We start from the raw sequence: 69641 nt of genomic DNA on the forward strand, positions 1-69641 counted from the left end.
TCCCAGTGGGAAGGGATTGATGTCCTCTCCCCCACGCTGAGGAGAGGAGAGGAGGAGGGAAACACCAACTTCATGGAAAGAAGAATCAGCCCCACAGGCAGAAGCAGGCAAATGAAAAACTATGAAAGGAGAAGCAGGAGGTTCTCTCTCTCTCTCTCTCTCTCTCTCTCTCTCTCTCTCTCTCTCTCTCTCTCTCTCTCTCTCTCTCTCTCTCTCTCTCTCTCTCTCTCTCTCTCTCTCTCTCTCTCTCTCTCTCTCTCTCTCTCTCTCTCTCTCTCTCTCTCTCTCTCTCTCACATCACACAACCTGAGGCTGCAGAGCATTCATTCAACACGCTGTTAATAATTGATGTGCATCGAAAACACTGAAGACAAATGCAAACATGATCAGAATGCAGAAACTCAACTTGTGGTCAACCCGCCGTGTCCTGAGGGCAGATTTTTATCAGAATAAACTCACGGCTGCAACTTTGATCCAGCAGAAACAATATTTACATTCAGGTCAAAACCAGCCGTCGAGCTCATTCGGGCTCAGGTCTGCTCGTAGCGTTTGAAACTACAGAACTAATCTACTGACTCTTGGTGCTGATGCCTTTTTTTAAATTAAAACTGCAACAGGATGTCCCTGCAGCTTGTGCATTATTCAACACCTGATCTTAGACGATAGGTCTATGTAAAAGCACAAAATGCAACCATGAAAGGTTTGTTTCAAACTCATGAATTTTTTATATTTCTCTGAGTGCATTAATGCCATCTGAAAGCAAGACTAGTAGCAGCTGAAGAAAAAAATAATTTAGAAAAAAATTTTAAGGAGTCTTTTGGAATTTTAGAAAACGCTAATATGAAGAAACTTGCTCTGATAAATAAACAGCATGTTTGGTAGATTTCTTAGTAATAAAAATGCTTGATTACACACACACACACACACACACACATATATATATATATATATATATATATATATATATATATATAGAGTGTATATGTATATATATATATATGTGAGTGTATATATATATATATATATATATATATATAAGTATATATATATATATATATATATGTGAGTGTATATATATATATATATATATATATGTGAGTGTATATATATATATATATGTATATATATATGTATATATATATATATGTGAGTGTATATATATATATATATATATATATATATATATATATATATATATATATATATATATATATATGTGTGTGTGTGTGTGTGTGTATGTATATGTTTATTCATTTAGCAGACGCTTTTATCCAAAGCGACTTACAGTTTATACCCTGTAGGGCATGTTGTGATCTGTGGGGGAAACCGGAGTTCCCGGAGGAAACCCACGCATGCACGGGGAGAACACGCAACTCAAATCCTAAAGTTTTACCATCTATTTTCTATCAGAAGCTGATGCAGGAGATAGATGTCGGAGACTATTTTCATGATCAGCCAGCAAAAAAAAAAAAAAAAAACCACTCACAGTAACCGGTCATAATCAGAAAAAATCATTAAAATTTTCTTTCAGTGTTCCACACATTTAAAGTGTTAAAAAGGGGGTTTGATCCAGAGGCTGCACAGTGGTGCAGTGGTTAGAGCTGCTGCCTTGCAGCAAGAAGGTCCTGGGTTCGCTTCCCGGCCTGGGATGTTTCTGCATGGAGTTTGCATGTTCTCCCCGTGCATGCGTGGGTTCTCTCCGGGTTCTCCGGCTTCCTCCCACAGTCCAGAAACATGACTGTTAGGTCTGTCCAAATTGTCCTTAGGTGTGTGTGTGTGTGAGAGATTTTTTGTCCTGTGTGTCTCTGTGTTGCCCTGCGATGGACTGGCTCTCTGTCCAGGGTGTACCCCGCCTGATTGCCTGTTGACTGCTGGAGATAGGCACCAGCCGTCAGAAGATGGATGGATGGGTTTTGATCCAGTGGATGCAAAACAAAACAGAAATGAGGTTCCTGGTACAAAGTAGTGGATGCTACAAAAATATATAATAACCATCTTTAAACTGAACATACAAGCAATCAATCCAGTCTGACTTTGCATTTAAAAAAAGAAAACCTGTAGGTGGCTGACGAGGTTACTCACCGATGTTTTTCTCTAGGTGATGCTTCTGAAAAAGACTTTTGCATCAGAATTCTCATCTAGAAAGGCTGGATGAGAAAAAATATATAAGAAACAAAAAACACGTAAACAGGTTAGACCAAAGAGTGACTGTAGTACATCTGTTAAATATCAGCAAGGAGACAAGAAGGTCATCCGGCACTGCAGATAAAGGTGGGTGATGCGTCTCTGTGTGTGTGTGTGTGTGTGTGTGTGTGTGTGTGTGTGTGTGTGTGTGCGCGCGCGCGCCCTACACAACACTGTCCATCTTCCTCACCCAGCCACATTCCTCAGATTAGAGAGGACCATCTCAGACGAGCAGAGGCAAGCCCGGGCCCACCTGGGTAGACCCTGGTAAATTCCATTCCTGCTCACAGACCCGCCAGCTTTACGGAGCTGGGAAGAAGTTGGGAATTTTTCAGGACTCATCTGATTCTCTTCTCACCAAATCCACTCCCGCTGATTGAATCAGTCTCACAAAGAGTGAGGTAGGTGTTGAGACAAAGCTCAATCTGAATGACCCCTGCTGCCACACAGTCACTTCAGATCACGGTGGTGGGTGATGTCCAGCCTGTAACCCCCCCCCCCCCCCCCCCATCAGCTCACACCATTGTGTTAGCTTGGCGCTGATATTAGAGAAGAGAGGGCCCCGGGCACGGGGGTGTGGGGTGTGTGTCTATCGACACCAAGGCCATTGTTCCTCAGCAACCCCGTTCAGGGTCGTTTAGCATCCGACACCTCTGGGGCACAGCTAGTCACAAATGGCACAGAGGATAAATAAATATGCCAGCTCAGTCCACTCTGACCCGAACTAAAACAAAGCAGAAAGCTCTGTGTGTGTGTGTGTGTGTGTGTGTGTGTGTGTGTGTGTGTGTGTGTGTGTGTGTGTGTGTGTGTGTGTGTGTGTGTGTGTGTGTGTGTGTGTAGGGGAAAAAAACAAGAAAGTCAACAGCACAGTTGGATGAGCTCATCTACATAGCTGAAGAGCGTCAGGAGATGAGTGGGTGTTATCTATAGGAGTGTGTGTGTGTGTGTTTCATGTAAAGTGATTGGCAGGCAAAAAAGGCCGACAGCTATGGGCATTCCTGCCAGAGCATCAAAGGAAATGAGACACTGGGGGAAGGGAGCTGTAAACCGGGTGAAAAGGACCAGTATTTACTACCGCTCCGTCTGTCCTCAGTAGGAATACAAACTGGTGGAGCACCATAAGGAAAAAGGAGCCGCTTCAAGCAACACGCCCGCCCAACAAGGCCAGGGAAAGGCAGAGACTCTTCCACTTCCCTGGATTGTTCATGTTCCCGTCATGCTCCAGCGCTCTTCTGTGCATGCCACCCTTATTGGCATTTTCTAGGAGAAAGGCTGCCAACAGGTTTTCATTTCAAAGGAATGACTTACACAACCGTCGCTAGAGCTGTCAAAGTGTGTGTGTGTGTGTTAATTAACCCATAGGTTATAAAGGTTCCTGAATGGAGACAATCAGCAGTGGCGTGTCCAGATCTTTTATAACGGGGTGGCCCAGGTGAGGCACAACTTTGTGCATGGGTGGCACCAATGGTTATGCTTTTTTGTTTTACCCCCAAGCCTTTTATGGACAATGAAAAGCCTGTTTAAAAGTAAATTAGTGTGGTGGCACCTGGGGTGGCCAATCAGATTCCAAGGGTGGCATGTGCTACCCCAGGCCACTCCCTGAACACGCCCCTGACAATCAGGTGCTACAAGTTTGCAAACGTGATCCCTCAGAGCCCCGTCAAACCCACACAGCCGCAGAAATAAGGACCAAAAACACAACTTGAGTTTTCAATCAAGCTTTTAATGAAAAGATCATAAAATAACAGTTTCTTTTTCCTCACCGCTGTACATTAAGACTGTAAGGTTGTGAGTGCCGAGGTCAGCCGTATTACACTTTTTATGACACTTTTTGAGTTTGCGAGCCCCGTCGCTCTGCACGGCGGTAGCTCTGACCTGAATACGAGCTCTTTGAGGAGTGGAGATGAAGAGAGCCCAGCCTGGGTGCTGCCAAAAGCCACAAGGGTCAGAGAAACTCACCTTAAACACTGGGGTGTGTGTGTGTGTGTGTGTGCAGTCTAGACGGTGGCATCTGTGTTTGCACTAGTGGAGGTTTAAGGGCATGCATGCCAACAAAAGTGCACCTGGGTGTGTACACCTTTGCATGCAATGTGTTGTTTGCCAAAAGGGGAGGGGCTTGTTGCCCTTTAATTATTCACCAGCAAAGACCCTACATGTCCATTTCAGAGCCTCTCAGCCTCCATAGATCCTGATACATTATTGAGAGGCTGTTCCTGAAGAAAACCAGAGAGGAAGCCGTGTATACAAACATCACAAGCAGCTCCACTGAAAAACACTTCAAGTATCATCTTTTATTAGCAGCGAATTACATCTGTCCATTAACGAAGTGCACCAAGGTGACACCGTGCGTTTAAGAATCCATAAAAAAATATGTAACTTAAAAGGTATGTATGAAAATATGCTGCCATAAACTCTTTTAAACGAGAACATTTTGGTTACAGATGGACGGCAAAAATAGACCAATGGCAAGACAGCATGTTTCTGTAAACACTGATAGTTTTGAGGTAATTTAGTGTTTTCTACGTTTAGTCACTGCTGTACGTCACTGGAGGTGCAGAAAATAGTGAAACACAGCAGCGCAGACGAGCCCCAGAGCTCCAACACAGAGATCACACAAGACCAAAGAGCTAACGCGGGGCTCGGGCGTAGTCGAGATAACGCAACGGACAATAAAGCTTAAACTGGGCTGCGTGGGACTGGAGGCCATTTTTAAAAGAAGGCTTTGGTTTAGTTCTGACAAGAAGCAACTCTTTAATATTAGACAGAACAGCCTCTCTTAAAAAAATATGGAAGAAAAAACAAAACAGTGAAATAAGAATGCAGAGAGCTGAGAACAGTCTCTCAGAAGAGTTTCCTGCTTCATCTTAAAGCTTTCCTAACGCAGCACAAACTATATCGCTTTTGTTTTCAGCAAACAACAAACACGAGGTAAAACAGAAAGAGGGTGAACCGTAGGTTAGATCAGAGCCGACACGAGAGCACCCGGGTCCTCCCAGAGGCTTTAAAAACATACAAAGTGCACTTAGTAAAGCTATAATCATCCAACGTGTCTAAAATCCGCCTGTGTGAAACTAACAGACACTAAAAAGGTGGTTTGAGCCTAAACAGAACATTAATGCTCGGAGGTGTGAGCTACGTGCGAGCTCCTGCAGCGGAAAATCTAGTTTGTTGTTTTTCTTTAATGTCAGCGGCAGCGTGGCAACACCCAGGGAGAGCGAGCATGACACAAAATACAGTAGCCTCCACTCTGCACAGGTAGTGACAATGTCCAGCCTGTGTCCACAGACACACACACACACACACACACACACACGCACACACACACCAAGGGTTAAAGGTCAACTCCCCTCTGTGTGCAGTCAGTGAGAGCTCAAGCCTGCATGGGCCAAAAGGACCCATTTCATAGTAGAACACATGAAATAAAAGGTAGAACTGAGCAGATAGTAAATGCCATAGACCATTCTCTTCAAGTTGAAAAACAAAAAAACATCAGTTCTCCCACAAAAACGGTCATTTTCACAGACTGTGGTTAATGGCTATGTTTTGTGTCTCGATTTAGATTCAGCTTGAAATCGTCAAAACAACAACAAAAAAGAGGGTCCTGCCGCCACCTCGGTCTCACGCGCTGAGTAAATTCTTTGAAGAGGTGACGGCAGGCCCAGAAATAAATACATTCATCAGCGACAATAGACATTTGATAATAAAAAAAAAAGAACACTGTCAATAAGTGTTTGCGCCAACGTTGTTTGAGGCTCAGCCAGTCGGGAGGTTTGTGCTGCTTTTAACCCACAGGCAAAAAAAAAAAGGTTCAAAACATCACAAAGAGCAGGAAAAAGGACAACATTCACAGTTAAGACGAGCAGATAAGCCTGTTTACATGTTCAGAACTGATCAATGCTACATTCTCCAGATAGGTTTAAACAACCACCAGCATGAGAGGTGTCAGAGGGCTAAAAGCGTCACACAGTCGAGGTACTTTCTCAAGCGTGTTTGGGTAAACAGACACAGCACGGAGCTAAAGACCCCATCGAACAATGCCTTTTGATTAATACATCAAGGATGCACCCCCCCCTCCTCGTTCTGTCACCCACTGAAGACAGGCCAGAGGGCAGGAGGGCTGGGGTGCAGGGTCACCCCAAAGCCAGCTGGCAGGGAGGGGAGGAGGGGGGAGTGCCCCTAAACAACATATCCTCCCCCTCATTGAATATGTAGTAGTTTACACCAAGTTTAACGCTATACTTTTATTTTGGCAGCAACATCTGTGGAAAAGCATCTTGAGGAAAAAATTGATTAAAAAAAAAAAAAATAAAATAAAAATGCCGAGACTACCTCGCGACTGGCCGAGTCTCGACTGAGGTCTGTAAAACTGTAAAAGTTCATGTAAACAATGAGATAAATACATATGTTTTCTTTTAGAGCCACACACTGTTTTATAATCATTCAAATGTGCTTTGGTTTAAAAAATAGTTTGTGGATTTGGGTATGAGCTTTTCTCTCTTCTAGGTTCTTTGTACAAGTTCGCAACTATTTCCGAACAAACGATGAAACCGACTAAAACGTAGAGATGTTTCGAGCTGCCTCGCCTTTGTCAAGGCTCTGTGTGTTAGCTGAAAAAGAACGCCCCTCCCCCACACCTCCCCTGTTTATCTTAAATATGAAACTAGTGCCCCTCCCCCCCCCAGGTTAAAATACAGAGAAACTGATACGATGCTTTATCTTACAAATGTAGCTGAGAGTCTGCATTCACAGACACAGAACAATCCCTGAAGTACTTGAATAGTAGTAGTAATAGTAGTAGTAGTACGGTCACAGTTTGGAGTTATTTTTTCTTCGTTTCGTCAAACAAGCAAGCATTCAAATGCAGCTGCAAAAGTCTTTTGCAGAGATGGCTAAAGACGATGTGGTACGAACACCTTTTGCGTTACAGACGTTCGGCCGTAGTGCACCAGGTGCTGACAAGTACACCAACGTTTGAAGGCAATGCATTGTGGACTCCCTCTGAAGCTCGAAGAGGTCACAAGTAACAGAAGTATCAGGCGATAAATAACAAGGGTGGAGGGGTCGGGGAGTGTGTACCATGCAATATTTAAAACGGGAACGGCTGAACAGGAAAACTCCGGGAGTCCAGGATGCAGGTACCTCGAAACGACTTGTGAAGCTTTAGCGGCATCCCTAAGAGATCGACATTTCACAGGCCTAAACAAGAAGACGAAGGAGGTATGAAACAAAAAATTCAATCAAGAGGGACAGTTGAGACATAACAGAGGAATGCCTACACCAAAAACTTGTAGCGAAGGTTTAGGATCCACAGTGACTTTTTAAGAGTAGATACACTGGACAGGTGTCGGCGGGTTAGGGTTGCCTATGATGAGGTACGTTTTAATAAGGTTTAAAATAGTTTTAAATAATGGAACAGAATCAGACAATAAGGAGAGCTGTCCAGTGCATCTCTGCTTCTCCCTTCTTATTACGAGTTTTCACAAGCCTGGCTCAAAGAAACCAAAAAAAAAAAAAAAAGTTACTTAAACTTCACATTAAATTCTCATAATCATTCCTATCTTTTGTTGTTTTTTGTATTATTTTTTTGGTCTGAACAGAACGCGTAAAGCGTCATCCATCGAGTTCTGTTCCTCTTTTGTTTTTTTTTTTTAAAATAAAATCAGGGAGTATAAAGTGATAAGGGCTCTGGACACAAACATGAAGAATTAAACTTCGCCGCTTTCGTCCGGCGCTAGAGTTTAAGTCACACCGGCCCACCAATCAGCACAAGCTTTCCTTGCAAAACCACAAGAACCATCGCAAGTCTCAAGAGTCATCGGCCAAAACTCCTCAAAACAAGAATGGATTTCTTTGTCTGGACTTTAGAATATAATTCGTAATCTGTTTTATACAGCAAAAAAGAAATAAAAAGGAAATAATTTAGTATGCTATATATCATAGGTACATCTTCTTTAAACTTTGGTTATGAACTTGTCTAGCAATGTTTTGTTAGTTAGCTCCGTTCTCCTCGACATTCATTAAGATCTTTGGAACACTATACATCTAGACTAACCAACTAACCGCTATTTGCTCCGGGCAGGACGCTACAGTACACTTTGTATCGGGGTCGCAATGACCAGGACCCCAGAAAAAGCTATATCTGACAAGTACAAACAACTAAAAACAATAATTATTATATAATAATGTGTAAAATCTATGGGCATTAAAAACCTGTGTTGAGAGATGGGCAGGTTAAAGCATTAGGTGAAAAGTTAATGTCATCTACACACTTTTTACAATTAATTACATAGGAACTTTCAACCAATCAACAGAGTTCAGAGTAATCAGAGGTAGCGAGGTCACAAGCCTACAGAAATAGACTTTTCTTTTTTTGTGAGGGGAGGAAAGCTATACAGGCAGAAAAATAAACGTACCCACTTAACGTAATCATTTGAAAACGCCCTCTTCCTTAGCCCCATTAGACCCCCACCCCACCCCGGATCCCTCCCCCAAAACGAGAAAAAATCCCAAGACCTTCCAGTTTAGACATTCACTGAAACATGACAAGCTCTTTAAGTTAAAGAAGTACCTCAAGGGTTCATCTTCCCAGCAAGGATTGGCTCCCTGGAGCTCTAGCAGGCAAGTCTAGAAAGCAATGCAACTCTTCTGTACACCAATGCAAACAGCCGCAGAGAGGACGCTGGATTTTTGTCTGTTCAAACAAACATGTCCTCCCCGACATAAACCTATCTTCCTGGACTTTCAGGTAAAGCATGGAGATGGTCCCAAACCCAGTTACCCCTCCTCTTTCATACATATAGCATCATCATAGGATATAAAGCTGTCAGGGTTAAAAATACTCTTTGCAGAATTATTGCCAGTATTGTTTGCGCTGATTTTTGGTCAAAGTAGCTCTGGAGTCCAGCCGGGACTGTTGGATTAACCAGTTTCAGGTACAATCTGAATGCTTCAGAGTGAAGAGGAAGGCGGCTGAGGGGTACGAGGTGAGCGGATTTGACATTACATCCGTACCCACATTCACATTTAACAAACTAGATGTCGCGCCACTCCACCATGGCTTCGTGACTTTGGAGAGAGACGAGATGTCCCTCGAAAACTCCTGAGAGGTGAGCACATGTCACTCGATATAAACGATGACCCGATCCTCGCATCAACAAGATCCCACCATCAACAAGAGACCACTGTGGAAAGCGGTTACATCATTCACTCATCCAGGGCGTCGTAAACTGGAATCGATAAGAACTATGCGTGCTTTCGCGTGAATGTGTGTGTGTGTGCATTTCTTTGCTTCTGAGAAGGAAAAAAGGTTGTGAGATGTTCCTTTGTTTTCGTTTTCCCATAGTTCTTTGGCTTGATGCATCTCTAAGTGGGCGAGGTGTGCATTCTCAGGTGACTGATGAGATTGCGCTGCTGGGTAAACTTCCCTCCGCATAGCTGGCATTCGTACGGCTTCTCTCCAGAGTGGACTCGCATGTGCTCCGTCAGGCGGTACTGGCGTGTGAAGCGCATGCCGCACTCTTCACACGCGAAAGGCTTCAGACCTAGGTGGCTACGCATGTGGCGTGTCATGGTTCCTCTCTGGGTGAACATTTTGCCGCAGATGTTGCAGGGGAAGGGTCTGGTCAGCCAGTGGCTCTTTTCATGCTGTCGTAGCGTTGCGGGGTCTTTGTAGCTCTTACTGCAGACAGTACACTTGAACGGACGTGTTTCTGAGCCAAAACTGGAGGGCCCTACGGTGGCAGAAAGGTCTTCTGCCTCCTCCTCATCCTCCTCTTTTATAAAGGCCCCACCTTCCTCTTTGATGTAAAGCTCATCCTCAGTGTGCGTCTCCACATGAGCGTTGAGCTGCTCAGAACTTGGGAAGCCCTTACCACAGGGAATGCACACATAGAGGTTGTCCCCGAACGCTGGCTCGAAACCTTCCTGTCGGTACACATAGTTGGCGCTGTGGTGCCCTCCTCCTGATCCTCCCCCACCTCCGGCACTTTCTCCATCACTTTGACCACTCTCTTCACTGTGGTCATGGCCATTCTCTCCTCCATCTTCCTCATCTTTGCACTGGTCAGAGGCAAAGCCACTGCTACCTCCTCCACCAGTCCCAGAGGAGCGGCCATCTTTAGGGCCCACAATCACACCGTTAACCAGGGGCCTGTCGTGATCCTCTGACTTCAACCCTGATGCTTCTCTCTTTGGCCACTCGTTCTTGCGAGCGGCTTGTCTGGTTTTTTTCTGCGGTGGAGGACCATCAGATTGGTTTTGGGCTTCCTCTGAGGTTTTGGAGGTGTTGATCTCCATGGTCTCTGAGATGCAAGTGTCTACACCTGGGAGAGTGGTTGAGGAGTCATCCAGTGAGGCACTGTTGGTTGTGGATACTGAGGCAGATTGCGGGGACTCTTGGGAGTTGCTGTGCGGGCTAAGGGCATCGGTGCCCATGCCCGCAGAGTGAGGACTCTTTTTGGACAAATCTAGCCCAAGATCTGGTTCTCCAGCACTTCCTCCACTGCTGAGGTTACCATTACTGCTTCCATTTCCTCCATTCCCCGTCTTTCCGGAGCTGCCGACAAACATCTCGTCATCCGAGAGCTTGTCCCGAAGGCCTTCGTCTGGCTGTGGTTGATCAGCATCAGAAGGGGTTGGAGGATAGTGGTTGTTGGGACCAGCAGGAGTAGAAGAGGAAAGGCGCTGGTTGTTGAGGCGTAAGCGGCTAAGAGGACCTGGAGTGGAGGGTTTTCCTGGCAAGGGCTTCCCGCCACTGCGCTTGAGCTTCTTTCTGCAAAGAGCGGCAAGGTCGTGGAGCTGGAGGTAGCTGGCGGCGGTCAACAGGGCACTGAAGTTCTGCTCGTTGCTCTGGTCCGACGAGGACAGGAGCTTCCCGGTATAGATAAAGTCCAGAACTTGTCTAAACACAGAGGGGTTGACCATCTCTGTGTCAAGGTTAATGAGATTATCGTGGAGGACCAGAGACTTGAAATAAATGCTGCTTGCAGCCAGGATGTTCTTGTGAGCCCGGAACAGGGCATTCTCCACCACGATGATAACATCACACAGGAAGCCCTTGGCTCTCTGCTGGTTGAGTTGCAGCAGCAGTTGTTTGGCATGATTTGGCAGTTCCATTTCCTCCTTCCTTCTCTCTCTCTCTTCCTACACGAGCACCACCTAAAGCTAAAACAGAGAAGAAGAAGATATTTAGTATTAAACGATCCAACGTCGACTCATTTGAAGGCAAATATCAAACTAATAACGTTTAGTAATCAAGCCTGAAGACATAAAAACGTTTTTGACTAGGAAATGTTTTCTGGCAGCTTGATCGGTTCATTTAATGTCGCAACTTTATTAAGACTGATCCATTTTATAGTTTCCAGTCACTGTCGTTGCACGACTCAGACCGTAATCAAGCTGAATGTCTTATGACCCCCGTTGTGAAATCATCACTCCCACCAAACCGCACAGCATGTCGCTCATAACAACATGGCAGAACTGAAACTGGGACCTGTGTCCTCCCTTCCATTTTTCACACATTGCAACCCTACATAGATCAAGTTCTGATTGTGTGTGTCGCTGCTGTTCTGGTACAAAAGCCGCAAGGGCGGGGGAGGAAGAATAGGTAAAGTAGCCATTTTCCTGAGGTGCCTCTTGCCTTCCAGTTTCGGTGGGGTGCCCTCTTTGGAAATGTGGCTCGCTCTCGCCTCCATTAGGTCACGGTAATGTCAGCCCTGCCCCATTGTCTGAGGGTGGGGGTCAGTGGCACAGCAGGGCTGGGGGGGGGGGGGGAGGATTAGGTGACACCTGAGCAGGTAAAACTACACAAGAGCGTGGGCAGAAGAGGAGGGGGAGGGTGTGGCACACAGACGAGGACAGCACCACTTGATCCTCCAGAGAGGCCCTCATTTATGGAATTAGGACAGGTGAATCTCATCCACTAATGACCCACCACACACCACAGTGCTCTTTTCTCAGCCACACACAAAACCCTTTTGTTTTTTAATGCAATAGATACAAAAGGCTTGCATTGCAACAGCGGTAGCGTGAACGTGGTCTTTAGCACGTGTTTAACAGGGTTTTAGGGCTTTGGGCTGCTGAGAAAATGAATCCATATCCACAGCGGGCTACAGCGTATCACAGGAGATTACGCAGCAATGCTCGAGCCATAAATGTGTGTGAAAACGCACCATTTTGACCCTGTGCCAACCTGGACATTAATAAGGAAAACACCAGTGAGAAAAGAAGCGTTTGTTGTATTCAGTACGGCGACAGTCAGAAAGACCGGCAACGTGATCTTTAAATATTCCCTTTGTTAACAGGACACACACAAAAGCTACGATACAACACAAAGAAATTTATAACAAAAGCTCGCAGGCAGCGGGCCCATCTCCGATGATTTGTCTCAGTAGGAATAAATATCAGTTTCAAAGAGGATTCGTGGTTTTTCTCTCCAGGAAATGAGATAGGACGCCACCACCGACATTTCTCAAGGTGCGTTTCTTTTTTTAGAAACGCTCCGGTTTCAGAAGGTTGTTTGTAAACAAGTTACTTGAAATTTCCTTTTTGAGAACGGTTTAAATCGTCATGGGTTAACTGGAGTTTATGAGGCATAAAAAACAGTTTTGACCTTTTCTGTCAGCCACAACCCAATGAGCCAAACGATGGGTGGACTATTTTTATCAAGTAGACGAGCACCTAAAGCCCTCTCTTGTACATTGACTGATCTTAATCCACAAATAAAAGATGTCCTCGTTAAAGTCACGCTCCATGTTTGATAATTGACACGGATCGGATCAGAGGTGGCTCCGTTTTCTGTCAATGTTTGCTTGAGCATCAGCAGAAATCCTCTTAAGTCAAAGTTGGAGCAAGGATCCTGCTGTGGGTCATGAAACACAGAACTGGAGTCTTTGGGATGAGCTCCAGAAATAAAAAAATAAATAATTCCTAAATGACATATTTCTACTATGATTGTTAGAAACACAAAAATACAGCCATAAATAGATAAAGTGGAAGGTTTTAGACAATTTGTGTTCTTATTAGGGTTGCCACGGTGTGAAAATGTAACCTCACGGTTATTGTGACCAAAATTATCACAGTTTTCGGTATTATCGCGGTATTTTTTTTAAACGTGTTACATTTTCAGACAACTACATAAACCCTGTATGTCAGGAAAATATTGTCCTCAGTTTTTGTCTAAATTTAGCCTAAAATGTGTTATTTTGTAATTATGTTGTTTATTTGTTTACATATTTCCCCTTTAGTCTTTAAAATACCAATATTTGCCCATAACTTCTTAATTTGTCTGTTTGATGTCATCATTTTAAAAATATTAGATCAGATGATACTCAGTACTCAAGTAGCCTTCTAATCAGATACTTTTTTACCCTTACTTGAGTAATAACCCCTATATCAGGAAAATATCGTCCTCGGTTTGTGTCCTTCCAGTGAGCTTTGCAGATGTGGGAAAATGTCATCAGGCAGTAATCATTGTTAAATTCATAATTATTCTCGGAGAGAGACCAACTCTTATCTGCCCCTGGGAGCCCCGTAATGCATAGCGTCATTTCAACATGGCGGTGTCCGCGACACGGTTTATATGCAGGTAGCGGCGCTGCGGCTGCTTTATATAGCGACTCGTTGCATTCTCCCTCAACCCAAATCCTCGGATCACGCATTTTAGCTAAAACGCTAACGTTAGCTTGCCTTGCATTGACTGTAGAGTTGTGGGTGATGGTCACGCAGATGTGTCATGAGATTTGAAGCGTTGCTGCCTTTCACACACACTTTTTCTGCACGTGCTGCAAACAGGATAGCCGTCTTCTATCAGCTGTCCCTCGTCATTCTTCAAATATCCAAAAAATGCCGTACTTCCCACTTTGTCTTCTTTGAGGGATAATAAATGTCCTGAGCGCTGCCGTCTCCTCCTTTGGCCATTATTTCAGCTTTAGCTTCAAGAAAATTTTGGTTGTAAACAACAAAGTGCGCATGTGCCGCCGGCAACTTCAGCAGATGATACGGTGGCTGGTAAGGGTCACCGCGCCTACACCGCAGCCACGGTAACCCACCGAGAAAATATAGTTTTTTTAAAAACAAGACGGTTATTGTTATTGCCCACTTTTTTTTACCGGGGTTTACCGCTACACCGGTTACCGTGACAACACTAGTTCTTATTATCAGTTTATTTGCAATGTTTGTATAATTCACCCATTCATTAGGGGGTCACATGTCATCATTGTTGACCCACTGACAACTTTGCACGGGTTATCTTCCACAAACGTTTTATCCAGTTTGGCGCTTCATCTGGTCAATGAGCGTCATATTTTTCATCGCTCCCCCCGTCCCTTTAATACATTAAATTACTTCAAACTGACAGAATTACATTTTTGACCGTTAATAATATCCGTGGATGCCTTTCGGCGCTGATCTGTGGTGTCCCTCACTCCAAGAGAAGTCGTGCTCTGCTGATGTTTTAGTAAAGTCCTTCATGGACCGATTTTATAAGAAGACAACAGCTGAGAGGACCAAGCCAGTGTATCCCTGTCACTTTTCTCCTTCCCAGAAATTTCCCGGAACGCCGATAGTGGAAAAATGGCTTAATCTCCACCCTGCATCAACGGCCTTTGTGAAATTACAGAGGTGGGATGAGGCGCTAAAGTCGATCCGCTTCTGAAGTTCCTCCAAGCTGGAAACGGAGGTAGTCACACAGCCCAACTGGCGACTAGGTGTGACTGGGTGTTGACACATAAACCTACACTCTAACCAAGGAACTGGTTCTGTGATGGCTCAGTTTCACGTGCAAAAGCCCACACAGACGCAGAGCTTGGTCAACTTGATTGGTTGTCGTGAAAAGCCAAAAGCACTCACATAAAGGGGGCTTCGTCTTTGCAGGCGTGTTGCGAAACCATAAGGCTAATGACTAAGGCCTTTGCAGGCTCAGAGGCAGATTACACCCCGTAGATGAGTGTGTGTGCTATCACCGTGTCCCTATTAGCACTTAAAATGCAAAGAGAAAACAAAAAACGAAGCAAAGCGAATCTCAGAGGGGGCTCCTTGTTCCCGGATGCCCTCGGGGAGTCTTTTTGTGTTTTGGCCTATTTGGAAACGATGAATATCGTTCTCCAAGGAACCTGAAATACCAGGCGTGGTTGGAAACATTACAAACAAGACCCTGCAGTTGAAGCCCGCCAGCGCAACACTAAACAAAACAAAAAAAAAAACTAAATTAAGGAAAGTGACGGCGTATGAGGAGAGTTTACCGAGCACGAGGCTCGATCAGGCGAAACTGGGCGTTGTTTAGGAGTAAACCAGAGAAGGCTGGGGTCTGTCACAGTCTGACTAGCTGATACAATCAGCTGAAGTAATCATTACTCTCAGGTCCACGCCTGGGCTTGCCTCATCGGCTTTGACACTTCTCATCACGGTCTTCCTCCCTCCCCCGTCGTTGCGCTGCACATCCTTCCCTCACTCTCATCTTCCCACACTCACCACAGTCTCGCCGAGCCCACGACCACATCTCAGGAACTGTCCCCAATGTTGATCATAATGAGCCATTCTGGAATACAGAACCCATATCCTGATCACAGAACCTGCTGCTGGGGCTGCGGCTCTCAGCCCTGGAGGCAGTAATGAAGAAGAGAAAGGAGAGCCTCCGCTGCGATGCCAGCCAGGAAGCCATATATCATTCGGGTCTCTTTTAAAATACACACCTCTGCATGCTTTATGGGGGATCCAGGAGACTTTTCTCCTGCAGGCCAACATAAAAGGGGGCTGGGCTCAGGGTGGAGAAACAGCACAGAAGCATAAAAAAAAACCTTCCCCCACCTCCTCCCATCCCAACTCTCGTTCTCCCTCTCCTTCCCCCATCACCCACACAGCTACACACTCCCCCCTGGCCCCTTCGGTGCTGCGCTGTGCCGGCTAGATTCCAGGGGGCTGCTAATGGATTACTGCTGATCTATATGCAGCAAGGGTGGGACACACGTAGTCCCAGCTCCCCTTCTAATGATGCTACCCAGGAAAAGAGATGTATTACAGCAGGGAGACGACAGGTACCTCTGCCTGGCTTTTTATGCACGTTTTAAATAAAACATCCGAGCAGTTTCCAGTCCGCTGGCATTGTCGCCTGAAGATCTAAAGTTTAGGACGGATGAATCATTAGAAAGGTGATATGCATGACGAGCGAGGAGGTTGCCAGGATGGAGGGTGACCAGTTCAAGCAGGCAAGAAGCCTCACCTGCAGAATTGTAACCTGTAACTTCATCTTTTTGCAGCGGCTGACATGACAGCTGAGAGTTGGGGTGATCTCTGCTCAGGAGAATGAAGACTTGCTCCGACTAACTCTGGCACCACCGAGACCCAAAGTCTTGCCGTTTGGACGTTTAAACGACTAGAGGGAATGCTGGTCTTCTAGATACACGATCAACTCAGCTTCAGTGTTTAAAAACTAGAAGGTTCAATCTCGACCTCTTGAGATTACAATGCGAGCCGACATGGATGTTTACCACAAAATAGACGAGACATGATCTGGATAATACACCCATGTGCTGATTTATGACTAAACTAGAGGGTGTTGCTGTGAATGAATGTCAGTCAAATTAAACGGGTGACATCAGAGAGCTGGACGATCAGGTTCAACCTCATTTACTGACGTCCTTGGTTGCATCATGCCTGCAAGAGTTTGTGGAGAAGTAAAACTTAGAAAGCCGGCATTCCTGCAGCAAAGGGGACTGAGGGAGAGGTGGGCTGTGGCACTAATCTCCCTAACAGAGGGTTGAGAGCCGAGAGAGAGGGCAGAGGTGAGGCAAAGTCCTGTGGCGCAACAGCAAAACACACCCAACGATTGTGAAAGGTCAAAAACAAGCCTGGGTAGAACAAGAAAAAAACAAACGCGTTTGATATTTTTCCACTTTTGAAATTATTTTAATCAGATGTCTTTAAAAACAACTGATTACCAACGTCTGTGGAAACGTCACTCACAATCAGCACTAACAGGATTAGTGGTGGAGACACATAGACTGGCTGAGAGGCAATCATGTACAGGAGCAAAAGGCCTTGGTCGGTGTGTGCACTTAAAACACACACACACACACACACACACACACACACACACACACACACACACACACACACACACACACACACACACACACACACACACACACACACACACACACACACACACACACACACACACAAGTATGCTGGTGGGCAGAGGCAGTGGGGGAGGGGTCAGGGGGATGGTGCAAAGCCAGTTTGAAATACAAACACCAACCAGCCCTCAACATGGCTGACCTTGCTGCATGGGTATGGCTGATCCATGCAGGACTCATGGGTGCAGCAATTATCTGACTGCCGCTTCTCTCATAAGTGAAAGGACGGCACAATGAGGAGATTAAAGCGAACGGGCTTTCCAGCGAACCGCTCTTTATGATGGTTTGCATCTGTAGAGTAGGGGCTGCATCAAAGGAAATGAGAAATCTGTCTCTGTTTCATGACGTATACATTTCCGTCTGCATTAACTACGCAAAGGACAAAAAAAAGAAACGGTTGTAAACAATGTGGACAGCAACTATAGAGTATGTATGTGGTAACCCGGTAAAAGCATTTTCTTACATCAGGGTGAATTTCCTTTCCAGGATGTTTTAAAACCCGGGTACGACTGAAAAGCAGCAGATGTGAAGAAATATCCTTTTCCTTGTGTTTGAGTTGGGTAAGCCGAGCACCGAAGGAGCCGGCAGGTTCTTACTGGCTGCATAGTTTACAAATCATCTAACGTCGCTAAATCGGCACACCGTCCTGACTTTGGTGTCAGGAGTGAATTTTTTTAGAGGCACTTATTTGGAACGTTTTCACTTGGAGGACAAGGGGAGTGCAGAATCCAAAATTTAACAGCTGACTCGTTTCTTTATAACTGAAAAGAGGAGATATGAATTAAAGGAAAAGCTTCCATCCCAGCTTAGACTCGATCAGGCAGTTCAGCCAAAACAGACCAACCGCTCAGGGTGCCGTGCAAAGAAAGGGAGGAGCTAAGTGGTTGCGGCGCCCCCCCGAAACGAGCCAGAGCTGTAAGGACGATTAAAGTCAGCATTCAACACGTAGTAGAACTTTAGCCTGAAAAGCCTCCTGTGTGTGGTCCATCACGAGCCACGGAAACAAACCACCCAGTCGTGGGGCGGAATTTCATGTTTTGTTCAAACTGCCCTCATTCGCACGCAACCGGACAGCGCCAGGACCAATGAACAACAAGACGGCTTCATCGCCACAGCAACCAGTCAATGGGGTAATCCGCCATACGCTGTTGACGCAAATACATTCTTTTTCTAAATGAAACGAGTTTGTTTGCGCTGTATAACATACGGAAGATCAGACCATACCTGACACAACATGCCACCCAGCTCCTGGTGCAATCTACTGTCATCTCCCGCCTCGATTACTGCAACGCCCTTCTAACTGGTCTTCCAGCCTGTACTGGGAGACCTCTTCAAATGGTCCAGAACGCAGCGGCGCGTCTGGTCTTCAATCAGCCAAAAAGAGCACACGTCACCCCTCTGTTCATTGAGCTCCACTGGCTACCGCTAGCAGCACGCATCAAATTCAAATTGCTAACACTAGCATACCTCTCTACCTCCTTGTTCCCTCCTCTCCATGATTGATGTCAAGTTGTTGTTGTTGTTGTTGTTAGCCTCAAGGACAACATGCTGGTTATCACTTGTAAGTCGCTTTGGACAAAAGCGTCTGCTAAATACATAAACATAAGCTGCTGTCTCAAATCTAAAGAATAAGCTAGGTTTTGAACTCAAACACGGTCACAAAACACACACCCTTCCTCTCAGGTGTCTTCCCTGGATCCACGTCCACCAGAACCTGTGTCGCCAGAGGAGATAAGAAGCGCTAAACACCAGTCGCCGTTTTCTAGGTCCAAATGTCTTGCTGTCCGTGGCTTTAAATGGCGTTTTGCTTTTTGGGACTCTGGTAGTTTGTCCTGAAGTTGAAGAGGCAGCAGCCGGCCGTTTCTCCTTCTGATGTTATTGAGTGGAGAACTTCTCACACCAGTGCTGTTCTGTTGCCAAATACGTGAGGTCGTAATGAATGGAGGACCCAAGGATGTGCTGCGATTCAGCCAGACCGACACCCGGATGGACCAATGGTTGCTTTTGTTCCAAAACTTGTAATTGGCTGAGGCTTTTAGACGACTGCAAGAACCACTTTATTCATTTGATCATTTTTTTAACTCCACAATATATTCATAGTTAAAAGAGTAAACTCATTTGTTTTCCTAATTTGCTGTTGATGCTTTAAGTACCTCCGTCTGCTCATGTCTCAAAGACCAAGTGTAAATCACCCAAAAGTTGATCCCGACGTCGTTCCAGAGCCAACGCCATATTTGTAGTTTTTCCTCAGTCACAGCTCTAGTGTTAAGCCCGCCTAATAAACAGAGCGCTCTGATTGGCCAGATACAAAACTATTTGGTCGATGGTAGACCTGCTGAGGCTACAATAAAGCGTAGCTAGACCAACCTGCGGAGCAAAATATTTAGCCATTGCTATGGTTGGTCTAGATTTCGGGGCTAGCAGAACTTCACATTTTTAGGATTTTTGATTAAACGACCAGAACCAAATCTAAAAAGACCCGAATCAAGATTTCATTAATTTAATTTAAGTCATTCACTGCCGGCCGTTTCCTGATCGGTAAAAACCTTCGCTGCCAGCGTTTCTCACCGTTTAAACTGTTTTTTTTTAAGAGTGACAGAACGTTGCGCGCTAGGTTGATGTCGACGCCAAAACAACCAAAACAAAGCAGAGACTCACCTCTTACATCAGGAAGAAGCCGCGTGTTTCGAGCGTTATCCGTTCTTTCATAATCCGTTGTCGAACTGTGATCGGCAGACGCTTTTCCGGTTCGCTCCTCACTTTTTTTTACAAGAACGGTCCAAAACAATCTCCTAACACATGGATGGTCTGCTTCCTGATCATGTGACATGTGACGTATGCGGATGAAGATCAGCTCCAGAGCGCAGGGGCTCGTTCCGATGCCCAAACAGTAAAAAAAAATGCAAATGACGACTTCAGATGTCCTTGGCAGTGAATGAGTTACATTTTTCATAGTTTTAGGCAACAATGCCTAAACTGAATCAAAAGCCTTGGTGTGTAGACCTGTTTCTACCTGTTCAAAGACCAGGAAAGACCTGCTTTTAAAAAATAGAGTGGGAACAATTCGGTAACCGGATCGAATACCGGGTGTGCAACAATACATCAACTAAATGGTCATCAATCCAAATTACCAAAATAGAACAACTATAAAATGCCCTTTTATATAGAAAATTGCTTTATTTTGAAATTCTGCTGACATGCCGTTTCTGCCCGTTCCTGATGTAACCAAACATTAAGTGACAAGTGGATCTTAAACTCAGTTTATCTGAAATGGTATCATGACTGAATCTGAGATGTTGGAAAACACCAGCTTGCAATCTCGATTTAATCTCGTGTTGTTAAACTTTTGGTTTATACTTTTCATTTAAGGTATGCTTTATTAAAGGGTTAACCCACATCTTTTTTATCTGTGAATTCAATGCCGTTCGGCGAGTCTCAAATACAAATTTGGGCGTCTTACTGTAAAAAAAATACCATTAATGTAAAAAAGAAACTAAATGAACTATGTTCACATCCAGAATCAAACCCAGGTCTTCTGCATGAGAGTCCGACGTCTTACTAGGTGAGCTAAAGCACCAGTGATGTCTGTTGTATCTGTAACATTTATATCCTTGATGACAGCTGAAACAACGTCAAACCAAAGAACGGTTCGGAGTGAAAATGGCTATTTTGTTGCTAATTAGCAGGAAATATCTAGAAGAAAGTTCTACAGAAAGTAGCTAAGGGTCCTCAGAAATGTAGCTAGCTTTGTCACTAGGCGTTAGGAACAGCGACAAAGTGGCACTGCCTCTCTCTCTGCTGCTAAAGCTACGGATAGCAAATGCTACGGGCGATGCCTGACCCCGGGTTTCCACGGGAGCCGTCAGCAGCACGTTACTGCAGCAGCACGTCTAGCTGCTGCTTGGCCCTTCCCACGAGACGCGACGCAGCAGAGGAGCAGCTGTCACCGACAGAGCACGAAGTCACACGAGTGACTTCGTCAGTAAACACAACAACAAGCAGGAGAAAACTACAACATGGCTCCAAAATGTTTGTGTTTTTATATTCTGTCCGTTTTATAATCGCCAATACGGACCTGAAAAACAAAGGAGACCGCTAGCTAGGTGATAACTTCTCACGGGGACGCACAGTTAGTAACCTTTTTTAAAAGTAAAGCGACCGGAAGGCAGTACGTTCTTTATTCTGAAAATCTCGGGAGCTTCTCTCCATTTCCGCGTCCGATTTCCTGTCTTTCCTTCCCCAAAAATGTCGAACTTGACCCGTTTCAGAGGCGTCGCGCGTAGGAAATAGAACCGGCGCGTAAAGGCCGCGACATGCTGCTCCTGAGACGCGGCCGACTCGCGCTGCTGACGGCTCCTGTGGAAAAGGTTCTGTTGACCACAGCCGTTCCTATCAGCAGCTATGACGTGCTGCTGCAGTAACGTGCTGCTGACGGCTGCTGTGGAAAGCCGGGGTGAGCGTGAACGCGCATGAAGCAGCCTGCTCGACCCGAGCATCTCTCTTTTTCTGTGATTTTACAGAAAAACAGGCAATCACAGTAAAAATGCCAGGGCTCATTCTACAGGACCAGGGCATTGCAGGAGAACGTATGAAGAAGACATTTATTATTTCTATACATGTTTTGGCTGTCACACTTCCATAATGCCCCTTTAAGCATTTCACTGCCTGATGAGAAGTTTTTTGTTCCATTATAATATGAAATGTCTCAAGAAAAAAATAAAAATGTATTTCTAATTGTAGTTCATGAGCTCAAACAGAGATAAAATATTTAACTGCAAGAATAACTAATCCAATAAGATTTAAACAAAAGGAGACCGTTTTTCCCTTCCAAAACAAATGCTTGGGTCATGGATTTATGAACGAGTGAGTATCTCTGTTCTGCATCAATCACACTGGGTTGCATGTCGTGACTCAAACAAAGCACCAAGGAGAAATGAGATCAGGACTGGACTGAACCGAGCCACAGCAGCGCCGTTTTGCACCTGGCACCTTTAAACACGCACCGCGTCCCCCTCAGCAGAAGCGAAGCGATCAACCACTTCACCAAGATACCATTAGTGCGATAAAGGAACCTCTGTCCTGACAGAATAAACTTGATGAGATAATGCTTCAAACTGCGGCGAACCCATGCGACCCGGTGCCTGCCGGTTTGGCTGAAGACAGCAGGTCCGTTAAGATGATTTCACAAACTTCCAACCCCTTCCTCCTCCCCCTCCCATCTACTCCTCTTCATAACCTTCTGGCTATCGGCTCTACATTCCACATTCTTCTTCTTTAAGAACAACAACAACAACCCTGCCCTGAGGTTCTTCTTTATCCACAGAACAAACCCCCCAAAAAAAAATGTCTGCAAACTGGCAGTGAGCAGCAGGAGTCCGACCCAGCCTACTACAGGAGCCCTGGTGCAATCTTTTAAGTCCCTGGTCCAACATGTCAGCAGAACTTTTCACCTGAGTGGTCTTCTTACTGCGCCGTGCTGCCCACACATGCCAAAGTAAGCCGCGGTCCCACTCGCTACACACAGAAGCGTGTTGAAAAGTAGAAAAGGCAAAACAAGGGTGAGGCAACCAACTGATCATGAGGCGCACCCACACCGGCCTCAAGTTACCCTCCAGGCCAGAATCTGTTGTCGATATAGTAATCAGTGAGACTCGTCACACTGATCAGTTGACTTTTAATGACCTGAAATCGTTTGTTTGACTTTTCTTTATTGCGTTGCATACTTATTAATCAACAAGGCACTTTGGCAAATTAATATCCAACACACAATCTGCAAAAACAAAGCCCGTTTTCAGGGTTCTGCAAAGGCAGGACGCTTTCTCTTCAGAATGACATCAAGTTAAATTATATTTTGAGGTAAGAAAACAGAAAAGCGGAACTCTTCAACTCCACTTCAGCGTGGGTGTGACTGGCCAAAATAACAACTTGTAAGCGTCATATTATTGACTACAACACCCCGTGACTCTGAGAAGGCTTTCAGCACAGAGGTGTGTATTTATACTACAATAAAAACCATTTCCACACGTTTAACAGCTTTTTCATCACTTTTATTAGGAAAATAATCACATATCTATGCTCAGATCCGTCACACCTGTCCTCAACACCATTACTGTTCTTAGATAAACTGGAATGGGGATGTTTATTTAAAAGGATAAAAAAATGACTGGCACAAAAACGACCAGCCAGTCGAGGCAACGCATGTCTGGCATTCCTGTGTCTTATTATCTCCATGACTCTTGGTTCTACTTAACCAACACTGGTCACCAAGCTGCCTTCACACCTGAGCACACCTTTGGGTTGAAATGAGTTTAGGATTCAAAACGCAATAATGAGCAATCCGGGACAATGTTTGCCAGGGTCAGGTCCTCCCTGGAGCAACACTTGCCCATGCATGAAAGCAGCCCAGCAGAACCCAAACGCATCGATTAAATCCATTTAAGCGGACTGTGTTTAAACCTGGACCTCGCTGCGTCTACATGGTGGGTATACACACAAGGCAATCCTGTTAAATCATTTGAATTGGCCCTACCTAAGACCACGGAGGCTTAACCTACATATAAACAATGCATTTAACACCACGAGGGAAGGCGACTAATAACGTTGCTGCTACTGCGCATAAAAACGTGGGCAAAGATTGATTAAATTGCAATAATCGATTATTAACCGAATTATTTTTAGTTTAATCAAATTTTAACCTGATTAAATTAATTTAAGGGCGTATAAGAGAAAAAAAAATGAGCCACTGGAAGCCGATGTTTTGTGGATCCCGTCCGTCGACTCTTTGCCAGCCTGGTAATGATCTGGTGCGCGGAGCGTCCTGAGGGGGCATCTCGACGAAAACCAAAATAAACGCAGCGGTATGTGCAAACGAATCTAATTCACGGTTTAACGGCCAAAACCCACAGCGATCGGAGCAGGATGCGGGATTTCGCAGCTTGCCTGGCAGCCTGGTAGAGCCACGCAAGGCACCCCTTTTTTTGTTGGCACGCCGTGGAGGAAAAAAAAAAGACGCGATTCCTGCAGCAGCTGGGAGAAAGCGCTCCGCTCGATCAGGCGCAAACGCAGCTCCGTTATCAGTTCACAATCCACCTTAAAGAGGAAAAATGGCTTTGAAATACCTTTTTACATGGGTAGGGTCGTTCTCAAGCCTTCTCTACCATCCTCTGGCTCATCTCACAGCCTTCGGGACGCCATGTTGCAAAGCTTATGACGTTAGGCTTCCTCACCCCTGACCCACATTTGAATAGAAACCAGCCCAGAGCCCAGCAGAGGAAGAAAAAACACATCCCACTTTGGGAGGGTTTGGCCACTTTCTTGCTCAAACCCCCCCCCCCCCCCCCAAAAAAAACTGACAAGTTTACCTGCAAAGGAGGCCGGCCCGGGCATATGGGAGGGTTACTCCAAAAATGTGATTTTACGCGTTTTTCTACAAGCAGCGCCACCTTGGAGCTATGCGGAAAACCCAAAAAAACGCATGGATCTGTTTCCTTATTTGCAAGAAATAAATATATATAATAATAAATGGTTGCAAGAAAATGTGATGAGATCAGACTCATCCCATAAAAATCTATTTTTCTTCTATTAATAACTGTATTTATTTAACTGAAACCCCAAAACAAGACATTTCTCAGCTCATTAGAATTCTTCGCATTTTTGCACGTTTATTAGTGTTTTTTCGCAATTTGCACAGAAAACAACGCTGGTCCTGAAAACCAGCTCATGCAGCGAGTTCAGAACAGCTGTTACCATTTCAAACCAAAAGAAGATCCAAATCTTTTTTCATTTATATTTTATTTATTTATATTTTATTTATTTATTTTTGCGTTTTTCATTCAGTTTCTCTCAACAAAAGCTGGTTTTTAATGTGCGTTTAAATCCTGGAACATGCGTGTTTGGTATGGTGTGTTCAAGACCCTCTGGTGAACATGGGAAAGTTTAAAACATGGCACAGTGGAGTTAAGTAGGGAACAGGTAGGGAATGTTGGGGTTCAGGAACTGGGCACCGGATTTGCGGAAGTGTGGCCTTAAGGCCCCTCCTAGAAACCCCCTCCCGTCCCGTCCGGTCTCACCCCCACCCCAATCCAAGAGAAACCTGTTTGTTGTCATCATCCTTTATCTGTCTGTTCTTTGAAAGGTATGTACACGCTTTCATTGTAGAGAAACAACTTCCAGTTGAGGATTTATTTTTGTTAAAGTGCGCAGAGGAAACTTCAGTGGTCTGGTTCACTAGGCAGGTGTTTTGGGGCAATTTGCTCACCTTCCAGGGATGCAAACGTCATTAGTGAGCCAAAGCTCTCTGCTGACACCGCGTGGTTGTCGCTGAAAGTACACCTTCTGCTGTCGAGCTTATTTGATCCTTTTGAATGAGAAGTAGTGCTAGAATCACTTTTATTTGATGAATAAAGAGATTAATAGATATTTTATCAACCATCTCATCTCACCATGTGGCAAAAATGATACAAGCTGAATAAAAACAAAGAATGTTTTCAATAAAAGAAAGTAAGATCTATAAACTGTGCAGAAAATGATGATGATGATTATTGTTGTTGTTGTTGTCATCTTAGACTCCACACCAAGAAAGACGCAATCAAATATTTGTTCATTTTTAATTCATGTGAGGATATGGGGCTGTGCTATAATGTAATAATTTAATAAATGTTTAATCAGGATATTACATGACATCTATGCATACCATAAAACATCAGTAGGCCAGGGATCTGCAGCTGTCACCCATAAAAGCGCCACTTTTTAAATCCTCTCTCCAAACATAAATATATGAAACTATCGTTAATAATGATGTTAGTTATGTTGCACCTCTAGTGAACTATCAGGTGTGCACAGAAGACAAGGTGGACTGATCACATTTACATAAAAGCTGAAGCTGTTATGGATGAAAATGAATGGGAGGCGGTGGAAACTTAAACGTCAGCTCGTTTCTGTTCCAAATAAAAATAAAATACGAGTCAACACAATCAACTCAAACTGTTTGTTTTATTAGTCAGAAATTTTGACACTTGCTGCAAAAGTTTAGACCATTCCAAGCCTGGAGGGCCGGTCTCCAGCACATTTCAGTTGAACTCCGTCTCAACACACCTGATTTCAGTCAGCAGGTAATTAACGGGTTTCTGCAGAGCCTGAGCTGCTGCAAAAGTGATTCAACCACTGAATCAAGTGTGTCGGAGCAGAGAAACCACTAAAACGTGCTGGAAAGCGGCCCTGCAGGACCAGGATTGAGAAATAAAACGGCTCTTTTTAATGTCAGTTTAAAATTCAGCGTTGCCCACGTTGCCCGTGTCACTTTAGTCACAAAGAGTCCTTCAGATAAATACATAGCTGCAGTTTCTGTGATGAATCACTTCCGGTGTGTTCAAAAAGATTGTTTCAGTAATCAACGACTGCAGGACTAACCTGGAACTGGAACCTTGGAGGGTTCAAGCTGAAGCAACCTGCAGAGAAAAAGAGGCAAATTAAAAATAAAAATCTTAGTTCAACAAAGCCAACATGACACAAGAGAAGCTCGTGTTATTGGAAACATTTAAAAAATACGTCATTTATTTATGCTTAAATGAAGGTGGCTCTTTAACTTTCACCAGAAATGATGAAATTAATGTTAAAATTAAATGATGTTGTTGAAGTATAAAGATACTCGTTTTTTTTAAGTTTTCCTATTGGCGGCAACGTTTGCACAGACTGGTCCCAGTAGACACTGAGGCTTCGTGTTCTTTAAAAAAAACATCTTTCAATCATTTTCAAGCAATAATTTGTTGAAAATTCTTACATTTTTAACCAGAATGTGTTTAACCCCTCAGCCTGTATGTCAGCTGCGTGAGCAAAATGGGAAAAATAATATTTAACAACAATGTGTAGGTGTTTAGAGTTAAATATTTATATACTTTTTATTTTAATATTTTCTGTTAAATATTTCCAATATTATTATTGTAGCTTGGCCTACATCGAAATAAAGTTCTCAGCACCTTAAATTAACGAAACAACATTTATAGAGGAAAAGAAAATCTTCAGCCAATACATTTTACTGTTTTCTACCTTTAATCTTCACTTTGGAGTTTTTCTGAACAGGCAGGTGCAATTTTCTTCTTCAGAGTCGTGACGTTGCTCATTTTTATTTTATTTTATGTTTTTGCAAAACCTTTAAAACATGACGTCACAATGGCTCACAGCAACAATGGTGAAAATGAAGCATTTTGATATTTTTTGTTGTCGCAGCTCTCGATAGAGGAGCGACGTGATGAAGGGTGTGAGCAGCATCCCTAGTCAGACCTCCACCTGTCGCAGCCTCTCACCTGTCCCTGCAGCAGGGTCTCCACACCTTGGAGAAGAGCGCGACTCTGAGCGCTCTGCAGCCTCTCAGGTACAAAACAGGAGTCAGGGCAGCATTGACTCTGGGCAAAATGCGCAGCGGATCGGTGCCTTCGTTCTTAAAGGAGTAGCAGGTGGAGCCAAGGAAGTTACAGGCGACGATGTGACAGAACAAGGGGATCCAGGTGCCCAAGAAAAACGCAACCACCACCAGGATGAGGTTCACCGAGGAGCGCTTGCTGTCCCTCTCCTCGGAGGACGGCTGTCTGCCCAGCTGGAAGGTGGCGATGATGAACAGCCTGACATTCAGTCCGATCATGATAATAATTATAAAAATGTTCCCAATTAAAGTTCCGATGCTGGTGACCGACCTAGCTATGCCTAACGGAACCAGGTTCTGCACCCCCACAATGAAGAACGCATAGAACCAGTAGGCGAAGATGACCACCAGTGTTCGGTTGCGGGTCATGCGGCGGGAATAGCTGAAGGGTGAGACGATGGCATGGTACCTGTCTGCCTGCGCGGCCAGGATGGCCATAAAGGACAGGCCCAGAAACGTGGGTGCGATGTAAAAGGTTCTGGTGGGGGAGTTGTAGTGGTCACTCACGTCCAAAACACCCACATAGTAGTAGGACACGCCCGTGCAGACGTCGCTGACGCACGTGCTCAGCATGTACATGAACCGGTTCTCGTCGCGCAGAGTCTTGTCCAGCAGAATGGAAAGCAGCACAGACAGGTTGAGCAAAATGATGGCTGCAGCCAGGAAAACGTTAAAGAGAAACATCAACACATTTCCAAAGCTAGTCAGGGGCAACACAGGAGATAACCCCAGGCTGGCGTTTGTCATAGATGCGGAGGAAAGGTGCGTCAGGTCCGCATCTCACAGAAGAGGGCAGTGCGCAGAGAGGGTCTGACTTTCATCAGATTTATATAGGAAGGACAACCTGAGAGACTTTAGTCCTCCGGGACTTAAAGCCCCAGTGTGTAATATTTTTATCTGTTTACTATCAAGTTGTGTATCCAAGTCACAAAATTGACCTTTTTCATTGAGATGTCTTACCAACATCTATTCTAAATATTCCTCTCGGCCTAAAATTTAACATGTTTAAATACACAAACTGTGGTCTACATGCATGGTCATGTGCCATCCTGAAATACAGCAGCTATTTAGGGACATACTTGCTGGCGTTTGCACCAGGTGTCATGGTCTTTCCTCATGTGTCTCCTCATGCTCTCCATCCCTCTCTAGTTTCCCATTTTGTGTCTCACGAGCGCCCTCATGTGTCTTTTGTCCTCGTCTCATTTTTGTGTCTTCTCTTGTAGCTCCAGCCTTTTTGTCCCCAGCTCCCTCCTGGTTCTCTTCACGTCTCTTAGTCTCCCCATCTCAGTTTATATAGGTCTTTTATTTCAGTGTGTGTGTGTGTGTGTGTGTGTGTGTGTGTGTGTGTGTGTGTGTGTGTGTGTGTGTGTGTGTGTGTGTGTGTGTGTGTATACATGTTTTTTGAAGACCTCTACAGTTTTGGAGAGCCAGAGTTTTGAAGGCAGACGTTCCAAAGTCTGCGGGCAAAAGACTGAAAGGCCCCGTCCCCTTTGCTTTTTAGTCTGGTTTGAGGAACAGCCAGGAGGTTTTGAGATGTGGATCGAAGGTTCCGTGAAGTGGTGTGTGGGGATGTAAGGATTTAATTTATGTTTATGTGTTTAGCAGACGCTTTTGTCCAAAGCGACTTAAAAGTGATAATCGGCATGTTGTCCTTGAGGCTAACAACAACAACAACAACAACTTGACATCAATCATGGAGAGGAGGGAACAAGGAGTGGACAGTAGAGAGGGGGGACGGGTGCAGGGAGGGTGCTAGTTTAGAAGATGCTCTCTGAAGAGCAGGGTCTTCAGGAGTTTCTTGAAAATTGAAAAGGAAGCTGCTGTTCTGGTAGTGCTTGGTAGGTCATTCCACATTTGTTGAACGATGCATGAGAAGAGTCTGGATTGTCCTGAGCGTGGTGTAGGCACTGCTAGCCGACTATTCCTGTGATGACCGGAGCGGCCGGGCCGAGACGTAAGCCTTTGCAAGAGGATTCAGGTAGATGGGAGCCGTACCGTCTCGGACTTTGTATGCTAGTGTTAGCGATTTGAATTTGATGTGTGCTGCTAGCGGTAGCCAGTGGAGCTCAATGAACAGAGGGGTGACGTGTGCTCTTTTTGGCTGATTGAAGACCAGACGCGCCGCTGCGTTCTGGACCATTTGAAGAGGTCTCACAGTACAGCCTGGAAGACCAGTTAGAAGGGCGTTGCAGTAATGGAGGCGGGAGATGACAGTAGATTGCACCAGGAGCTGGGTGGCATGTTGTGTTAGGTATGGTCTGATCTTTTGTATGTTATACAGCGCAAAGCGGCATGAACGAGCAACAGAGGCAACATGATCTTTAAAGGTCAGGTGTTCATTAATCACAACACCCAGATTTCGAACTGCCTTTGAAGGAGCCAGAGATTGGAAGTCATTTTGGATTGAGATGGTTTTGCTGGGATGACAATGTAATAATTTACATCTATTTAATGAGCCATAAGACATGAGATTCCATAGAATCTATGAAATCGATCTTATGGATCTTTGGGTACTTTTAACCAGAAGATTGGAACTTTTTATTGCAGGGATTATGTAACACTTCGTATTGACTGAGAGACAAGAGAAGAGAGAGTCACCTTTAAAACGTTTAAGAAGATTTATTTCTAAACAATTTTAAACGAAACTAACTCTAAACTCTAGGTGATGAATGGATCTGGTGTGAATGAGACGTGAGATGGATGGTGTGTGTGTGAGTGATGTCATCAGAACTCTCGTATCCGGAGAAGCAAGTCTGAGTGAGAAAGTGATGTTTTGCTCTTAAGTTATGATCGGAGTTTCATAAACACATGAGACGCTATTTTGTCGCTCCACAGCTTCAGGATGAGACCTCCGTACAGATCCAGAATGCCAGGTCCTCGGTCCCCTTTCGGTACCGGAGTCGATGAAACAGCGTCAGCAGTACGACAGACTAGTCTTTGGATTGTCTCCAGGTAAAAAGCGACAGTTGGTTGACAGCGTCACATGGACCCTGAGGGTCAGTGAGTTCAGCTTTTATTCTGAAAGGAACCGTTGCTTGGTTGGTAAAGTGCAACAGATTTTATCCAGCTTGTTGTTCTTTGCTTGAAAACGAAGTCCGGGTGGCCGGCCCGATACTTCTCTTAGCATGCGGTGAACTGAACTAAGATGGCGTGGGACTGGTTTTATTAATCTGGATGTTTTGATTTACGGTCGAATCAAAGTTGGCAGATTTATAAACACCAGAGAGACTATGCCACGCTTCAGAAAGGAAGGTTCTGATTGGATGAGTAAAAATATGTCATGTGTTTACATTACGTGTGATCAGGGTGTCTAGTGCAGCTAGATCAAAGTCTTATTACTTATTAAAACTTACTAATCATAACATTGTCATTTTACAGATTGGTCCACATTATTATTGACTAACACTTTGTTTGATTAGCTTTGTTAAAAATAGAGTCTTCATTCTTCTCTTGGGCTGGAAAGGAAGCAGTTTAGAAGCAAATGCATGACCTTGGGGCAGTTTCATGCAGATTAGTTCTGCTGAGGAGAGGGGGGGGGGTGACTTTTAGGTGGAAAACAGTCATTTCATTCCATTTCAGGGATAAAAGCTCAGATAGATAGCTTGGAGCCTGGTTGTTAAGAGCTCTATAGGTCGGCACTAATACCTTAAACTCTACCGGGAGCCAGTGGAGGGACTGTAAAACTGGAGTGATGTGAGTTCGTCTGCTGCATTTTGGATGGCTTGAAGGCGTGAGAGGGGGGTTTTGCTGAGACCAGTAAAAAGAGTTTTACAGTAGTCTAAGCGTGATGACACAAAGGCATGGATGATTATTTCCAGATCTGCAGTAGAAACCAGTTTACGAACTTTTGAAATGTTTCTCAGGTGAAAGAAACAAGAGCGGGAGATGGTTTTGACGTGTGAGTCTAAACTTAAAGCTGGATCAAAAATAACTCCCAGGTTTCTAATGTTGGACTTGGCTGATGGGCAAAAAGAGGCAATTTCTTGCTCGATTTTTGGCTGAAGTTCCGGGGGTGCAGCGATCAGGGTCTCTGTCTTGTTGGTGTTGAGAACAAGAAAGTTGCTGGACAGCCAGTTACTGATCTGGGTCAGGCAGAGTACAAGGGTGGCCAGCCTGTCCAACTGGTGTGGCATGAAGGACGTATTGACCCTTTGCACCGTCGTCACCTAATCACGTGGGTCCACCATGCTGGACGGCAAAAGATTGTAAACAGCGAGCGACACGATTACTACACAAAGGGAAAAGTAGAGCCTGAAATTGTTTTTGCGATCAAAACAAAATCAAAACTCCTCCATCATTCCTTCATCTAGTTCATGCCCAGTTCAGTTATCAGAAGAAGTAGCGCATCTAGCGGGGCTCATAGAGAGCGGTATGCTAACTAGCTTACCAACGTTAGCTTACGTTCTCTCTGCAGCTGTTCACCGATGTAAACATGTTGCTGACTTTGCCTAAATTCACCCCTCTGGATTTATAACTTTATGTTATAAACAGCGTTTCACTTTACACCAAAGCTGACTGTTAAAAAGTCCGGATCCCTACCAGCTTCTGTTGCTGGTGGTGCTACCGGGTCCAGCTGCTGCTCTCACATCGGAATGAGAAGATCTCTGAACGCCGACGCTCATATTCAATCTTTTTTTATTTTCATTTATTGACATTAAAATAAAAATACAGAACTAAATTGCTGCAAGCCAAAATGAAAAAGGGGACAGAAAGAAGAAAAACTTGTGTTATCTGCCCCTTTTAGCTAAAATAACATGAATACAAATGAAACAATCATGATTCTTAAAGAAACTGAACAATATAGTTCCCGGACTTGTTGGCCGACACAGTCTCAACCCAGGAATTTGACAAAAAGAAAAAACAATTTACACAGAAAGAAGCATTAAGTTATAGATCTATATACATACATATATACACGTATGAATACATACTAGTTTTTTTTCTTTCATCCCCCCAACCCCCTCCCCTCACACATTTGTGTAACGGATCTATATAAGTTAATCATTTCATTTCTTATCTCTTTTTTGAAAGTCAATATTGTTTTTGCATTCTTGATTTCAGTATTTAATTTATTCCACATTTTAACTCCATATATGGACACACAAGGTTCCTCTATGAGTATCCGATGTCTAGGTATGTTAAATAATTCACGTCCTTTTAAAGCATATTTGCTATGTCTTTTTGTAAATCTTTTGATTAATCCTGCAGGTACGTTCCTTTTGTTTGCATTATACATACATTTTAAAACATTGTAGTCCACCAGATCGTAGAATTTTAGTGTTTTTAATTTAATAAATAATGGATTGGACGGATCTCTGTAGTTGCTCCTTGTGATTATTCTTATTGCTTTTTTCTGTCAGATGTAAATGGAATGTGTGTAAGTTTTATATGTTGTTCCCCAGATTTCAATGCAGTAGTTCAGGTACGGTATAATCAGTGAGTTATATAACAAATATAGTGAATTATTATCAAGTAACCCTTTAGCTCTATGTAACAGTGCAACAGTTTTAGATATTTTAGTTTTGACGCTGTTTATATGCAGTTTCCAAGACATTTTTTCATCAATGATGACTCCCAGATACTTGACTTGTTTAACTCTTTTCACATTAATCTCATCTATATTTAATAAAATTTCATCATTTGAATTTGTATTACTAAATATCATAAAACATGATTTATCACTGTTTAATGATAGTTTGTTCCCATCAAACCATAGTTTAATTTTTTTTCATCTCTGTTTGCATCACTTCTATCATCTGCTCAACAGTGTCTCCTGAATAGTAAAAAGTTGTATCATCTGCAAATAAGGTGCATTTTAATATATTGGATGCCTCAACAATGTCATTTATATAAATGATAAATAGATTAGAGCCCAATACCGACCCTTGTGGTACACCACAAGTAATGTTATTTATGTGTGATTTTGTGTTGTTTATTTGAACATACTGCTGCCTATCGGTAAGATAACATTTTAGGGCCATCCCTGTGATGCCATATTTACTAAGTTTTTTAATAAGAATTTAATGATCCGCTGTATCGAATGCTTTTTTTAATCAGTAAAGATACATATAAATTAATAACGTCATTTTAACACACGCAATCATACATCCGAGCTTTAATATTGTTAATAACTGTCTCGCTTTACACTACAGTGGACGGAGTGCAGCCTCCGTGGTGAAATACCCATCCATCAGGATTATCAACCTGCCCCCCTCACAGAGCACTGGCTGGGCTATTTCCATCCCTTTTACATGTTGATGATTTTAAGTCATGGACAACTAAAGAAAACGGTGACTGGTGTTTAGCGCTCCCTTGTTTCCTCCGGTATCTCGGGTTTCTGGTTCCGGCAGAATTGTCTCGGGGAAAATACCGAGGGGAGGGGTGAATGTTTCGTGACCGTGTTTCATTCAGTAACAGCTTGAAGTTGTAATAATTGGTAACATGTTTTAAAAGTCTTTTGTATAAAATCCTTCTCACATAAAGTAATTCCAGCAGTTTTATTCATGACATTTCCTATACCACCCGTCACTTTAAAAAACAAGCTGCTGTGCACGCCCACCCATCCCCCCATACTCAGGCTGCTCTGAGCTGAGAAGATCTGATGTCCAGGAGGGTCTTGGTGTAGAGCTGCTGCTCCTCCTCCACATGAGGGGTGTTTCTGTTCTAATTTCCATGTTTGTGACATCACAAACGGGGACTTTTTGAAAAAAGCTTGTTTAAGGCACATAATTCCCAAAACCAAACCCTCACAGCAAGAGAGACCTACATGGCAGCACAAAATGATGCAGAAGGTGAGTTTTGCACATCTGTCCTTTAATGCAGTCTGCTATCTTAAATCTGTTGTAGTTTTAAAAAGGAGTAACAAAAGAACAACAGGTAAGTTTTAAGTTATGTTCAGTAATCATGGCTCATGCTTGCTTGATATAATAAAGCATAAAAAGACCAAAATGAAAACTCAAGTAAATGAAATCTAATCTTGTGAAGTAAAACCTTGCTGGGTTTCCCCACCTGTTGATTATTTTATGTTCCTGTAAACATCACTTGTTTATGCTGAAACCTTCTCGCCTCTCGGGAGCGTTGACTGGATCCAGAACCTCATAAATAATCAGAGCTCTGAGCTTTCTGGTGGAGCTCCAGGATGCCCCTCAACTCCACCATCTCTCTGTCGGTGGACTTCAGCTCTCCGGGAGACTTCCTCATCTTCATCTTTCACATCCTCTTCGCCACAAGCGCGGAGCTGGTCGCAGGATCGGTGCTCATCGGGATCTCCGCCACCCGAACCCTGCGAGTTCAGAACCGTTTCATCTTCATGCTCAACACCAGCATCAGCGACACTCTGACCGGCGTCTCGGTCTTCTACCTCGGTCTGTTCGATGTCCAAGAGGGCTACCCGTCCAGGAACGGGACGTTCTACATTTTGCCATCCTTCCTTGGTGTTAATGTCTTGACTTTCCTCTTTGCTCAGTTTGATCGGTACTTCGCTGTTTGCCACCCTTTCTTCTACAATCGCTTCATCACGAGGCCTGTCGTCGTTTCCACCTGTGCGTTCTGCTGGGTCTACACCTACGTCATCCTCACCGTGCAGAACATGGTGCCCATCTCGAAGGCAGCGCAGATCAACGCGTTCGGTGTGATGACTCTGCAGATCATAGTTCTCATCAAAATCATCATGACAGTGAAGCTTTACGTCATAGCGCGGAGCCACCTGGTCAGAGAGGCGCCCGGCGGCGCCGACAGGGACAACAAGGAGTCTCTGCGCATCATCGTGTTTGTGGTCATCTGTTTCTTGGCTTTGTGGTGTCCTTCTTTTGTTAATATCATAGTGAAACAGCTGACTGGGAAAGGGTTGAAGTTCAGGAATGAAGCGACCAACTTGTTCGCCACCATGGCGCGCCTGAACGCGTTGGTCACCCCGGCTGTGTACATCTGGGGCAGCCCGGCGCTGCGGAGGGCCGTGTGGAGGGTGGTGTGGAAGAGGGTGTGCCCAAAGCAAAGGCCCAGGTAACGGTCAGGGTGATCAGATAAACCAAGTGTTCCTTTTACGCGTCTGAGGAGATCACTAACACACGTCCTCTTTTACAGGAGCGTCTCTAACTGTGATGGCGTGGCTAAGAGAAAGTTTCCCCACTCGAAAACATCATGAACTTCAAGTTTTCATCCCATTCAGCAATGCTTAAATAATATGAGGTGTGTGTTTTCACACATTTTAATGGCTGAAGGATGAAACAAAACGCGAATGAAATTGGGAAAGTATTAAATGTGTTTGGAGTTTGATCTGAAAAATTCGTCAAAAGGTGTCATAAAGTCATAAATATTCATATCAGTCCTGTTTAAAACATTTCTTTTAAGCACGAATGTCTGTTGTGTCCTTGGCCAATTCAAAATAAGAGTTTTTGGTGTGTTTTTGTATTTTCAGTTGAATTTATTGAAAAGATCCGTTTGTGTTCTGCTTGTTGAGAAAAAAACATCGTTTGAAGATTGAAGTTTACAGCGTTTACTCCTTATTAACTTCCTCACAGCAGGTTTTAAATGATATTTTCTGATTTAAAAGACATTACTGAATCTTTAGCGGGACGGAGTTTTGGTCATGTATGCATTTCTGGGTTTCAATGCGCACACTTTCTTCCGCTTATTCACATATTTGGGAAAAGATGCATAACACAGAGTGTAATTTTAAAACCGTTCATGTGTTTTCAAATGAACTGGAAGTGTGTTAAACCTGAAAGTGGCATCAAAGCCGACAATGCTTCATTTTCCACACCTTGTTGTTTTTTCACCAAGGCGTTTGACAAAGGGTTTGGGTGACTTCTCTTTAAAAGTGGCCAGCTGTTTTAGAGAGAATGGAAACGTCACTGCTGAATTTGATTAATCAGGTAAAATGCATTTCAACAAGAAAGTTAAGAAAATTCGTATACCTTAAAGATCGTGGTTTAATTATCTCTAATTTGCACTTTTATAATTGGTAAGCAGGTCAATTTCACTTCCAGCTTAAATAGATACACAATCCTTCTACGTGAACTCGTTGCATCAGCACTACGTTTGAAAGCTCTGCTGTTGTGTGGATCTAAAGGGCCTCAAACCTAATCCAGATTAAAAATAAAATTAAACCTCCCCAATTGAACAAAACTCGAGGAAGAAACCTCCGAATTCAGCTTCACGGACTTTGGGGTTCAGCACCATGGACAGCTCCCCGTTTTTCCTCAAAAGACTCAGTAAGAAATTAATCAACACATATTTGAAGCACACATTTATTTCAAAAGCCAATTAAAGAAGCACAATCCAACACGAAGGTATCAAAATATAGTCACATCTACAGGAATTTAAATGTTTACAATTAAATTCATTTATTTTTTCAACTTTAGGTTGGCGCTTTAGCATTAATCTCAGTGATTGCTGAGTTAGAATCTTGACCAGTTTTATATTTGACATCACTCTGCAGCCCTCTGCTGGCCAGATGCTGCACTTAACAGTTTTGTGGAGCAGGAAGGTGCTCTTCAGGGGAGCTCTTAACCACATTTACGACTGTTAGCTGTTGTACTAGCAGTTAGCAGTTTCAGTTAACCGATAATCAATAAAAAGCACAAGAATAACAAAAAGAAGTTTGCTTTTTTGCTGGCACCATGGCGGAGCCTGGAAGTATGATGTCTTTGGAGGTGAAGCAAAGTGCTAAAACCAGAGTGAACATCGGCATGGCCTACTAGTTTGAGGAAGCAGCTACAAAAATCACAGACCGACGATGACCTGGCTTTGTTGCTACTGGACTTTTAAGTAATAATATTTTTGTGTTGGAGCAGCTGGACAATCTTATTTTTGTTTTCTACTCTGCACTAAACTTGCATTTAACAGATTTTTTTTTTCATTTCAGCAACATCATTTAAAACGTTGCAAATCTGGATCATGGAAATAACACAATCACTTCCAATGTCAAGCCTTTTTTATTTATGAAAAAATGAACGCATTTCTTCAAGATTGCATAAAAATGTCATTGAACGTGCAATGAACAAATCTGAAAAACAAATGAGCTGCCTCTTAACAACGTTTTGCACATATTGAAGAGTCCCCTCCCACGTGGGCCCACCTTCTAATCCTGAACGAAGCGGAAGAAAAGCCTTTAAAACGCCGATCCTGTGTTATTCAGACACGCTTCACGCTTCACACGCACCCACCATGGCCGCCACCAACATGTCCCTCGTTCCTCTGTGCGTTGACTTCAGCTCTCCAGAAGATTACTTCTTGTTTATTTTCCACGTCCTGGCCGGGCTTGGCACCGTGCTCCTGGCCGGCTCCGTGGTTTGCGGCATCAGCCACACGCGCGCGCTCCGCAGACAGCACCGCTTCATATTCATGCTGAACACCAGCATCTCGGACACGTGCACGGGCTGCGGCAGTTTCTACCAGTTCCTCTTTGACGTGAGGGAGGATTTCCCGTCTAAAAACGGCACTTATTACATCATACCCTCTTTTCTCGGAGTTAACATCATGACGTTTCTGTTTGCGCAGTTTGACCGATATTTTGCCATTTGCCACCCATTCTTTTACGCTCGTTTCATCTCCACTAAGGTGGTTGTTTGCGTGAACGTCTACAGCTGGCTGCACGTGTTCAGCCAGCTGTTCATCCAGCACATGGTGCCTCTGTCCAAAGCCGTGGACATCGCTGTTTTCAGCAGAATCAGCCTGTCTTTCATCATTTTTATTAAAATGTCCATGACGGTGAAGCTGCTGGTCGTGGCGCGGTACCAGCTGATGCGGGAGCCGCCGGGCCCCGAGAGGGACAGCAAGAGAGAGTCCCTGCTGATCATCATAGTGGTGGTCGTGGCTTTCTTGTTCTTCTGGGGCCCGAACATCGTCTACATCATCGTGTCTTCTCTGACAGGAAAACAGATGCGTGTAAAGAACGACGCGTCTGATTTGACTAAAATCTTGTCTCGGATGAACGCGCTGTGCACCCCAACCCTGTACCTGTGGGCGAGCCCTTCCCTCAGAGCATCCGTGTGGAAAACCGTGTGGAGCAAAATCTGCTGCTGCAGAACAAACAGAGGGTTGGTTTGGGGAGAACAGACGAAAAACTAAAGCTGCCATGAGGTTTAGATGACTGAAAGCCCTAATAGTGCTCTTTCTTTAGGTCTACTAAGGTCGACAGTTCACACTGAGGTTCCCACAGGTTTGTATTTTCTCATTTGAAATGTCTCTTTTCTCTCAAAACTCACAAAAGCTCTCTCTCCTGAATAAAAAGGTTTTTTATGGATTCAATTAAAAACTTCTGGAAAAATATTTTATTCCTATACAATTAGGCCTATAGATACAATAAAGCTCCCCAAATAGTTCATAGATGTGTTATTAATTCATTCTTAACGCTTCACAAATACTTAATAAGTGTTTATTCATAATAAAAAGAGAGAACAGCTTCAGTGCACTATTTTAAAACGCGTCAATGGTCTCTTTCTTGCCCTTAATTAATGCATCATAAACATGAAGTAATATGATTAAAGCGTTACAAGTTAATTAACCCTTTGATGCATAATGGTCACTACAGTGGACAGGAACTCAAAATAGTTATTTATTTGTTTTTGCTATTAAGCACAGCTGTTGAAGACTTTATTGCATTTGAGCCCCTCCATTTGGACTTCAATAAGCCAAGCCAACATATTTCATGCTCAGAATGCACGCTGTCCACTGAGGTGGACGTGTAATAAATTATTTGTAAATTATAAAATTTTACAAAAAATATTTGTTGAAATTTGTTTCATTCAAATCTAAAGATGAATGAAAAAATTGTTAAAAAAATCTTGGTTGAAGATTTCATAATTCATGCATCAAAGGGTTAATAACATGTAGTTATATTATTAATTTAATTCTAACAAGTAATTAATATTAAATAAAGTTTATTAAGCATTAATTAAGGACAACAAAAGAAAAAAATGCACCTGTTTCTTGCAAAATGGTGAGCCGAATCTGTTCTCCTTTTCTCACTTTTAATTAATGCATAATAAACACTTGATTTCTAAAGGATTAAAAGATAATGAATAAAATTACAGCTTTTACTATGGGGAGACGTATTGTAAAGTGGTACCAAATGGTTAAAAATATTCATTTATAGTTCATGTTTCACTTTGTTTTTGCCTTTTTTTCTGCAGGACTGGATTATCGATGGAGTGAATTAATAAAATTAACTACCTGCATCTTTACTGATTCATCACAAGGACAGAGCTGAAAAAGGGCGCAGTATATGAACTGTGAGACTTTCATATCTCCTTCTAAGACTGAAACTCAGCAACTTCTGTAGTATTTTAGCGAATGCCAATTGTGAAATAACAAATTAAAACAGACATATATTTGAAAATAATCTCTGTTGTCATTGTAAGCCTCTAGTGGGTCATTCTTTTGTGACTGCTATCAGAGAAGTTTATTTGTTCTTATCAGTGCATTTTTCTGACCTCACAGTTTCTTATTAAAATTCCTTTTTTCTTTCTCAGAGTTAATTCCTATCTGAAGGCCCAGAGAGAAAGAAGATCCTTTCAGGACTTTGTTCATTTATTCTAACCTTTTCCAGCTTTTTTTAAACGTTTGGATGAAAATGATATAACAGAATAAAAACATGAGAGAAGTAGTTTTGTTTTTGAAAGTTTGCATTATTCTATTATAATACATGCAATATGTCATCAAGTTGTTAGTCATACATAATTTTAGCATTTAATCAAATATTAATGCTCCAATAATGTCAAACGTTTTCAAACCTGGACACAACAGCACAAGGGACTAATGAACAATTGGCATTATAAGCAAATCTGCAAAAAAATCCTCATTATCAATTTGTTTTTAAACTTAGTAGTAATTTTTATGATTTACTTGCTAAAACTATTTTTTAATAATAAAAAATATGACAAAAACTTCATCTGAGTATTTTATGGAGGCAGTAGAGACCCACATGGCAACACAAAAGGATGCAAAAGGTGAGTTTTACACATTAGCTCCTTTTAACAATGAAACTGGCAGCATCTACACCTTTCTTCTCTCCACATCTCAAGTGTGAAATATAGTTTCAGAGGCCTACAGGGAATGCAGGTGAATAAATTGTGGCATGAAGCAATTTTCTTATCAAAATTCCTTATTTAAGATTTATCAAAGTTCAGGATGGCATCAATGTTCAGCACCATGGACAGCATCATATTCCACAGAGTAAAGGACTCCGCAATTCACTTATGGCACTTTTTCTAAGAAGTTTGTTACCTACCTATGACATTGACATGACATTCTGAAATGTACTTAAGGCTGTCTTTTACAAAATAAATATTTCAGAGTTCAAGATTCAACTGTGGGTTTTTATTTTTTAGTATTTTTCAAATTTAAAATTTTAATTCAACTGGAGTAAGAATTGTATGAATATTCAACAAAAATATGTGTGTTTGGTGAATTTAGGAAAACATTAAATTGAAAGAATAATTTTATGTATGTTCAACAAGAATTTCTGCATTTAGTGAATGCAGAAATGCGTGGCATTCAAACCAGAATTTCTTTGTTAGCCTTCAGCCATTACCCTAATTGGGTCAATGAGAAAATCCAATTTGGCAGAACTCCTTTCATAACTTAAAAATCCAAGTTAAATCAACAACAGTGGGCAAAAGTTGAGAATACTCAAAAATCTCTTGCATCATGTTGCCTTGAAATTTTAAGTTTTCTCGACTTTTTTTTAACAGTGCTTTGATTGACATTTGGCAGCTCGTTCTTTCTCTGTGGTTTTCTTTTTTGTGACACCTTGTGATCAAATTGTAAAGATTTTTAAAAACTACACAAGTTACAATAGCATATCAAATCTTCTTAAATCAGCACTTTCCAAACTTTAGTAGCTCGAGGACGAAGCATCAAATTACAACAAAGCTCTTTCCTGACACAAACAAGCTGAAAAGAGCGCCTCTCTAGTGACCTCCAAGCACGTATAAAACAACAAATCCTCCTTTGGTGTTATTAGAGATGTTCCCGTCCAACGTGACCACCTGTGGAGCTGCAGGAGTGCCTCTCTCTGTGGACTTCTGCAGCCCCGAGGACTATTTCATCTTTATCTTCCAGATTCTATTTGCCACCGCCACGGTTCTGGTAGCTGGGACAGTAGTGATCAGCATCTCGGCCACCAGAGCGCTCCGCATTCAGAACAGGTTTATTTTCATGCTGAACACGAGCATCTGTGACACAATGATTGGCTTTTCAGTGTATTATCTGGGTCTGTTTGACGTTCAGGAGGCATATCCGTCCAGAAACGGAACCTACTATGTGCTGCTGGACCTTTTAGGGGTCAACATCTTGACCTTTTTGTTTGCTCAGCTTGACAGGTACGTTGCGGTGTGCTACCCGTTCATCTACAGCCGTTTCATAACAAGACCCTTGGTGATTGGCATCAACGTCTTCTGTTGGGTTCACGTTTATTCTCATGTGATCGCCAGATGTCTGTTACCGATCTCTAAATCCAAGCAGCTGTACGCAATCGGCATCATCCTCTTTCAGCTTATCGTACTCACAAAGGTAGTGATGACTATCAAGCTGTATGTGATTGCAAGGAATCAGCTTGAGAGGGACCCTCCTGGTCCCGAGAGAGAAAACAAGAAAGAATCTCTGAAAATAATCATCTTTGTTGTCGTAAGCTTCCTGGTGCTGTGGGGTCCTTCTTTTGTGAATATCGTTGCCAGATTTGCAGGAGGAGGGCTGGTTTTTAGAAATGAGGCCACTAACATCTTTGCTATCTTGGCCCGTTTTAACGCTGTGTGCACCCCGTCTGTGTACATCTGGGGGAGTCCGGCTCTGAGGGCGGCCTCGATGAGGACGGTGTGGGGGAAGGTGTGTCCCACTCGCAGGTGCAAGAGGAGGTGAGGAAAGCGGGGGGAAAAAAGGCTTTACAGAACATTTTTTATCATTAATACCTTCTTCTGACCTGATTGGTGCTTCTTGTTTTCCCTCAGAGTTGGTTCCCGTCCGAAGACGCTGAGATTAAGAGGATCTTCTTAGGACTTAGTTATTAAAAATTAAAACACACCACTATGAAGGTTCCAACGAGGGATTTTGGATTTTAAAAATCACAAAATAAATTTACCACTAAGATTTGTCTTGATGTTTCACATTTATTTCTTTTTTTATTGTTTTGTGTGTGTGTGTGTGTGTGTGTGTGTGTGTGTGTGTGTGTGTGTGTGTGTGTGTGTGTGTGTGTGTGTATGTGTGTGTGCGTGTGTGTGTGTGTGCGCGTGTGTGTGTTATCTGAGTTGCTGATGATGACAAATGAACTGTTGTAACTATGTGATGTATAAATTAAACTTTAACTACTTTGTAAAGAGAAATTAAGACAAAAATACAAATAATAGCAACAGAATCTAGATTGTTGTTGACATATTTCAGAAGACAACATTTTGTAAATCTGTATGAATTTCCTTTGCTTAATCGTCACAAAATTACAGGACAAGTATACAAAATTCAAACTTGGTGACGCGTGTTTGTTTTAAATGTAAAAACTTTCTGATCATGCTGATGCTGACTGACTCATGAAACCAATTAACATCGAATGTTTGTACATTTTTGGCATCTCGGCAGAACGAGCAGACTTTATTACTTTTTTTCATGTAGCCGTACAAAAATGAATGATTTAATAAATGAAACTTCTGTTCTCATAAGTGCCCACGTTGCAGGGCTGTGACTGCAAATGACTTAAATGGACAATTAGAATTATGTTAGCGCCTATTGGTATATATTTGACTTTTGAGGGGTGAGACCAAAAGCCCGATGGTCCAATAGTTGATTTTGGTCTCAAATATGTTATTGGGGGAGGTTTAAAGAAAAATGTGGAAGAATCACAAGCCTACTGCGTGAGCCTTTAAGAGCAACTGCAGCCCATATTTTCCATGTTAGTTTTAATTTCCATTTTATTTTGTCTTTAGTTTGTTTTCCAGCTTGAATTTCCAGTTTCCAACAGCCTGTGTGTTTCAATAACTCAGCTCCTCAAATCATGCACACCTCAAAGCACAATACTCAGCCAGGCCAGCAGGTGGCAGTAACACAACATTGAAATTGAATTAGAAATCCTGTTTTAAACATTATGTTCATATTTTATATGATTATAATTTATAATCATATAAAATTAAAACAAACACACATTACAGCAACAGGATGATTTCAGCTCTATAAGCCAACCGTGTGTGCGTGAGGAAGTGGTAGAGAAGGAAAAAAGATTCAGAACATGCTAGCATGCTAGCCAGTTGTTTTGTGTAGAGGGTGCTATCCACAGACATCAAATCAAAACAAATCAAAGACACTTTATTAATCCCAGAGGGAAATTAGTTTCAGTACACACAATTCAGAGATCAGACATACATGGACAAGACACATGACAAGAATTGGTGACTGTGGTCATTCGCAACCCTGAGTCGCGCTACCTTAATAGAGATCAGAGGGTTACATGAGGATTGGTTCAGGTGGAGGGAAAAAAAGGCACTTCAGAGTTGCCGTCCACCAGGAGGGCAGCTTTGCTCTGCAAAAAAACACCTCAGACAGATATGCAACAGACTTCAGACAACACAACATAAGTGTCCACTAGGTGGGGTGGTGGATTGGGACTATCCCCACTTCAGTTCCTGCAGCCACGATAAGCAGCGCATGTCACCTCAGTGTGGATAGGGGGAGGAGCATTGAGGTTGGAGGGTTGCAGTGACCCTGAACGCTTCAGCGGCCTTCCCGCAGTCCTGCCCAGGCTGGGAAAGTAGACAGCATAGCATAGCATGGTTTATTTATATAGCACATTTAAAACGCAGCATGGGAGCTGCCCAAAGTGCTGCACAGGCTAAAACAAAACACAACCATTCGAAAGAACTAAAAGAGAGGACAAAAATCCCAATCAAAAGCAGATAAAACATGATGAATACTAAGAATACATTAAAACAATGATACAATAAAACAGTAAAACGAGTCACTGTCTAAAAGCCAAAGCGTAAAAGTGGGTCTTTAAACGAGATTTAAAAACCAGAGTTGAGTTGCCATAGACAGTAGACACCCAGTGGACTGGCGCTGCCTATTGGAGTTGCCTTAGTGGCCGGCTGTCATTTTAGATGGGTCTCTATTCACCCCCGGTGCATTCATTTCTACTGAGGGAGATGTTTACCCAATTAAAAAACACAATTTATGTCATGTTCTGTGTCCCTTTGTTCCCCAGCCCCTCCAGTTCCCACTCCAGGTTCTCCTTTTGTGTTTCATAGCGCCCTCATGTGTCCTTTGTCTGTGTCTCATTTATGTGTCTCCTGTCTTCCTTTAGTCTTCTCCAGTCACCCCTCTGCAGCCAGTCATCCTCTGCAGTGTTTATAGTGTAGCGTTATGGATTTATGCTCTTTTATGAAAGAGAAACCATGCTACGTATTAATTCGGAATATTAATTTTAATAAATCAATAACCAAATTTTATATTGTTCAGAAGACTCAAAGGTTGTTTTCATCCATAAACTGCCGATAATATCTGAGTGTCTGTGTTTCAGTTCAATGAGGAAACCAGTTTGAAGGATTAAAAGTTTAATTCTTCAAATTAAACTAATGATTTTGAAAATTGACAAACAGGAAATAACAATCACGTTGGCAACTTTGTGGGACAATCTTTTAACAGTTTATATGCTGTTCTTGCTCAAATAGACCTTCTGGTGAATTTATGAAGATTGAGAATGTTGTGACATGAATGCGTGTGTGAGTCTGATTTTGCTTCAGGAAGAAACAGGTGTCTGAGTGAAGTGATGGTTTGGATAAACTTAGGTCTTATCAGAGAACTGCATCAAACGCTAAAACCGTGCTCTGTCTCACCGAACTCTTGTGGACCCTCTTTCGGATCCGGGCCGTGGAGGATGTTGTGGTTCATCCAGATGACACCGGCGGCTGACAGGAGACGTAGGTGTCGAACGGAACCGGTCCAGAGTTGCCCTCGGTACACGTGGATGGTAGAGCGTTTTATCGATGCGCTTTCTTAAGTTAATTCACTCAGAAATCAAAAGACTCGGTAATGAGTCTTCGTTAGAAGTCGTGATTCAGCTATTCTGCCTGGCTTGGCAGAAACAGCGTGAAAGGGGGGAAGAACGAGCCAACAGGCTCTGCCCCCCCCTTTGGTTTTCAGGTCTGTTCTCTTTCGTTGTCCAACACGAACTGAACTAAAAGACTGAAAACTTACCAAAAACCTCTCTTCTCAAAGCAAAACATGTGCGTCATCAAATGTGTCTGGAGTTTACTGTGGGAAGGTGTGTGTGGGTGTGTGTGAATGTTTGTGTGCTTGAGTGTGAAGGTCAGTACCAAACATTCTCAACACTATCTAATTATGGATTCATTAAGCCATTATAATTACCCCAAAGCATAAGAACCATTCATTTGATTAAACACATTTATAATGAGCAAAATGATAATGGTTATTCTAACATTAAAATCAAGAAAAAGAAGTTTAAACTTTATGTTTTGACTTGGTCTGGGCACAACTCATGTAAACACATCTTCTGGTAGACCGCAGGTGGCTGATGTTATGGTTTCCTCCCAGACTCGCTGGCGTTCAGGTCTTAATCTGTGGGTGAAAGTTCTCAGCGACCCAGCTATGACCCAGCTGCGTCCAACACCACCATTGTGACAGAAAACTCATATTTCCTCACGTTACAATAGTTTCAGCTTTTCATGTTATTAGTCTCTTTTATATGTTTTGTCCCACCGGTCTTTGTAGTTCTCTTTCCCTTTAGAATTTTAGTTAGATGGTTGCTTTTCTGTTTTTAGGTTCACTCTTAGGTCATGTTAGTTTCTTCCCTGAGTAGTCATTGCTTTCACCTGGTCCCCCCCCCCCCCCCCCCCACACACACACACACACACACCCCACACACCTGCAGCTCATCTGCCTCCCATTATGCCCCAGTGTATTTAAGCCCTGTCTTGTCTCTGTGTCTGGTCGGTTCATTGTGTTTGTCAGCGTTGCTTGTGCTCTGTGTGAGCTTTTGTTCTCCTGATACTCAGGACTCTGGTTGTTGGCTTCCTGCCTTTTTGGATTATTTTTTGCTCTCCTAAATAAAAGGCTTTTTATTTTTAAACACTCCTGCCTCGTGTCATCTGGGATATCTGCATCTTGGGTCCTAACAACCTCCTCCTTGCTCTCAACGTGACAATTTATCAATCTTTTTCACAAAATCAGACACAATATGATAATTAAAATATAAATATAACTAAACTAAATGAATAAAAATACATTTAAATATAAAATCCCATCAGGCAGGCTAGAAAAGTCACTAGTAATCCCACATGATCTGTTTCCAATTGTACGCCAGTTGTTGTAACTGTTGGCTGCACAAAAACGGGCATGGTTGCTCACTCAGCATTGTCTTTGGAGAGTGAGGAGACCCATCCAACATGGTGGCAACACTGTTACGCTCTCCAGCAGCCACTGGGGGCATCTAGTATTCATGTTCATGGTGCTGTCGGCCAGCCCCTGAGGCATTCAATTCATGGATTGGCTCAAATATTCCCAGTTCTCCCAGGCAACCAAATGTGATTGGCTGTTTAGCTACAGTTCAGGGACACTTTCCCAGCGCCCCAGGAGAGAAACTATTAGTCTGGTAGAGGACAGCTGTTAAAAATGGCCTGAAATCAGATTGTATGTAGGCACACACAATTGAACAATTCTGACACATTTATAGTAAATATATGAATGCATATTGTAGTTTTTATTTACTTTACTTTTTTTTAAGTCAGTGAGGGCGGCGCCTCAGCGCCCTATATGGACGAGCTGCCGCTGCAGGGATACCTTCAGTTTTTCTTATAAAAATTAAACATCTTTCAGTGTTTACAGTGATAAAGCAGGGCTGTGTTTATTAATTCAAATATTTTCCAGGTTCCTCGTCCTTTTGTAGAATGTCTTCATCTTCATCAGTAATCAATTATTTCTAGTCCTTTGTATCTTCTTTCTGTTCTTGCAGCAGTCCTTGGACTTGGGCGGCAGATTATTACAGCAAGGCTGTTTCCTCTTTTTCAATCTGCACGGGTTCCTTTTTCCATTTCTCACCTGCAACAAGCCAATTAATAACATATTAGGGTTTGAGATTATGAAATCGTAGAATTTTGAGAAACTCTGACTCTCTTGATGTTTGTCGTCGTAAGTTGTGGTTTGGGTTAAAACTGACTCACGAACCCGTGAGACTCGGGGGGATGTGTGTTCTGCAGAATTATGTTTCGGCACAAACCTCAGTCAAACAGAACTCTTGTTTAGTCGCTTTAAAACCAAACAACGCTAACGTCTGTGGAATCTTTAGCTAAATATGTACCCGATAACAGTCTTTTACATGTTATTGTGAAAAATGTCACCAGCTTATAGGAAGGATTTCATTAGAGTTTTTATGGCAAACCACTAAAAATAAATTAATAATATACTTAGAGGAATTTTTATAAAACGCATGTTTATCATTTAAACCTCAGAAAACTCGTGACTAGTAACTTCATTGAAACAAATTAATTCTGATTTTCAAACAGATCTATTGTGGACGTGATAGACTTTATTACATTTTTTCTTTGTCAGAAGCCGTAATATTTTGACCAAAAGAACATTTAAATAATATTTGAAACCTCCCTGAAAGATCAATAAGTTCAAAGAGAACAATTTTGTTTTTCACACGACACAAGCGACACACAGCTCAAGAAGGAACACGTATAAGGAAGGAAACAGAAAGCTCTTTTAATAGTCAGTGGTTTTTGTGAAACCAGTGTGCTGGCATGCGAGCACACACACACACACGTATAAAGCACGGACACTCTGAAGGTCAAACTGAAACAAACTCCTACAGGTCAAATGTGAGTCTGATTCATGTGAAATAAGTCGATACTAGCGTATAAATGTCTTTAAGCAAAATGGAATTTCCCACTTAGATGTATTTTTTGCTGCAGAGACAAAAGTTGTCATCGTTTGGGTCTGAGATACTGCTTAAATCTTCTGACCCCTCTTTAGGGATTTTCAGGGTCTAATAAGGTATAAATAAATATATAAGGTGACAAATTACAAGTTTTATACGCTAACAGGTCGAGTAAATAAATAATTAAATAAATAAATAAATAAGTGTTTTACTGATCCGTTGTAAAGAAATCTAAAAGGGAACAGTTCTTTTAAATATGTGCCTTATATACGTTCGGCATTAAGAAACCACGCTGAGAAAGTGGGGAAGCTGACAGCAGTGAGCTCTGATTGGTTCAGTGGGTTACATTTTTCCATGGAGTCCACTGACTCCAGGCCGACAGGACCAGTGGGTCTCTGGAGCGAACCCTCAGCCTGCTGATGCTCTTCGGTATCAGGGTGGATGAAGAGCGTTCGGTCTGAAGTCAAAGAGAGAGAGAGAATCACGGCGTCACAAATCAAGCAACAAAACATAAAATACTAATAAAAAAACGTTTGGGTCAGTGAAAGGCTGCGTACCCTGCCATCATCTCTGAACATGTACTCGATCTCGTGCTCCAGGCTGAAGAAGGTGTGAGGAGTCGACCAGCTGGATGGTGGGTCAACGGTCACATTTAAGTGCTGATCCACCTCCTCACACCTGATGATTTGCGGACTGTCAGGTATCACTGGGCACAGAAGAAGAAACAAGGGACACATTTAAGTTTCATCCTTCACGAATAATCAGTGTTGAGTCGTCCATAGGAGGCGCTAGGGTGCCACCCTCCCTGACGTTAAGGATGAAAAAATAAATATAAACTAAAAATATCTGACTATATTTAAATATAATTACTATAAATGTGTCAAGCTTGGTTTATGCTTGACGCGTCCGCGAGGTCCGCGCGGCTAAATTACATCATTTTAACAACCACGCCCCTCCGCCGCGCCTCCGCATGGCCCAAACTTTCAGCACCACCCTCCTAGGAAATTTTCTAACCACGCGGACGGTCGAACGTGGAAAAACATGGCGGACTGGCAAGAACTAGCATGGCAGAGGTTCGTAAATACAGACATTTGTATGATTCAGCTCTCAGAGATCACCGTGATCAACATGTTGTTAATAATTCTTGGAGAGAAATAGCTCGCAGTGTCGGAAAAGACGAGGACGCTGTTAAAAATGCTGGAATGCCATGTTGTAAACAGTAATTTCTACTTCTGCTATGGTGTAGTGTTGGATGCATGCCGTAGAGCTCCATGCTACCCCCTACAGTTTGGGAGAATATTGGCTCACCGCAGAGACGAGCCGCATGATCCATAAACGCTGCGAGTTGTGAAGCGCGTTCCATCCGCGAGCCGCATCACCAAGCGGAAAGTAAATGCGTCAAGCATAAACCAAGCTTAAGTCTTAATTGTGTGTACCAACATGCAACTGGAATTGTTTACTCATAATTTTCACCAGCTCTCATGTTAAACTGTGAATTTCCTCCAACACACTCACCAATATCACTCCTGGGGCGCAGGAAGGAGCACCCCCTGAACAGCAGCTATACAACAAATCACACTTGGTTGCTAGGGAGAACTAGAGAAATTTAGGCCAATCAGTATCACTGAATTTGGGGTGAAGGTCAATAGTGTGCCTGCTACAGGAAATAGCTAGCTAGCATTCTAGAAGAATCTCATTTTCCCCTTTCTCCCTTAGTCCCTCATTCACACACACACTCACAGTTGGTTCATATTGGTAGCGCTGACATTCTACAGCTGTTGCAGTAAGGTGTGTTTATTTGTTCTAATTTAATGCGATAATAGGGAGCCTAAGTAGAACCAAAGAAATTAATGCAAGTCAATGGGGCTAAAAACGCTAATTTCGAATCCTGCTGGTTATGTACCAAGTTTTTCCAGAAATGTTGTCTGTGAATTTTAAAGATGCATTGTGATACCAAGAAAGTGCCTTTTTTCAAACAGGGGAAATGTTATTTTAAGTTTGGTGTGAAAATGAGTCCGGGACAGCAAACGCACAAGTGACGTCAACCATTCAACAAGATTGTTCACCTATAAAGTTTAAAAAAAGGTATCTAATACGATTTATTTGTTGTGTTACTGCCACCTACTGGTGGGGGTGAGTATTGCACGCTGACTTGTGCATGCACAAAGCAGAAGATCCACTGAGACGGACTGAAAACTGAGGCTGGGATACACTAATGGTAAATGGTAAATGGCCTGTATTTGATATAGCGCCGTCTAGAGTCCTGGAACCCCTCAAGGCGCTTTACAACACAATCAGTCATTCACCCATTCACACACACATTCACACACTGGTGGGGATGAGCTACAACTTAGCCACAGCTGCCTCGGGGCGCACTGACAGAGGCGAGGCTGCCGAGCACTGGCGCCACCGGTCCCTCCGACCACCACCAGCAGGCAGCGTGGTATGAGATCCTTCTAGAATGCTAGCTAGCTATTTCCTGTAGCAGGCGCACTATTGGCTTTCACCCCAAATTCAGTGATACTGATTGGCCAAAATTTCTCTAGTTCTCCCTAGCAACCAAATGTGATTTGTTGTATAGCTGCTGTTCAGGGGTGCTTCTTCCTGCGCCCCAGGAGTGATATTGGTGAGTGTGTTGGAGGAAATTCACAGTTTAACATGAGAGCTGGTGAAAATGATGAGTAAATAATTCCAGTTGCATGTAGGTACACACAATTAAGACTGACACATTTATAGTAATTATATTTAAAAATAGTCAGATATTTTTAGTTCTAATATCAAAATAAGGACAAAAATATAAATTGTAGAATACAGTTGCTCTTTAAAGTGTATACAGGTGTTTATGTTTATATCAGTATTGTTAGGATCTAATTTATATGCTAGTTTAACAATTTATCTGTAAAACTGCTTATTTGGAGAAGGAGTAAACATAATTTTTTTGGAATTGTTTTCCAGCTCTTCATTGGAAAGCGTGTAATGGACTAAGAAGGGGAAATCTTTTCACACGCAGGTCCACTAAGAACATCTTTCCCCAGCCAACACTAACGTTACTGTTGGTCATTTAAGCACAGGAGTTTCTCTAGAGATTGTCCTTCTCACCGATGTCTCTGAGAAATAACAGCTTGGTTCTCTTGAGGAAGTGGAAGTTTTCGATGGCTTCAACGGTGACTTCGAGCTCGGTGCTTTCCTCAGCGTAAGGGGAGCGCGAGTGGGTCAGAACAAACTGGTTCTGCTGCTGGTCGCTGCTGCTCACCCACTTACACGATTTCTGACCATTAGTGCTACAAAAGCAAAGCCACAAAACACACACTCAGTGAAAAAGTTTACTTATTTCTGTCAGTTAACCATTATTTGTCATTTTAGAGCTCCTCTCTTTACCATTCGTGGCCAAGTCCGAGGCGCACAGCTGTGTATTTGCCGCCGGTCCACATGCAGCTGAAGCTACAGTCGTAGGACTTTGCACGACATCTGAGGAAGGAATCTGAAATGAAACACAATGCAAGTGAACATAAATGCAGCAAAAATCAAATCTTTAAATGATTTTTTAACATTTAAAATTGTCTTTGGTTATATTTACAGTGTTTCTTCTTTTTTGTCTCACCTATCTCATCTTCCTCGTCAGCCTCCATCAACAGAAAGGTTGATGATAACTTCTCCGTTCCTTTCCAGCAGCTGTACTCCCCCAACATGGGTGCGTGTACTTCAGACAAGATCAGATTCTGTCCATCCTGTAAAGCATAGTACTCATCTACAACTTCCCCATGCAGCTTCCACGTCACGGGCCCACTGGTCATTCTGTTGCAGGTCAGTGCGACTGGACTTGCAGAATTTCTTTTTGCAACCACAACTGCCCAGAAAATCCAGCAGAGCAGATGTGTTCGCAAAAACAAAAACAGGTTAGTTTTGGTCCATTTGCAGCAGATGAAGGAGGAGGCAAACAACTCACAGTGTTTTGGAAAGTCTCTGAGTCCACGTGATCCAGTCAGGCTGAGCAAGAGAAGCCCAGTTATCAACGATGATGGAGCCATCTCTGAACAGTAAGACAATCACAAGAGAATGATTCAAAATGAGTCTTTAACTGCTCAAAAAGGCACATTTTACAGGCTAAATCCAGTTATTTGTACACAAATATTCCAGTTTGTCTGAAAGCTTTCAGTTAAAAGCAGATGTCGGTGAAACAAAATGAAAACAGAAGCAAATTTAAAATGTTTGCAAGGCTAAAATCAAAACAGTCAAATCATGTACCAAATACTTTATGTTACTGTTCAGCTCAGTTGTTTCCCACCGTTTAGAAGAAGTTAGTTTGAAGTGCAGCTGACCAGATCAGAAGTTCAGGGCGTCCCTGCTGATGTGCGCTCCAACTTCCCTCCGTTTGGTCTTTTTAAACTGTGACTGACATCAACACCCCTGGCCACCTCCCGTAACACCTTCAGGAGGTGTGAATGAAACTGACCCGAGCAGAGCACCGGTGTGAGGTCACACGTTGCAACGGAAAGATTTTCCTCCGTCCTGCTTTGCATGTCAGAGTTTGGTAACCAGAGTATGGAATGACAGAGAGAGATGTAGATAAGAACTGTGAGGCGGGGGGTTGCCACCGCTCCTTGTGACGCAACATGTCAGACAAACTATGTTTGTTTAAAAAACACACACACACATATATGCACACACACACACACACACACACATACCCATCTAACTGTATTTCATAGGAGATTCTCCCGTTGGAATTCCCAGTTTCCTGGATTATAGGTCACAGGTGCACTGTAAAAAAGTTCAAGTGTATTTTTATGTCCCTAAATTCACAAAAACACCAAAATATTGTCACTTTCTAAACACTGCACCTTTTTTTCCTCATAAAGAAAAACATTTTTGACATCATCCTCCCTGCTTCTTAAAACATTTAAAACACTGCATTTTTAAAATTCCCCAGACTCAAAATCAGATTCAAGACTAAACTAACTAACATAATAAAACAATAATCGGAAACACTTAACAAATCTTTATTAATGTCCTGATATTTAAGTCTAGGCTTATACTCTTATTCTCTTGCTCTTAGTTATTGTTAATTTATGACTGCATTTATTATCTTTGCTTTTTAATAATGCTTTTATCTTATTCTGGTTTTAGTTTTCAGGATTGCATTTTTATTTGTTTTTAATTGGTTTTTGTTTATGTTAAGCACTTTGGCTACAGCTGTTTGCTGCTGTAAATGTGTCACGAGCTGACTGGCGGATCCGTAAGAAGACCCGACACAGAATGACAGTTTAACGAGTTTTATTAAAAGGGAAGAGAGGCTGAGGCTAGGTCAGGAGGCAGGAGGTGGTTACCAGGAGATCTGAAATAGAGAATAATCCGTAGGGGAAATCCAATAATCGAGGTCGGGGACGGAGCAGAGTCGGGATCAGAAGACTAGGTGAGTAATCAGGCTGGAGAATTTACTTGCAGAGCGTTCAATAATCTGGCGATGACTGGGTAGCTGAATGGATCTTATATAGCAGGAAGAGCAGGTGTGGTGAATTAGGCTGATGACAGAACAGGTGGATTGAATGGAGCTGATGAGCTGCGGGCTGTGGTTGCTGTGGCAACAGGTCTTCGGCAGGAACAGGATCATGACAAAATGTGCTATATAAATAAAATGGACATTGATATTGTTAACTATCAAGTGTCATTAATGTTGGGGCAAAGGGCCGGTAAGGGGGGTCTGCTTAGTAATGCATCACATAATATCCAAAATGCTGCTGCACGGATCATCACTCGTACCCCCTATAGAGATCACATCAGCCCTGTTCTTCAGCATCTCCACTGGCTGCCTATTGAACGCAGAATCTCATTCAAAATCCTGCTTCTCACATACAAATGTATCCACTGTCTCGCCCCTCCTTACCTCTCCGATCTCATCCATGTTGCTGTCCCATCTCGCTCACTCAGGTCTTCTTCTGCCATTCACCTTGTGGTTCCTCCTGCTCGTCTCACCACCGCTGGAAACAGAGCTTTCAGTCGCTCTGCTCCTCGGCTCTGGAACTCACTTCCTCCTGACATCCGAAACACTGACACCCTCCTCTCATTCAAATCCAAACTCAAAACTCACCTGTTCAACCTGGCTTACACTCTCTAGCCCACAAACTCTTTACTCTGACATTTATAGCATACTTTTAGTAATTTTATTGTTTACATGATTTTATTCTTATTTGTGTGTAAGTTTTATCATGTTTTGTGAGGTGACCTTGGGTCTTGAAAGGCGCCTATAAATTAAATGCATTATTATTATTATTATTATTATTAATATGGTTTAGCAGTTGTTATTACTTATTTAAACCGTTTATTAAAGCTTAATAACGCATTAAACATTAATAAAAGGACCCTTATTGCAAAATGTTACCAAATAATCTATAATTATCTTAGTCATAAAAAACCTACAGACTATCTCCTTTGCTGGCTTTCCCCTAAATCACCATCTAGTAAACTTCTGCTATTCCTTAAGTACAAGAACGTGTAAACAGAGGTCAGCAGAGGAAAAGAAAGCAGGACAGGTATCGGGACTTTCCCTAACTCAAGGGGTAAACCTACTTTGTATGGCAAAATGTCAGCCACCAGAATAGAGACGTGCTCCTGTTTCCTCAACCTTGCTAGACAGAGACCGTTTGTTCCTGTTACACGTGTAAACTCATTCAGTTACGTTAAAAAAGTGCAGCAAACCTATGTTAGTGTTCAGAGTTGTAAATGTTTCTGTCCCTGTAAATCCTCGGTGGTTTTAGGGTCTGGAAGGAGAAGCATCGTGTAACTCAGTTGAGATTTTTCACTAGAAAGCAGGTCATGGTTTCAGTTCCTCAAAGAAATAAAGGAGCTTTTTTTTTCTTGAGAATGATGAGAATTTTAAATTTAGACCTCAGAAAAGCCCAAATTCTCAAAACGGGCTTGTTGAAAGGTGACTAACGGACCCGAGGGCAGAACGTGACATTCAAGGGAAATATAGATAGAAAAGTATTTTCACAAAGTCCAATCACATAAAATAAAATTTATTAAACACAACATTTTATTCTGGAAATCCAGTTTAATGATCAAAAACTCATATTTTAAAAGTATGTCTGGTCCTGATGTCTATTAATTAAAATTAACGGGTGTTTTTTTTGTTTCAGAGACTGTTGACCTTTGACCCAGTAATAAATTAGAGGTCCGGTCTAATAAATATTATATTGTGAGCAAACAAGGAAAAAAATACATGAATGAGGCCTCTCCTTTTGTGTTTTTTTCCCAAAAGGAATGGGGGATAAATATGTTGTCTAATTAAAACTAACTGAGGCTCTTTGTCTCAGCTGAGAGAAACAAGCTAACAACCGGCCACAATGACGCCACTTACAAAGAGTCATAGAACTGATCCGGTCTCAAAGGTTTCATCGTCATCATTTAACCTTTATTTTGTCACAAATGTGAAATTTTGTGGTTTTTCTGGCAGAATTATTGAGTTTCAACCCAGAGATGCCAGAGTATTGAGTTGCATCATTGCTTTCTGCTGCTAACACTAACCAAGTGAAACTGATGATGGCGTAGTTGTGTAGAAAGTCACATTTATTATGAGTTGTTACGAAACTCTTGAGGTTGGTTTTAAGATGGCAAAAACATTTTAACTCGGCTAATCTGTCCAAGCAAATCTGTTTCTCCAGACTGGAGTTGTCCAAAGTCACCGACAGCAGATTAAATGTCCACAAAACCCCGATTTACAAGAATGTAAACTATCCATGACAAGTAGACGAGTGAAGCTGGGCTGTTATTTCCTTACCCTACGGACTAATCATGACCTTTTTAACTCCAGAGAAAATAAATCAGCTTTAGAAGTTCAGAAGATTTTGCATATTGAATTCTGCTCACAGCTAGAAAAACGTCTGACGTGTCTTCACGTAGGCGCTTGCAGCGAAAGGTTTCTTTATTCAAACATGGACTCATCACCAAGGCCGGATCTTCCCCAGCTGCTTCTTTCCTCGGCTGAGAGTGTCCCTTATTCCACTATCCAGGACGTGTCCTAAAATCCTCACAACTAACCTAAAAATGCCTTGATTGATAAAAATCACAAGACTGTTGACAATCCTTACAAATTTAAACTTCAGGGCCAAGCAGAAGAGGTGGGATCTTGATTGGCACGCACCACGGCGTTGACGGTTTTCTCCATAATTTTGGGCATTGGGCTGCTCTATCAGGATGCAAAAACACACCTGACCCTCGCTGAAGGGCGCAGGTTCTAACATTTAGCTGAGTAGATGCTTTCAAGTCTCCTTCTGCAGGAAGAGGAGTCACTGCTGGTTAACCATTAGTGTCCACACAGGATCTATAGATAACCCCCCATGGTGTTTTAAAGTGGAGCCAGAATTACAACGTGACACGTCTCTCAGCTTTGGTGAGTAGCAAGCTTGGTGGAAAGTCCTTCTGAGCAACACCAAAGGAGTCGTGAAGCTTATCTGAGCTGTTCCACAGATCCAGACCAGTGGTTCCCAAGCCTTAATCCCCCTTGCCAGTATCCAAGACAAGCCAAGACCCCCCCCCCCCCCCCCCCCCCCCCCAGCTCCTACCTGCATACACATATTAAAGGTGTTTAAATACCAACTCGGTAGCTCAGTGGCCTAGTGGTATGAGTGTCCAACATGATGCTGGGAGATCGTAGGTTCAAATCCACAGTCGGCTCATCAAGTGTCAAATAGTTTGTGAGCATGTCCGTGTCTATTTGATCTTGGTACCCTTTCAACCTCAACACAGACAAAAATAATAATAAAATTAATAATACATTGAACTTATATTCACACCTTTTAGGACACTCAAAGTTTCACGCACTCTCGCATTCACACACTGCTACTGATGGTAAGCTGCTTTGTAGCCACAGCCGCCCTGGAGCGGTCTGACAGAGGCGAGGCTGCCATTGGGCGCCGTCGGCCCCTCTGACCACCACCAACACAGACAAGTTGGGTGAAGTGTCTTGCCCAAGGACACAACGGCAGGATACCCCTGGCGGGAGCTGGACTCACACCCATGACCCTCCGATCATGAGGCAGCCCGCTCTACCTCCTGAGCTTTGTTCCAGGTCTCTGGTGGGAGTGAATGCCTTGCAGCCGTAATCGGAGCAAAAATCATGTTAATGTTCAGTCAAACCATATATTGATCTTGTTTATTCAAGACATAATTGTAAAACAAAATAAAAATATTACAATTAATGAGCAAAGAAATAATCAGAATTTAAAACGTTACACGTGTTTCTGCTGCTCACCATTTTGAAAAAGTTTTTATCTCCATAGTTTTTTTTAGTTTTATTTTGTGAACACAGCAACTGGTGAATTAACCTAACAAGAAACATTTTTAAATAAAATTTGGGATAACATTTTAAAAAACTGACATGTGCTTTTCTAAAATGTTTGTTTGTAAAATTTAAGTAAAATGTTTTGAATACGTACTGATATTTTAATAAAAACGAATAAAGGTACAACGCCACAGACTAAATTCAACACAAGGACCAATTTAGCGTGCCACCCCAAAAACTATTTTGCCCCATCTGGCCACCCCTCTCAAAATTTTCTGGAGGCGCCCATGGGGGTCTACATCCAGTATAAAAGCTTTTACGTCTGAGTGTGTGTGTCGGCGCTGCTCCAACCTCCCACTTTCCAGCATATGAGAGGATCTTTGCTTTCTTCACAGCAACCTTTTATCTTCAGTAACAACCTCTTCCTTATTTGGTTAAAACGTGTCGTAGAGGCCTCTTCTCCTTCAGCAGTGAAGACTGTGCTGCACCTGTGTCTGCTATGTTAGCTCTGCTGAGTGAAGTTCTAGAATAGGTAAATACACATACAGGTAGGGCTGCACAATATATCGCAAATATATCGTTATCGCGATATCAGCTTGCACAATATGCATATCGCCATGAGCAGATAAATATCGTAATGAATGGTCAGCTCAGATTCTGTCGGTCAAACATAAGCATGATGTTTTTGTAGCACATAAAATACAGCTCTTCACCCATTTGGGTGGGTTCTCATAGGTCAGATGCCCGCCCCCGAGGCGGACGGCACCTAATTTTGATGGTTAGCAAGCACCTGAGTTAGCTTAGTTCTGCTGATTCAGCTTTTCCTGGGATCCACTGGTTGCCTTTTCTTGTTCACTTTCTTTTCCCTTTCCTCACGTCTTTTGTTTTTCTCATTTTAACGATTTCTTTCTTTCTTTGTTTTTGATTATTTTTGTTCCTGAGTTAAGTTTTTATTTATTGCAAGTGACATCGTCATCGCAATATTAATCACTGTTATCGAATATCGCCAGCTTTCCTAATATCGTGCAGCCCTACATACAGGTTATAAATATACTTGTATACATTTTTCAGCATGAATTTTTAGGCCCATTTTAATAATTTAAGTTCCATAAAATTACTCATGATTCAAAGAACATTTGAGTGTTTTACACATGAAAACAGGAAGCTTAATTCAAATATGCAATAACTGACCTGACTGTTACAGGAGTTACTTGATGTGTGGGATGTAATCCTGAATGTGACTGGTTTGTTCTGCATCTGTTACGATCCAGGCTGACTACAGGGACCTGGGGTAACAACTGAGGATGCATGTTCTCGTGTTAAAATTAACATAACACTTATTTACATAAATATAACACAAAACACAGATTATCAAAAAAATAGGACACATCAGCAGCAACCCAAAACTAGCGACGACTAAACTCTCTCATTAACCGAATTAATGCCCCCACACTTCAAAAGACCACCGCGTAACTTCCTTAACCGAGTGATGTCTTATTTAAACCAAAGCAAAGTGCAAAGCTTCATTTACACTGAAAATGGTTGCAGTTAAACAGGGAGTTTCTCAAAACACTCAACAAAGTTGTTACGTTAACTTTAACAAAACCAAACGCTGCTGAGGAGACAACAGACCAGAGAACCTGCTCAGCTGCTCCCTGAAACCAAGGCTGGCTGATTTTTATGTAGCTGGCAGAGCGGATCATCAGGAACAGCTGGGAGACAATCCAATGAGATAGGAGCCAGGTACTGCATCTCATCACACACACACACACTCTAAAACACAGGGAAAAACCCAAATGACCCTGGGCCATAACACTTCGCCTCTAAAATTAAAGTTCACACACTTTGATTACACCCCCCCCCCGCCCCTTTTAACTCAATCAGTGCTGGATTGATGATGCAGACCCAGCTGGTGCCCATAAGTCCCACATCCACCGGTCACTGCTCACGCAGGGTCCAGCTAACACCGTCTTCGATGGTGGTCCACCGTCTGCTCACTCCGCTCTCCCAGACAGGACTCCATCAAAGTCTCACCAACACCATCATTAAAATGACGTAAGCATCGCTCGGCCCGACTACAACTTCTTTACAAAGAGGAACAAATAAGGATATTGGTGGCACTGGGGCTGTAAACACAGTGTGTTTGTGTTTCAGCCTGACATAAGACCAGTCACTCCAATTTAATCTGATACACACGTACTACACAAGAGGATTAGGGCCGCTGAAAAGACAAAAAGAATTCTGACGTTTTTGAGATTTGGAGAAAAAAGAAGTCAGAGTTCTCTTTACCTTTTTTTCCAGTGGCCCTAATCCCCTTCCGTACTAATCACGGATTAGTTTCATTGCAAATAACGTGTAAATAAGAACATAGGAATGAAAGTGAAAGTCACATTTTATTACATGATTAAGTTCATCAATACATTTTGTATTGTGAGCAACAGAAGGCAGGAGAAGCAGCAGGAGGAAGAAGTTAGCGCACGCTAAACGGAATAAATTTACTCTGAAGATGAAATTGTGGTTCCTGTAAAAACTTGTTTTATTATAAACGACACATTTAGAATTATAACTCAAGTTTTGTTCGTTTCCATGGAGAAAAAACAAGAGGTGGACAGAATTATTCTGTTAAATCCGATGTGAAATGTTGCACTGGTGATGGTTAGATCGCCTCGTTCTTTGAAGCTTCATCAAAGTTTTCAACAAGATCTGAAAAAAAAAAAGGATATGAAAGAGTTATGATGAAACGTATTCACATGAGAGCAAACATAAAAGATATACACAAACATACCTGAATAATATTACAATGAGAACATCTGATTAAAGTAGGGCTGAACGATTCCAGGAAAAGACTGAATTGCAATTTTTCTAGCAGGAATTGCGATTTCGGTTCAATTCCTGATTTTCTGCAAACAAAGGTCCGACATTAGCCTGCCAAGCTATCCTGTAGATTCATCGTCAGTACCCGGTCTGCCTACTTCCATCTACGCAACATTAACCGCCTACGCCCCTCCCTCACTTCTCACTCGGTCGCCATCCTTGTCCACAGCCTCATCACTTCCTGTATTGACTACTGCAACGCTCTTCTCTTCGGTCTTCCTCACAAGTCCCTCCATAAACTCCAACTTCTCCAGAACTCGGCAGCCCGCATCATGACCAGAACTCCCTCCTTCCACCGCATCGCCCCCGTTCTTCAGCAGCTCCACTGGCTCCCGGTCACTTCCAGAATCCAATTCAAAATTCTGCTGTATGCATTCAAAGCCATCCATAACCTAGCTCCCCCGTACCTCTCAGACCTCCTTCATCCCTCAACCTCCACCCGTCCCCTCAGGTCCTCCTCCTCCATCCACCTCTCCGTCTGGTCACCATGGGGAGCAGGGCCTTCAGTCGCTCTGCTCCCCAGCTCTGGAACATCGACTCCCTCACTCTCTTTAAAACCAGACTCAAAACCCACCTGTTCCGTCTAGCATTCCAATTATTACTCACTTTGCTCCAATCTGTCTGTTTTATGCTGTTCTGTCTTTTATTGTTGTGTGTTTTATCTCTGTCTGTACAGTGTCCTAGAGTGTTTAGAAAGGCGCTGTTGAAATAAAATTTATTATTATTATTATTAAGTGAAAAGATGGTCTAGATTCTAATCTAGTACAACAAATCATTCACATTAATATTTACTATTTAATCATACAATAAAAACAGTAAAGCTATTAATATTTTCTCCCATTATTATCTTTTTTATTTTTTAACGTGTTTGTGCAGCAACTTGTGATTTTTATCTGGAGGAGCTTCATAAAAACATGTTCTACTCCAAAAATGCATGGAGGAAATCTGTAGGTAGAACTAGCTTTTAAATGTATTAAATAACAAAAAATGCAGTTTTCCCTGGATGACCGCGGCAGGCTGAAGCCGTCTGATGGGTTTTCCTCACTAAAACGTCAGCTCCGCGAGAGAGGCGCACGCATTCTGACACCTCGACTTTTGAACGAACGTGTGCCGTCAGAAACATTCAAACCATTTTTAAAAGTTGAGCTTTCAAGTCAACTAAAGTGTGCGACGCCGCATTCGCGCTGATGAAGCATAAACCAAGCTTTAGAAATCAGCCTGAACCTGCGCCGATGTGGGAGGAGTCTCTCCCTTACTCAACTGCGTTCTCTCTCTCTCTCTGTCCCGGGCTCACCTACGGTGCCATTATTATCGGCTCTAGCAGCGCCGTGTGTGGGAACATAAAACAGGGAAAATAACCTGAACATGCAGCTCTGTCAGCAGTGGAGTTGGGCTCGGCTCTGGAAGGTACACCCCCCACCCCCCCCACCCCCACGCTGGCTTTTGCCGCAGCCATAACACAGGGGGGAAAACCTCGGATGTAAAAAAAAGGTTACACAAGTTATCCTGGATCAGTCAAAACCGCTAAAACCGCAGCTTTGACGGTCACGTGATCGTGCTGTTTGAAATCGCAATTTCTGTCCAAAAACGATCGTTCAGCCCTAGATTCACGTGTTTAAAACAAACAGTAATCCAGAGGCTTATCAGACTTCCTCCTCTTATCCGTCTGAGCGTTCCTTCTCTGTGGCCGTCTCCAAGTTTCATTCCCCCACCACCTCCCTTACCCATGGTGTCCCACAAGGTTCTGTGCTGAAGCCTCTACTGTTCCTCCTCTATCTGCTTCCTCTTCAGCACATCCTGAGCTCCTTCAAAGGAACCTCTTACCATCTTTATGCAGATGACATCCAACTGTACATCTCCTTTAAGCCCCATGAGATGTCTAAGCTGCAGCTGTTACACACCTGCTTAGACTCTATCAAAACATGGATGGTGGGAGCTTTCTTCAGCTGAATGAAGATAAGACTGAGATCCTCATAAGACTGAGATCCTCATCTGTGCCCCAGACAAGCTGGTTCCCAAAGTCAGAGACTCTCTTGGTCAGCTTGCTTCCCACACCAAACCTTCTGTCAGGAATCTTGGCATGACCTTTGACCCAGCTCTCACCCTGGATTCTCACGTCAGTTCTCTTGTTGGCTCTTCCTTCTTCCATCTCAGGAACGTTGCTAAGCTGAGTCCCATTCTGTCCCGCTCTGAACTTGAGACAGTTCTCCACACCTTCATCTCCTCACGCTTAGACTACTGTAACTCTCTTTTCACGTGTCTGAGCAGAACCTCCCTGAACCGTCTACAGGTGGTTCAGAACGCCTGTGCTCAGCTTCTGACCAAGTCCTCCAAACACACCCACATCACCCCGCTTCTCCTCCAGCTTCACTGGCTGCCAGTCACCTTCAGGGTTCATTTCAAGATCCTGGTTCTGGTCTATAGGGCCTTACATGGACAAGCACCATCTTACATTGGTGATCTTCTTAGTCCCTACACCCCCAGCTGGTCCCTGAGGTCCAGTGATCAAAGCCTACTGGTTGTGCAGCACCAGGCTAAAGACCAAAGGTGACAGATCATCTGCTGCTGTGGCCCCCAGACTCTGGACCTCTCTCCCCCTGAGCCTGAGATCAGTGGACTCAGTGGTCTCCTTTAAAAAGCAGCTGAAGACTCACTTGTTCAAGCTGGCTTTTGTATGACCTTCTTCACCTCTCTCTCTTTATTCTGCTCTCCCCACCTATTCCACCTTCCTCAGGATCCACCGATCTCCTTTTCTCTTATTCATTTACTCTTTCCTTACATTTCACAGTTGTTTTCCTCATTTTTATGATTGAAAAATCATTTTATAAAGTCTTTTTTACACTTTAAATGTTTTGTTCTTGTGAAGTGCTATATACAGGGTATCTGCAGGTTTAAGGGAGTCAAATTTAAGACTTTTTTAAGGCCGCTTTGACCAAATTTAAGCTGTTTTTTTTAATTAAATTTAAGCTATGATTTCCAGCTATTACCTGGAACGTCGCGAACGTGGGATTAGCCATCCAGTTACCATTAAACTTGCACTTTCCCAAGGCGCAAGCTCCCACTAGCTTAACCAGCTAATGTGCTCATCTAAAAATAGCCCCCTTTCACTGAATGTGTGCGGTTCCGCTTACGGCAACATCGTACACAAAAAAAGCTGAACACTAACTAGAAATTCACAAAATTTTTATAGAAATAAAAGAATCTTGATTATTGGGTGTTTGGTAATTTAAGACCTTTGGAAACTGTATTTAAGGATTATTAGTCATTTTTAAGGATTTTTAAGGCCTTAAATTTGGAAAAGCTAATTTAAGACTTTTTAAAGGACCCGCGGATATCCTGTATATAAAATATTGTTTTCTTTCTTTTTCACAAACTGATGTTTTAAATAAGCCAGCATGGATTAATTATAAAATATTGTTTTTACTTGAAATGGGCTGATATTCTCACGTTGCAGTAAAGCAAAGCATCATATTAGTAAATAGTGAAGTACAAGCATGGTTACCTGGAACCTCATCATCCTCCTCTTCAACTGTGACCATGGGGGCTCTGTTCTCTCCAGCTATGGGGAAGGGTTGACATATTTTAGCTAAACCTAAACAGCTGATAAATATAGAAGACATTTTTCTAAGTACCTGGTTTGGGCAGGGTCTCTGCTAGTCTCCTGAGGCTGGTGAGACTGTCAGCTCCCAGCTGATTTAGGATTCCTGGCAGCATCTCTGTTAGCTGTTTGTTCTCAGCGTGACCAGTGATGGTAAAAGTGTTGGCAGCCAAGGAGGCCTGGACCTTCGGGTTATTAAAATGAATCACCGTGCCCTGGTTTGTGAACATATTCACCTGCAGCAAAAACGGAGTGAAAACGGTTTGAAAACCCTCCTCAGAGTCTTTAGATAGTTACAGACCTGGTTAGAGACCTGACTTGTCTGCCATACCTCCTCAATACCAGAGATATTGTTGACTCCAAGTTTCTTTAGTGAAAACTGCAGCTTCTTATCATCAGCTGTAGCCGTTCTGTGCACCACCTTCTTCTTCCTACGAGCTGACCCCTACAAAACAAAAACTAGTTTTAATTAAGATTCAAAAAACTGCAAAAAATAAAAAAATAACCCCATTTCTTTCACATAATGGATTTAAACTTACTTTGCCACCTATGCGGACCTGAGCCTGCAGTTTGGCAAGCTTCTCCTGGTTCATTATTGACTCCTTCATCTGATGCAAACACAAGATATAACAAAAAAAAAGCGTATAAGTGATTTTAATAATTTTACAGGTAAATGAATGTGAAGAACAACACTAATTCCAAACTGTAAGTTGCAATTAAATAATTGGGAGATGACACACTAGATGCGAAAATCATTCAACTATTACTTTCGCTGCCATTTCTGGTGTAACTTCAAACTAACAAGAAAGGTGAGGTTTGTAGTTAGGATTGAGTGTCAGAAAATAAAAATGTCCCAAATTACCCCTCAGCTTTTCGCTTTAACACATCAAACTAACTCAGGGCGGTCTGGCTCAAAATAGCTGCAGACTTGTGTGAACTCAAGTGGCATGGCAGCTAAACCTATTGCATGCAAGGTCGATTATAAACGTTTATTTGTATCACACAAATCCTATTGGGAGAAAAACTTTACCTAAAATGAGATTGTAATTTATTTTCCATCACATCTATTTTCTAAAACGTGTTTTTCTTGTGAATTTGTGTCAAGTGAACTACGGCTAGGAACGAATCACGCTAACGCTAGCTCGGGCCTCTTCAAACCGACGTTGACAGAATTATGCCGACTGTTTCCATCGCGTTTAAACCCACAGTGTGAGGTAAGGTTAGATTTAGCTGCTAACTTACGATTGTTTAAGTATGAAATACATGCAAATACAACATAGACGTGCGTGAACAGACCTGGGACTGTGTACACACGCGGGTCACACAACAGTCGATGAAGACAGAAAGGGGGGAGCCCGGAAATGACGTAAGATAGATAACCTAACAGTGTTGTGACGGAAAAAGCATCCCTGAGGTCGGAAGCGCCCCTTATTAGGAAGCAATGCTTACTTTTTTATTTTATTTTATGTAGTGTTTCTAATAAACTAAATTCTAGAATCATGACTGCAGCGTAATAATGACGAGCACAATGGTTTGATTGTTAGCTAAATAAAATAACTATATAAGCGTATCGTTAGTAATGCAGTCAGATGTGAGAAACAAACATACCCAGCCATCCCAGACTGGTTTAAATGAATAAACACAGCAGGAAAGTAGTTAATCATACACGCATTAAGTGACGAACAGGAGGGTTTTATTTCAACGCAACACAAACACGCACAAACGCTTCAAATAACAGAAAAGGAAAAAGTACGAACAAGTAAAAAAAAAAAAAAAAAATATATATATATATATATATATATATATATATATATATATATATATATATATATATATATATAAAAAGCCATCCGGTGACTACAAAAAGTAATTTTTGTCCCATCCTTTTGACGTCAACGGAAATGTCAACGAGAGTGCGTTTGACGACAGAGGTGCACTTTTAAACACAACACCTATCGCAGTTTTTCAGTTTTATTTCTTTTTCTTCTCACTTATCTTTTACGCTTATTTCTTAAACAAATAAAACAAAACGTTAATCTAGGTAAATAAATCCATTCTTACAACCACTTCGTCATTTTTCTTGTGTTGTACTTCGATTATCGATTAAATCAAGTAATTAGAAAACATACGAATATAACAATAATAATAATGATGAAGACGACGACGATGATGTAATTATTTATTACTTTATCTAATTAAAAGGAAAAAAAACTTTTATTTTGGATTACGGAAGTAGTTACGTTTTCCATCATGGCGTCCTCCTGTCCGCGGACAGGCAACGTGATCACTCGATAAAATGAGAAAGTTTTTCTTCACTTAGACTCAAAAGTCAACAATAATTAAAGCCAGACCATTGATTTTACAAACAAGTCCACCTTTCAGGACCTTGATCGTTTCAGAGGTGAGAATAATCAGAAGGCTTTAGCATAAACATGCTAGCTGTCTTTAGCAACGTGCGCTGAACGCGCTTAGACTCTTCACGCTTAACTGCTTTTGTTTTCAGATTTGTCACTTCATATGTGCGCTTGTTGTTTGAGTTCATGTATTAACTGGTTGTTTTTTACACGCAGAGTGTGACTTTGCCGTTGATCCGTTTTGATGCTTCTGCCCGACATGTGTTAACTTAACCAGCAAAACCTTTTAACGTGAACTCATTTTAAATCCGCTTCATCCTCGTTTTCATAGATCTATCTACAGAAAGCACACAGATGGCCTCTTTTAAACCCACACAAATCCCAGACCTTCCAAAGCTTGGAGAAAAGATCACAGAGGACACATTATACTGGAAAAACTACAAGGTACGTCTCTGCTGAGGCAGCTTGTGATTTAAAAGTTACACTGATGAGGTTTTCCTGTGTTCACCATTTTCACCATTGTCTTGTTTTTTGCTGCAGGCTCCTGTCCAAATTAAAGAATTTGGGGCAGTCTCAAACATCGACTTCTCTCCGGTATCTCCACATAACTTTGCTGTAACTGCGTTCACAAGAGTGAGTTGGCTTTGTAATTAAAATCCAGGTTTTATTTACTAATCTCTACAGATTTTAACTGCTACCCTTTTGACTACTTTTTATCTGTTTGTTGCATCTGGAATGAATATCTACATTTCTTTGTTTGAGTTACAGTTTGCTGTTCTTGCTTCTGTAAAGCACATTGAATTGCCTTTGTTTGAAATGTGCTATACAGCTCAAGCTGCTGTGCCTTATGCTAATAGCAGGAAATGTACAGGGAAACACTACAAATTATAGTAATCCAAAGATGCAAAATAATTAAAAACAAGCACTAAAGCATAGTTAATATTCTTATTACATTACATTATTCCAAAATTATAAATAAATTAGAAATACTGTTAGATACAACCCATATTAATGCCCTTAAACGAGTCTGGAGTTGTTAGTTTTGGTTTAACTTCTGTTACTTGTCTGATTGTTACCGACTCCACGTTTGTTTACTTTTCTTTTTCTCCACAGATCCACATTTATGGACCGTTTTCCCAAGAACCTGTTAAGACCTTCACTCGGTTCAAGGACACGGCGTACTGTGGCAGGTTCAGATCAGATGGTCAGCTGCTTGTTGCAGGATGCGAGGACTCTGTTGTCCGTCTGTATGACGTCGGCGGCAAGGCGGCACTCAGGATGTACAAAGGGCACACAAAGTGAGCATGTTGCCATCGCTGTAGTTCTGTCGTAGACCAAGAACGGGGTCGAACTGAGCAGAATTTGATCTCTTCACTACTCTGATGGGTTTGGACTAGTGATACACCGAAATGATATTTTTGGGCTGGTATCCAGAACTAATATGACTGTTATGGCCGATAACCGATATGCTGACGTTAATGCTTCTAAAATCAGCAGATTTTGTATAGAATGAAAATTGTTGAAGCTCTCGATTTACCGGTCGATCTACGTCCCAATCCTCACCTACGGTCATGAGCTTTGGGTAATGACCGAAAGAACGAGATCGCGGATACAAGCGGCCGAAATGAGTTTCCTCCGTAGGGTGGCCGGGCTCAGCCTTAGAGATAGGGTGAGGAGCTCGGACATTCGGGAGGGACTCGGAGTAGAACCGCTGCTCCTCCGGATCGAAAGGAGTCAGTTGAGGTGGTTTGGGCATCTGGTCAGGATGCCTCCTGGACGCCTCCCTGGGGAGGTGTTTCGGGCATGTCCTGCCGGCAGGAGGCCCCCGGGTCGACCCAGGACACGTTGGAGAGGTTACATCTCTAATCTGGTCCGGGAACGCCTTGGGGTCCTGCCGGAGGAGCTGGTGGAGGTGGCCGGGGAGAGGACGGTCTGCAGCTCCCTAGTTGGGATGCTGCCCCCGCGACCCGGATAAGCGGAGGAAGTCGACGACGAATTGTTGAAGTTTAATTTGCATTATTATGTACACACAACACACTCACTTACATTTCTGAGATGATTACAACCACTGTCACAATACCCCCCCCCCCCCCCCCCCCCCCCGCCCACACACACACACACACACACACACTCTCTGAAACAGATAAACGGAAACAAGATGGAAAAAATATCGGTTGTTAATATCGACCCAGTTTTATTTATCGGACTGATATCGAGGCCGATATATTGTGCGTCCCAAGCTTGGACTGATATTTCTTCTTCTTCTCTAAGTGCTGCCATAACGAGTTAATTTCCTCACTGTGGGGTTAATAAAGTCTATTCTGAAGAGAATTGCATTTCTTATTTAGTAAAAGAGCGAGACAGTCATCTTCCTCATAAGTGTTTCTTTAATGTTCCAGGATCTTTCAGTTTCACAGTAAAATTCCATATTTTAGTGTTTATTAAGTTGAATGATGATTTCTTGAGTGATCCATCGACTGAACTTCATGATGATCTCAAGAGTTCTGACAACACAAGCCGTCTGAAGTCACGTCTGGTCTTGAGAATGAACTGAAAGTCGCTGTATTTTTTCACTCAGGGCTGTACATGTAGCTGACTTCACCACGGGCCGCTACCAGATCCTCACGGCGTCGGACGACTACACGTGCCGACTTTGGGATATCCCAAACGCTGTTGAGCTCACCGCCTATCAGGAACACACAGATTATGTGCGCTGTGGTGTTACGAGTAAACTAAACAGGGACCTCTTCATAACAGGTGAGGCGGAAGCTTCTTCATTACGTTGTTGTGGGGAAATGACAACGGGGTGACAGGAAGTTGACCTTTTAGTTCATTAGCATCATATCCGGTGCTTCCTAGGTCATTTCTGCCTGGAATAGTTCAGATAATGTTGTGAAAGACCAAAGGCTTCCTGTAGAGGTTTGATAA

General features: G+C 42.6%; 8 protein-coding genes and 1 long non-coding RNA gene across 9 annotated transcripts in view; 4 read left to right on the forward strand and 5 right to left on the reverse strand.

The window, feature by feature from the left end:
• Window positions 1-9325: 9325 nt before the first annotated feature.
• hic2 (hypermethylated in cancer 2) lies at window positions 9326-24574 on the reverse strand. Its single transcript, XM_015973150.3, has 2 exons — window positions 24434-24574; window positions 9326-11346 (listed from the first exon to the last, which is right to left on the reverse strand). Exon 2 carries the CDS (start codon window positions 11296-11298, stop codon window positions 9547-9549), a length of 1752 nt encoding a protein of 583 aa, XP_015828636.1. The 5' UTR covers window positions 11299-11346; window positions 24434-24574; the 3' UTR covers window positions 9326-9546.
• Window positions 24575-25960: 1386 nt separating this feature from the next.
• LOC129153006 (adenosine receptor A1) lies at window positions 25961-28572 on the reverse strand. Its single transcript, XM_054731640.2, has 2 exons — window positions 27617-28572; window positions 25961-26761 (listed from the first exon to the last, which is right to left on the reverse strand). Exons 1-2 carry the CDS (start codon window positions 28477-28479, stop codon window positions 26719-26721), a joined length of 906 nt encoding a protein of 301 aa, XP_054587615.2. The 5' UTR covers window positions 28480-28572; the 3' UTR covers window positions 25961-26718.
• A 3823-nt stretch (window positions 28573-32395) lies between these two features.
• Window positions 32396-37270, forward strand: LOC107394271 (C5a anaphylatoxin chemotactic receptor 1). Its single transcript, XM_015973151.3, has 2 exons — window positions 32396-35733; window positions 35815-37270. The coding sequence occupies exons 1-2, from the start codon at window positions 34871-34873 to the stop codon at window positions 35873-35875; spliced, it is 924 nt and encodes a 307-aa protein (XP_015828637.3). The 5' UTR covers window positions 32396-34870; the 3' UTR covers window positions 35876-37270.
• A 398-nt stretch (window positions 37271-37668) lies between these two features.
• On the forward strand, window positions 37669-39036 carry LOC129153007 (olfactory receptor 4L1-like). The gene has a single exon (XM_054731641.2). It carries the CDS (start codon window positions 37900-37902, stop codon window positions 38800-38802), a length of 903 nt encoding a protein of 300 aa, XP_054587616.1. The 5' UTR covers window positions 37669-37899; the 3' UTR covers window positions 38803-39036.
• Window positions 39037-41700: 2664 nt separating this feature from the next.
• Window positions 41701-42646, forward strand: LOC129153008 (trace amine-associated receptor 2-like). Its single transcript, XM_054731642.2, has one exon. The coding sequence runs from the start codon at window positions 41701-41703 to the stop codon at window positions 42589-42591; it is 891 nt and encodes a 296-aa protein (XP_054587617.1). The 3' UTR covers window positions 42592-42646.
• A 1359-nt stretch (window positions 42647-44005) lies between these two features.
• On the reverse strand, window positions 44006-45858 carry LOC129153010 (uncharacterized). Its single transcript, XR_008559239.2, has 2 exons — window positions 45546-45858; window positions 44006-44456 (listed from the first exon to the last, which is right to left on the reverse strand). It is a non-coding gene; the product is annotated as an uncharacterized lncRNA (long non-coding RNA).
• Window positions 45859-47258: 1400 nt separating this feature from the next.
• il12b2 (interleukin 12B 2) lies at window positions 47259-53127 on the reverse strand. The gene is made up of 8 exons (XM_070546446.1): window positions 53013-53127; window positions 52554-52637; window positions 52209-52454; window positions 51986-52088; window positions 51707-51888; window positions 49165-49313; window positions 48954-49064; window positions 47259-47766 (listed from the first exon to the last, which is right to left on the reverse strand). Exons 1-8 carry the CDS (start codon window positions 53125-53127, stop codon window positions 47638-47640), a joined length of 1119 nt encoding a protein of 372 aa, XP_070402547.1. The 3' UTR covers window positions 47259-47637.
• Window positions 53128-60261: 7134 nt separating this feature from the next.
• LOC107394272 (transcription factor BTF3) lies at window positions 60262-65739 on the reverse strand. The gene is made up of 6 exons (XM_015973152.3): window positions 65656-65739; window positions 64899-64967; window positions 64691-64804; window positions 64394-64595; window positions 64264-64320; window positions 60262-60590 (listed from the first exon to the last, which is right to left on the reverse strand). Exons 2-6 carry the CDS (start codon window positions 64965-64967, stop codon window positions 60544-60546), a joined length of 489 nt encoding a protein of 162 aa, XP_015828638.1. The 5' UTR covers window positions 65656-65739; the 3' UTR covers window positions 60262-60543.
• An 847-nt stretch (window positions 65740-66586) lies between these two features.
• Window positions 66587-69641, forward strand: part of utp15 (UTP15 small subunit processome component) — a 16482-nt gene continuing 13427 nt past the window's right edge. The window contains exons 1-5 of the mRNA XM_070546212.1: window positions 66587-66760; window positions 67045-67157; window positions 67254-67346; window positions 67827-68011; window positions 69292-69470. Coding sequence (XP_070402313.1) covers window positions 67068-67157; window positions 67254-67346; window positions 67827-68011; window positions 69292-69470 — 547 coding nt within the window. The 5' untranslated portion in view covers window positions 66587-66760; window positions 67045-67067. The remainder of the gene's footprint in view (window positions 66761-67044; window positions 67158-67253; window positions 67347-67826; window positions 68012-69291; window positions 69471-69641) is intronic.

The sequence above is a fragment of the Nothobranchius furzeri genome, chromosome 17 (assembly GCF_043380555.1).
Source record: "Nothobranchius furzeri strain GRZ-AD chromosome 17, NfurGRZ-RIMD1, whole genome shotgun sequence".
NCBI classification, from domain to species: Eukaryota; Metazoa; Chordata; class Actinopteri; order Cyprinodontiformes; family Nothobranchiidae; genus Nothobranchius; species Nothobranchius furzeri.

Bases quoted from the DNA above. Each gene is read 5' to 3' on its own strand.
- hic2 (XM_015973150.3), bottom strand. From the start codon at position 11,298: ATGGAACTGCCAAATCATGCCAAACAACTGCTGCTGCAACTCAACCAG.
- LOC129153006 (XM_054731640.2), bottom strand. From the start codon at position 28,479: ATGACAAACGCCAGCCTGGGGTTATCTCCTGTGTTGCCCCTGACTAGC. The intron at 26,762-27,616 runs GTGAGAGGCTGC...TTTTCTCTGCAG, and splicing joins AGACCCTGCTGCAGGGACAG to GTTGCTTCAGCTTGAACCCT.
- LOC107394271 (XM_015973151.3), top strand. From the start codon at position 34,871: ATGCCCCTCAACTCCACCATCTCTCTGTCGGTGGACTTCAGCTCTCCG. The intron at 35,734-35,814 runs GTAACGGTCAGG...CCTCTTTTACAG, and splicing joins TGCCCAAAGCAAAGGCCCAG to GAGCGTCTCTAACTGTGATG.
- LOC129153007 (XM_054731641.2), top strand. From the start codon at position 37,900: ATGGCCGCCACCAACATGTCCCTCGTTCCTCTGTGCGTTGACTTCAGC.
- LOC129153008 (XM_054731642.2), top strand. From the start codon at position 41,701: ATGTTCCCGTCCAACGTGACCACCTGTGGAGCTGCAGGAGTGCCTCTC.
- il12b2 (XM_070546446.1), bottom strand. From the start codon at position 53,127: ATGCAAAGCAGGACGGAGGAAAATCTTTCCGTTGCAACGTGTGACCTC. The intron at 52,638-53,012 runs GTGTTGATGTCA...CTTACTGTTCAG, and splicing joins GTTACGGGAGGTGGCCAGGG to AGATGGCTCCATCATCGTTG. The intron at 52,455-52,553 runs GTGAGTTGTTTG...TTTTCTGGGCAG, and splicing joins CAGAGACTTTCCAAAACACT to TTGTGGTTGCAAAAAGAAAT.
- LOC107394272 (XM_015973152.3), bottom strand. From the start codon at position 64,967: ATGAAGGAGTCAATAATGAACCAGGAGAAGCTTGCCAAACTGCAGGCT. The intron at 64,805-64,898 runs GTAAGTTTAAAT...TTTGTTTTGTAG, and splicing joins AGGTCCGCATAGGTGGCAAA to GGGTCAGCTCGTAGGAAGAA. The intron at 64,596-64,690 runs GTATGGCAGACA...TTTTTGCTGCAG, and splicing joins ATATCTCTGGTATTGAGGAG to GTGAATATGTTCACAAACCA.